The following is a 72,089-nucleotide window of genomic DNA, read 5'->3' as shown; positions in this document are numbered from 1 at the left end:
CGTAATTCTTGACGATAGCCATAAATCACCGGTATTGGATCTATAAAATAATTTCGTTCACGTAATTTTTTGATGAGCATGTGTTCACTATTTATGTCTGCAAAACTCGACTGTAAATTGTTAAATTGTTTATGAATATTATTAGCAAGGAATGGATAAACTGATTTTATAACTAACTCTTTAAGAGAGTTCATTTCGTCACTATTTAATAGACTAGAACTAATTACATTTATAATATTTGTTGCTTGATTGCGATTTAAATTTAAATCACCGTATAAGTTTACAGCAATACCTAATGCATTTTCTGCAAAAGATAATATGTTTGTTTCTATTTCCGGTTTTTCTAATGATTTATTTATGTTTATTTTAGTACAAGTAATAGGATGTATTGGAAGTTCTAATGGTTGTGTTTCTAAATGATTAATCGGTTCTAATCCAAGACCTTCGCGACTACAGCTAGGTAATCTATTTGGAAAATCTAATTTACGATGGCATCTTACGTCATGATTGCGTAAAGAACTTAAAGCATTAAATGATCTAAAACATGAATTTTCAGCACAAGCATAGACTGGAAATAATTTTTTATGAGTTGATCGCAGGTGATGTGGTATTGCTTTTGCTACAACTATTTTGTGACATTCAGTGCAAGAAGCTTTTAAAGAATCCATAATAGTGTTAAAATATAATAATTAATTCAAAATTATAATTTGGTATTTAAGTTATTTTCTTATAAGATAAAGATTCGTCACCATCAGACATTTATATATTTTGAGGAAGAACAGCGTCTTAGAAATGCCTGATTCGTGACTGAATTTTTGAATATAACATTAAAAAACACAAAGCTACTAATATAGAAGTATATATATTATAGATTAATGATCATTAAAGATTATAAAGATTCGGCAACATCAGATATTTATTTATTTTGAGGAAGAACAGCGTCTTAGAAATGCCTGATTCGTGACTGAATTTTTAAATATAATATTAAAAAACACGAAGCTACTACTATAGAAGTCTATATACTATAGATTAATTATCATTAAAAAAACCCCTTTGAAATTTTTTTTTGCAACATTTAGAATTTTAAATAAAGTTAGTAATACTTTTTACTTCGACATTTTTTTCTATTTACCATCCTAAGTCTTACAATAATTTAAACAAATAAAATGATATTAAGTAAAATATTTTTCACTTCTTTAAACTCTCTTTAAAAGAAAATATTATAAAATAAAGTACTATTTTTAATAACACATTTAAATAAACTATTAGTTTCAAACATTCAATGCTCTAAATATAATAGCAGATTCATCTGGAATTTTTTACTTTTTCATTCGATACATTTGACTGTAGTTTTATGTCAAATCTGTTATAAAAAATTATTTAATAATTTTATTTTTTTTACTCCCAATAACGATTTCAAAACAGAAATTAAGTTATCAATTAACTTACTTAAGTTAAAAAGTTAATGACACATTGCTTTGCAAAATTACAATTAATGCATAAAATATGTTTTAAATCGAAATTAAAGTTTATTAGAAGTTTCGACTTAAACTATTATATTTTCGTGTTTCGAGGAAGAACAGCGTCTTAAAAATATTTGTCATGTTGTAACAAGCTACTGAATTATATAGATTTTAATTTAGTTATCTTAATTATAACCCTATGGACTTAGAATGTTCACAGCTTTATGTAATAGATTCTTAGGAATAACAGCGTATTGAAAATAATTTGTACATACTGATGAATTACTTATTTAAAATATGAAATCATAACAACTTTTTAAGCTGAATAAATTTATAATATAAAAATAAATTAATCTTACTCAATATCTGAAGTCTCAACAACCGAAGTTTCAGTTGGAGCCGATAGTTCATTATCTATTACCTGAGATGAAGAACACTCTTGACTAAAAGCCAAGGTTTTCAAAGCTTTACGCAGTTTACTGACACTTTGGTAATTATTTTCGGAATCTTTATCTAAATTGTTTTCTTTACCCTGTTTGATATAAATTTCTTTTTCAAGGAATGTCCAAATTTGAATACTTGAAGTTGAATAGACAGTATTCAGAGCGAAGGAAGCTTTCCAACAGAAATCAACTGCATCAATAACACTGTTACATTTTATCTGTTCATTATTTATAATTACATAAGCTGCTACAATTTTAGTCAAAGGTCCTACAGCAATAACGAAAGGTTGACGAGTAATTTTATAGTTACGGCATAAAGTGTCTTGGTTTTTAATAGCCATATTTAACTGATCGTTATTCTGTAAATTGCAAATAAACTAATTAATAGATAAATATATATATTTGTTAGAAAATAAATCATGTAATCTTACGTGAATCCAAGTAATAAATCCATTAGATTGCTCTTCTTTTGATGGTCGCCATGGTTTTTTTAATCCTACTTTCACAGATACTGGTTTAAACAAATATGGTAATACTTTCCAAGCTAAAATATCTTGTGGTATATTGTCAACTGAGACAAATAACTCAGCACAGTTAGGTTGACTTTTTGCGATATGTAAAATTTGTTTGTGAAGCGTTGGCCACGTATTTAGTAAGGCGTTAGAATCAGCGATTTTCATCAATTTAAAATCTAATTCTAATAATTTCTTTACTAATGGCGTCCTGAGCTGTCGATATTGTTCAAAATAATTCGATATTGTGTCAATATTGTCTTTTCGGTATTCATGAGTCTTTTCCCATAAAAATAAGATTAATTTTTCATCATCTAAAGAGACGTTCGACAGTTCAGAATTATACTTTTTGGCATTGTCTTTCACGTTGTTAATTTGTGCATCTCTTTCGTCTAATTTTAACTTTTTGAAAGTAACATTATATTTTTTTGCAACATTATTAACTCTATTATATAACTTTCCGGAAGAAGCCTTACGTTTCAAACTAGGTTGATACCAATCCGCTAGGATTTCATCAGGCCATACAGCTTTAATTTTATTCCTCCAAAAAAGATAATGATCTTTTTTTCCACTGTGGGGAAAATAGAAAAACGTTACTCCATAATATAAAACGAGCAACCACAGTCACTACGTGACTGTCCAAATATCGCTACTGAATTTATAAAATACGCAAAAAAAAGAATTTCTTGCTGCAAAAAATTTTAATTTAAACCACAAAATTTTATGCATCGTGAATTAAATACAAAACTTGTCTAGGGACGAGAAAAGACTTTTTGGTCAAGAAATAATTCCTTGCACCACGTAATTTTTTCAAGTTCTAAATAAATTTTTATTTTCAATTCACAATGGAAAAAATTTCTTGGTGTAAGTAAAAATTTTCTGCAGGCGAGTAAAGATTTTTTTTGTAACTCCTGCTTCCAAAGTTCAATATTCGAGCCTTGTCTAGCAAGCGGAAAGTCGCGTACTCCCGTTATGGTTATATACACTATAGTAGCGTGCGGGAAAGTAAGCGGAGTCAAACTTCCCAACTGATTGACCGTGCGGGAATGAAAATTAACTACAAGAAATGTATACGATTCATAGAATGTACGTGTTCGCCTCTACCACTACATTCAAACCATCAAGCGTACTGAGACTAATTCTAGCGCCTGCGCATACTAAATAACCACTCATGAAAAGCAACCTGTCGATCACATGTTTAACTCTGTGCAATTCCTAACTATAGCTGCGTGTATTATTTATAGTAATCTATCACTTGAATTAAAATTAAACAAAAAAGTTGTTAAAAATTTACGTGAACAATGAATGAATTAATGAGATATTGTACGCCTCCAGACCTAGTATCTGCTGTTCAAAATATTACTCGTAATTTATTACTGGCAAAATCTGGACCAAAATACAAAAAAGTGTATAATAAAGTTTTTAATAACTAATAGAGTTAAAATAATTACAATATTTATTTGTAAATGAATAACTTCTCTCTATTGAACTTTGAAAGCTGTCGTTACAAAAAATATTGTTCGATACATGTCCCAAATGAGACATTCACAGGACGTAATTGAGACACTTGCCAGAAGAAACGGCGCGCTTACAACGCGACCGAGTACGCAGATTACCCCACGAGCCGTTAGGCGAGTCCTTAAGCTCGTGTCTCAATTTTTAAGCCCTGGGAATGTCTCACTTGGCACATATGTTTCGGAAATATCTATTGTGTCAATGAATCCTTTCTTTTCTATGGACACTTTTTTGGCTTCGAGAAGCTTATTAAAACCAAAAGGAAGTATAAAAATCTGTTGTTTTGGAAGTAACGCGATATAAATAATATAGCTATATATTCAGTGATATTCAGTCATATTTAGTAACAGAATAATTAAAGTATTAATTAATTTAAAGAAAATAAATACGATCGTCTTTATTCTCGCGTAATTTAAGGAGGTTCGACCGAATCTAATGTGAAAAGGATTTTCCAACTTTAAAATTTGAAAGTTAGTAAACATGTAAAGAAGTACTTTATCTATGTATTCTCAAAATTTGAATATGATCCACCGTCTAGTTTTTTAGAAAAAAAAGATTTAAAAATGACGTTTTTAAAGTTCTTATACACAGACTCTTATGGCGAACAAGCTTCCGTCATGACCTATTAGATTTTTATTATTAACCTCCCAAGTTTAAGAAATAAAAAACCATATGCCATAAATTTGAATATTTTTAGAATATGATAAGATATTAATAATACAGTGTTACCGTTGTAATTATTTAAATAATTCAAGTTAAACTTTATTATTGAATCTCGTTCATCGACAGAGATACATATTATTGAGGGTTGGGCAACGTTGCGGAAGCAACTGAGGGAAAAAACAAAGAAAGAAATACATTAATAAGAGAGACGAGAGTAGAAATAAATTTTTCCCGCTTTAATTTGAATATCGGTGTTTAAGAAGTTAGAACGCGCTGTTGCCAAATATTTTTATTAAATCATATGAGTCAAAAATAACCAAGTAATTTCGTTACTTTCTTTAATTAAATAAGTAATAAATATTAATTTATGAATTTGTTATGTTACTATAAATTAAAATAATGAATTTTTATAACTATTAGGAGAATTTAGCAAACGAAAAAATTCAAACACTACTTTGACTCACTAGTTTCGGTCGAACCTCCTTAAATGTAATTAGAATGATATAGATAAATCTACTCATCTTAATACTTGACAATTAAAAAGAGTTTAAACTATGAAAAGGCACAAATTCAAGTCAAAATCTATCTAATGATACCAATTTCAATAATATTAACTAATTCTATCATAAAGATATGGCGGGAGCAAAATTTTCCTCATTCTCTTAATAATATAGATAATTCAATAAATAAATTGAACATTACTCAAATGCAAAAATTGTTAATTTTACAGAAAAAAAAAAAATTAAACACGCATATTTTCTAAACTATTCGATCAATTTTACTCATCTTTGAACTTGATTAAAATTTTTTTAATTGCTTACCGTAGTTCTCCACTTAGACTTATGATATGATCTGCAACAATTGTTGTTAATTCGTCAGCCTTATTCAACAGATTCGATTCAGCTAAAATACACTTTCCTCGGACTGTTGATTTTAAAAGTGCTCTTAGTTGGTCTCCAGCCTCATAGGTTTTTTTTTTCTGATTTACTTGATCTCTACAAAAATTAATTTAATTTTGTAATATTTTACGGTAAATTATTCAAAGAATTTTGTCATAGTCCATCACAATTAGTACACGGAGAAAAAAGTATAGTAAATTTTACCAAAAAATATGAGAAAAATTACTAAACTTAGATAGTAATCTTGAAACGCTTACGATTTATAGGAAAAATTCATAAACAGATTAGCATATTTTCCAAGTCATTTAGTAATTTCTCATATACTGGTTATGGAAAATTTACTATATTGTATATTAATTTTTAGTTATATTTAGTAAATTTTACTATCCCTGTTTAGTAAATTTTACAATCCCGTTTAGTAAATTTTACTATCCCGTTTAGTGAATTTTACTACATTAGAATGGAAAAAAATAAAATTAAATTTTTATTAGCTTTTAACTTTTTATTATTATTGCTATTATTTGGATTATTATTGTGATTTATGTCATCTACTGTATTGGTGTTGGTGTCGATTTTTATTTTTTAAAAAATCATTTGTTTCAACCGAGATTCGAACCCTGATCTCCCGCGAGAGAGTCCTTTCCTATGTCTGATGGTCTGATGTTTCCTTTGAATAAAAGTTTTAGAACTTGTAATACATATTTGTATATGCTATCCCCACCAACTTTTAATTTTATCTATACATAGTAGAAATTACTATACAGATAGTAAAAAAATAAAATCGTGTCAGCAAAAAATACATTGTGTATAGTAATTTTTAATATTTTGTGAAGTAACAAATCCTATATTATATTAGAAAATTTACTTTCTTAAATTTGTATTTGTTAATAATACTTAGAGTAAAATTTACTATAAAAATAGTAAAAAATATAATCGTCTTCACAAAACATACATTACGTATAGTAATTTTTAATATCTTACTATGTAATTATTACTAACTAGTAAATTTTACTATACTTTTTTCTCCGTGTAGAGTACGTTTTAAAAAAACCATTAGTTATAAAATTCATACACGCAGAGAAATTTTTAGTAAAAATTAGCCAAAAATAGGGTTGCGCTCATTTTTTACTCGAAAATTCTCTGCGTGTACGTAAATATGTATGAAATAAAAAAAAAAAAAACTTACTAGCTCGTCTAACAATTGTTGTCTATTAATAATAAACCTGTGGCGATCTCCGTAGGGTTCAATAAATATTTTGATATCATCGTCTGGCATTTGCAGGAAAACATCTTTATTTATTTTCTCACCTGTTGAAAGATCATTAAACAAAAATAAAGAAAAGAACTGTTTTTCCTATGTAGAATATCAAAACCAATTCTTGTTTCATCTAGGCGCATATTATTTAATTTATTGAATAAAAATTATTGAAGAATATCCTAACAATAAATTTAGATTTTATTCCCTGTTTAGAAAATCTCATAGAATTCAATAGATTCTTATTAATTCCCAGAGAGATTTTATAAGAATGAATAAGTTCTATGAGTAGTACTAAAGTATAAGGCCTTATATATACAGCTATAAGAATCTATCAGATTTATTCACCAGGGTTAATTCGAAATTCATCATTAAGAAGATGTATTTATTTCAACATCAAAATCTGAGAAACTCACGTCTAAAATGATCAAGATATTCTTGAAGATCCCATTTTATTAAAGTGTCTTGAACAAAGTTTGCTTCATCAGTTTCGTCACCAAGATTACATGCAGCCGATGGCAGATTACAAATTAAGTCACTACCAGAAGATGTAGTGGCTTGGATATCAGTTATTCCATGAGAGATTTCCTTACAACTGAGAGAGTTTGAACGTCCAGAAAACTCTTCCATTGTGTAATAAATGATAATTACACTTAAATAAATAAAAATACTTGAATAAAAGAAAAGTAACTGGGATCAAATAATAAAAATCTTATGTGAATAAAATGAAGTTTACAGAAATGCTTTTCCCGAAAAAATCTAATTTACCGTAATTTACGGTAGATCTATCGAAAATTTCGGACATACAGCAAACCATCGCGAATCATGATGGATTTACCGTATATTAAAAAACGATTTACAGTGAATCGGTCAAAAATATGATATCGCGTATTACCGTAATAGACCGTAAATAACAGTAAATAAGATTCGAGGGGACTCTTATTTTAAGAATTGGAGAAAGTAAATGAAATGTTACATTAATTTCAAGTGACTCAGAAGCATAAATTGTTTTGAATGAAAGCTTTTCGATGAAATTAAGCTTATAATATGAATATGTAATTTGATTAAATGGACAGACGACATATTGAAGCTATAAGTTAAGAAAAATGGAAACACGCACCACTGGTGTTTAATATAGAAAATGGCATTCCGAAGTTAAATTTTTATTTATATTTTTTGATAATTACTGTAATAGATTTATTTGGTAAAAATATACAATCTGTTTATAAACCAAATAAAAATACAAAATGCCAATAGTATCTAGAGCTGTACTGTACTGTATCTAAACAAGCTTCACGTGTTAAAACAGTTCACCAGGTTAATTAGCTGGCTAGCTTATCAGCTTAGCTGATTTAACCAGTTAACTCAATTAGTTTTGCTAATTACATAAAGGTTAAACAGATAACTTAATTTTTATCAGTTCGTCATTCAAAGTTAGGAGAAAAGTAGAATAATCAAATTAAATAAAATTTGTAGCTAGAGAAACGATTGTAATATAGATACATAATATACCTAATATAGATACATATTGTACCTAATATAGATACATATTGTACCGAACATAAATATTATGAAATAAAATAATAATCTCACGCGTATTAAAAATTTTTATTTCGTATGATTTTCGTAACTCAAATTTCTCAGGGTTGTAAAGAGACGGCTAGAAAATTATCATCCGATCGATGATATGTTTTCAATGTTATTATTAATTAAATACTATCGCACAATATTCACAATTTACTAGTAACGTATTTGTTATTTATAATAATTATTTGTTAATTAAAAATAAATATTTTTTTGTTTTTCAATTAAGTCAAGTCACGCGACCCGACGAATGACCACCGAGAACGCGTCAAACGTTAATGCGCACCACTGGTAGTTGATGTAGAAAATGGCGGCTCGGAGTTTTATTTTGATTTAAAATTTTTTTTTTATTTTATGATAGATTGAATTGGTAACATCATAAATTCTCAATAAAATAAATAGAGATATTAAATGTTTATATCATTTAAATCCATCAACAACAAAAAAAAAAAAAGAAAAAAAAATGATCGTCATTTAATAAAAAAAAAAATAATTTAAATAGTTTCGATTGATTTTATTGTAGATGTGATGATAAAATATCATTGCCTTTTTGATGCGTATCCAATAATTCTTTTATTGTAGTTTTAATAAACAAATTACAAATTTTTAATCAATTAACTTTATCTTTTGTAATGTAACTTTCCAGACGTAATTACACGTTCTATAACGTGACAACATCAACTAACGCTTTCCAGCCGGCGTTAACTGTATAGTAAAGTAAAACAATTCACCAGACGGGACTTATAGAGTTTAATGGCGTCGTGACGAAAAGCCGCGAAAAATTTGAAATATTGTACCGAACATAAATATTATGAAATAAAATAATAATCTCACGCGTATAAATTAAATTAAAAATTATTGCTGTGTTTATAATTTTTTGAGTTTTAAAGTACCCTTCAAAAATTTTTTTGAGTATTTATTCACTTCAAAATGAAATAATCGATTTATAAAATAAAAATTCGTCTCATTTTTTGAGAAAATGTTAATAATTTTTTTATTATATGAGTAGATTACGTTTCAATTAACAATTCCAAATGAACTTCGATTAAGAAAACTGTTATATTTCGTTGATGCAAAAGAATTCTACATTCAATTATGGTTAGATTTAAAGTTAGGGTATATAAAAAAGTTTAATTAGCATATATTTATACAACAAACAATTTTTATCGTTTTAATATTTAAGTTTTTAAAAATAAAATATAAAGGCTCATTCAGCATATTTAAAAAAAATTAGGTTCGAACTTTCGTTAAAAAACAAAAAATAAATAAGTCAATCATTAAACTTGCAGCAATTTATTTTAATAATAATTGTAAAATTAAAAGACTTACCTTTTATAGTTATTGAGTTTTATTTTTGACACCATCACATAGTTCACTATAACGATTTAAATGTAGCCGCCAATTTAGTACAATTTCACCGTGGATGGAGACGAGAATGTATTTTGGAAACCAGACATTATGTTTGCGCATGTGTATTGTATTTTATTCTATATTAACGGAAAAGAACGGGGTTAACGTTGTTTAATTTATTCTAATCTCATGAACTCTTTCACTTTGTTAAATCTAAAAATTATACTATTTTTTTTTTTAAATTTATCGTCTATTAACATAGTCATGGCTGATAGTGAAATATATATGCGCCTGAATGAAATTCTTGAAAAATACATAAGACTTGATCGACAAGAGCAAGATATTAAAGATTCTGTGTCTATGTCGAGGTTAAATATATCGAATATTTTACCTGGTGGTTCTCACCCAGAACTTCGGCGAGGCAAAAAGCGATACTTGCTACCTGTTGAAAAACCACATGCAAGAAGTTATCCAAAACTTATAAACGATAAGGGTGAATTTATTTTAAATCTAATTTTCGAGCCATTGCCATTCAATATTACTAAATTTGAAGTTGAACACTTGCTCAATTGGAGTAACGTATGCTATAATTCGGTGAATGTTATAAAACGCCAAAATAAATCTATGGCATTTGTGATAGTAAAATCACTGTTTGATTCACTGTCATTTCAAATCCAAGGAAGAGAATCAAAGTATTTACTTAGAAATTCGTTTCGTCCTCGAGTAAGATCAGCCCATCGTCAAGAAAAGTCGAAAAATACTCAATTAACAATTAATCTACCAAGTAACAGAGATAATTTAAGTAGGATACCTGAACCAGCGTTTACTAAAATTATCATGGACTTAGAATTTAAAGATCAAGTTTCTTTAATGCTAACTTCGACTTTTATGATTAAAAAAGTTTTTCAATCAAGAAAAAACATGATAGTCACCTCTAACAATGACAATACACAGCCAATAATTATTCCATCATACGTGTTTCTTTTCTATTTATCACCATTTGGAGCAGATCCAATATTTCGTTTTAATAAAATATTACTATCTGACCCAAGTCAATGCCAAAAATTTAATGCTGCTATGACGTCATTATTAGTTCCAAAGTCTCAACAATGTTATTTGCTAACAGAATTAGATTTATCAGGTATAACAATCTCACCAATGGCAATAGTTGACTTAAAAAACTATGTAAATTTGACGTCATTAAAAATTGGAGCAACTACTGGGTCTTGCGATCATCAAATTGATAACTTCTTCAAGACTTCTTTCATAAAAAATTCACTTCATACTTTTGGCATCTACAATAATATATATTTTGGCGGATCATCATTAGCTAATAATGTTGATTTAAATATAAAAAATTTAATTTTAGTGTATTGTTTAAAACTACATCTTCATGACGTACAACGGGTATATTAATTTTAAATCACTATACACTGAGAAAAAAAAATTATTTTTTCAAGTATCCGTGTGTTTGTATTCCCCCAAGAAAATTATTTGTTTAATTTTAGCAAAATATACTCCAACCAAGAATATTTTATTAATATAAGTGTAAAAATTCTAAAATCAAGAAAATATTACTCGATTAAAGTATAATTTACAACGATTAAACAAATATTTACTCGGGCTATACTAACACACAGATACTCGAAAAAAGTTTTTTTTTCTCAGTGTAGTTAATCAAAAGCAATAACATAGATCTTTATCAACTTTTTTATAGTTTATATCTCAAAATAATTCATTGGATGTTTTACGCATTGAGAGGTGTTCACATGTTGACTACTTTCATTGTTTTCCTAAATTATTTGAATACCTTCAGAAATCAAAATTAAAAACCATTGAATTAATAAATAGTTCAGTTCATGCTCATGATCATTTTGTTTTTCAATTTGATAATTGGGAAAAACCTGACATGAATTTAAAAAAATTATCAATAGTTGGTTTCGACAGAATCTATCCAAATGTCATTGAAATTATAATAAAAAATTCTCCGTGCCTGGAGACATTAAACATAATTGGTTCGTTTAAATAAGTATCATAATTTTTGTTTCTCATGAATTTATAATAAGTTTAATTAATGTAGAATTAGGAATTAAATTGTTTTTTTTAATTTTAGATTTCGATTTTCAAAAATACCATACGAGTTCTCTGCGGGAAAAAATTTAAGAAATATTTCCTTGACAAATATAACTAACATCAATGATAACTTTTGGAAAAATGAGATTCCTTCTTTAGAAACAGTCTGTTTTAGATTAAAGAAAATGTCGTGCAGAAACATCACTTTGTTTATTGAAGCGAATGCAAAAAGCTTAGTTGATGTTGATTTACTGAACAATTCCTTATATGGTCTCGCAATATTAAGTAATATGGAAACGAAAGAGAATGAATATATTTGGAAGAATCCTATTAATGTTATTGTGGTTGAAAAATTTATTTATAAATTGAAGAAGTCAAGGTCGGAATCGTGTAAAAATATCACTCCATTATATCCATTGATAAAATTTATTAACAAAAATTCATTATATGAGGTACAACGATTTTAACCTAAAGTACTAATTTTTATTTATTGAAGCCTAATGAGATCATTTTCATTTTTGTAGGAGTTAAAATTGTCACCAAAACCGGCAGAAAAATATAAACGACATTTTTAAATTTTCAAGGCGCTGACCTTCCTTAATAAAGTTTTATGGCGAAATAATATATCGGGATCATGATTAATAATTAATGTCATATTATTATCATGTACTATCTTAAAAAACTTATTAAATCATTACATTATTCATTCAACAGTAAATCAAATCAGTAGTAGATACTAATTTTCTGTAAAATATTATTAGGATGGTCATTCTTTCCTTATCCATGAATATTAAATGAGCAGAAAAAAGTTATTTACTTTGAAATGGTATTCACGCTCTCTATTTTGTCATATCCCTTAGTTCGTCAACTTATTAATTTAATTATATTTATTATAATTTCAAGTTTATTGTATGATAAACCACAACTAAATTGATTAATTAATACTTTTATCAGTAAAGAAAGAAATCATAAAAGTATATTTTTATGTGATATGGTAGCAAGCATCTACACCAGGTTAATTTAATCAATTGTTGAAGAGCTTAGGTAACGAATGTAATATTAACAAAATTTAACAAGCTACTGTCACTTCGTTTTTTGTCTATCAAAACTACGAGAACTTTATATAAATAGAAATATATAGTCAGTTAAATTATTAAAAAATTATTTTCCTAGATGTATCTGTAATTTAAATGTTCGAATAAAATTACTAAAACTATATTGATAATATGAAACAAATCATGAGAATATTATTATCATTACTGAAAAATTTAAGTTACGGTCAATGTTTTTTTTTCTTATAATTATATCAACTACTTGACCCTGACTAAGTTAGAATAGTTACCGATATTTTTTTGATTTATTTAAGCGAATTATAAAAATATTTTGTCAGTACTGCCAAAATTTAAGTTCCCTAGTGAAAATGAAACGAGACAGTGGCTAGCGTCTCGCTAGCGCCGTTATTAGAATCAATGCTAACGGTAGATGACAAACGAGGCGGTCCTCGTTTATCTTTACTAGGGCTGTGATACTCGATAAAAAATCATTTTATACAATTACATATAATTATACAGGGTGTCCCAAAAGTACCGCCCCAAATTGTAAGGCCGGATAGAGGACGAAATTCTGGGACGAAAAGTCCTCTGCCGTTTTTTCACCTGACGAACAGGTAAATTGATATTAATTAAAAAAGGTAGCCAATCAGAAAAGAGCATTAGCGCGAACCAGTAAAGTGAAGTGAACAGTCTGGGGAAAGCTTCAACGCGTGAGCGCTCGGCTGTCGTTCAGCGGCTTTCACAACGCGAGATGCACGCGAATGGAATTTTTAATTATTTAAATTTTGATCTGTTAGCAAAAATCGAGACCTGCAAAGAAAACTAATTTTTATTTTGTTATTAACTGATCAACGGTCAGCTGACTGCTACCGGTTCAAAAAATAACAACGGAATTTTTAAAAAAAATCTAGTTTCGCAATTATTGAAAAAAAATTATTTCGCACTTATCAACTGACTGGCAGTCAGCTGACTGCCGACAGTTGAACCAACGGCGGAGGATTTTATTCTAAAATTCAGTCCCGCGAAAGAAAAAAATTATTTTTCTCTTATCAACTGACTAGCAGTCAGCTGACTGCCAAAAGTTTCGAGAAAAACTGAGAATTTAAAAAAAATAAAAGTTCAGTCCCGCAAAAAAAAAAAATTATTTTTCTCTTATCAACTGACTGACAGTCAGCTGACTGCCGACAGTTTCGGAAGAAACTGAGAATTTAAAAAAAGTAAAAGTTCAGTCCCGCAAAAAAAAAAATTATTTTGTTCTTATCAACTGACTGGCAGTCAGCTGACTGCCGACAGTTGAACCAACGGCGGAGGATTTTATTCTAAAATTCAGTCCCGCAAAAAAAAAAAATTATTTTTCTCTTATCAACTGACTGACAGTCAGCTGACTGCCGACAGTTAAACCAAAGCCGGAGAATTTTATTCTAAAAATCAGTCCCGCAAAAAAAAAAAAATTATTTTTCTCTTATCAACTGACTAGCAGTCAGCTGACTGCCAAAAGTTTCGAGAAAAACTGAGAATTTAAAAAAAATAAAAGTTCAGTCCCGCAAAAAAAAAAAATTATTTTTCTCTTATCTACTGACTGACAGTCAGCTGACTGCCGACAGTTTCGGAAGAAACTGAGAATTTAAAAAAAATAAAAGTTCAGTCCCGCAAAAAAAAAAAATTATAATTCTCTTATCAACTGACTGACAGTCAGCTGACTGCCGACAGTTTCGAAAGAAACTGAGAATTTAAAAAAAGTAAAAGTTCAGTCCCGCAAAAAAAAATTATTTTGTTCTTATCAACTGACTGACAGTCAGCTGACTGCCGACAGTTTCGGAAGAAACTGAGAATTTAAAAAAAGTAAAAGTTCAGTCCCGCAAAAAAAAAAATTATTTTGTTCTTATCAACTGATTGGCAGTCAGCTGACTGCCGACAGTTGAACCATCGGCGGAGGATTTTATTCTAAAATTCAGTCCCGCAAAAAAAAAAAATTATTTTTCTCTTATCAACTGACTGACAGTCAGCTGACTGCCGACAGTTAAACCAAAGCCGGAGAATTTTATTCTAAAAATCAGTCCCGCAAAAGAAAAAAATTATTTTTCTCTTATCAACTGACTGACAGTCAGCTGACTGCCGACAGTTTCGAAGGAAACTGAGAATTTAAAAAAAGGAAAAGTTCAGTCCCGCAAAAAAAAAAAATATTTTGTTCTCATCAACTGACTGACAGTCAGCTGACTGCCGACAGTTTCGGAAGAAACGGAGAATTTAAAAAAAGTAAAAGTTCAGTCCCGCAAAAAAAAAAATTATTTTGTTCTTATCAACTGACTGACAGTCAGCTGACTGCCGACAGTTAAACCAAAGCCGGAGAATTTTATTCTAAAATTCAGTCCCGCAAAAGAAAAAAATTATTTTTCTCTTATCGACTGACTGACAGTCAGCTGACTGCTGACAGTTCAACCAAAGCCGGAGAATTTTATTCTTAAATTCAGTCCCGCGAAAGAAAAAAATTATTTTTCTCTTATCAACTGACTAGCAGTCAGCTGACTGCCGACAGTTTCGAAAGAAACTGAGAATATAAAAAAAGTAAAAGTTCAGTCCCGCAAAAAAAAAATTTTGTTCTTATCAACTGACTGACAGTCAGCTGACTGCCGACAGTTAAACCAAAGCCGGAGAATTTTATTCTAAAATTCAGTCCCGCAAAAGAAAAAAATTATTTTTCTCTTATCGACTGACTAGCAGTCAGCTGACTGCCGACAGTTTCGAAAGAAACTGAGAATTTAAAAAAAGTAAAAGTTCAGTCCCGCAAAAAAAAAATTTTGTTCTTATCAACTGACTGGCAGTCAGCTGACTGCCGACAGTTGAACCAACGGCGGAGGATTTTATTCTAAAATTCAGTCCCGCGAAAGAAAAAAATTATTTTTCTCTTATCAACTGACTAGCAGTCAGCTGACTGCCGACAGTTTCGAAAGAAACTGAGAATTTAAAAAAAGTAAAAGTTCAGTCCCGCAAAAAAAAAATTTTGTTCTTATCAACTGACTGGCAGTCAGCTGACTGCCGACAGTTGGACCAACGGCGGAGGATTTTATTCTAAAATTCAGTCCCGCGAAAGAAAAAAATTATTTTTCTCTTATCAACTGACTAGCAGTCAGCTGACTGCCAAAAGTTTCGAGGAAAACTGAGAATTTAAAATAAATAAAAGTTCAGTCCCGCAAAAAAATAAAATTATTATTCCCTTATCAACTGACTGACAGTCAGCTGACTGCCGACAGTTTCGAAAGAAACTGAGAATTTAAAAAAAGTAAAAGTTCAGTCCCGCAAAAAATAAAATTATTTTGTTCTTATCAACTGACTGACAGTCAGCTGACTGCCGACAGTTTCGAAAGAAACTGAAAATTTAAAAAAAGTAAAAGTTCAGTCCCGCAAAAAAAAAAATTATTTTGTTCTTATCAACTGACTGACAGTCAGCTGACTGCCGACAGTTTCGGAAGAAACTGAGAATTTAGAAAAAGTAAAAGTTCAGTCCCGCAAAAAAAAAAATTATTTTGTTCTTATCAACTGACTGGCAGTCAGCTGACTGCCGACAGTTGAACCAACGGCGGAGGATTTTATTCTAAAATTCAGTCCCGCGAAAGAAAAAAATTATTTTTCTCTTATCAACTGACTAGCAGTCAGCTGACTGCCAAAAGTTTCGAAAGAAACTGAGAATTTAAAAAAAGTAAAAGGTCAGTCCCGCAAAAAAAAAAATAAATTGCTCTTATCAACTGACTGGCAGTCAGATGACTGCCGACAGTTTAACGATCATCTGAGGATTTTTCGCAAGTAAAAGTCCAGTCATGAAAAAAAATAAATTATTTTGCTTTTATTAACTGACCGCCGGCAGTTCAATGAAATGCTGAGAATTTTTTATAAAAATTTAGTTTCGCATAAATTGAAAACAAAAAATTTTTTGTTCTTATCGATTGATTGGCATAAGATGATAAGACGTTTGAAATTTTTTATTTATTTTCATCTCAGTTCAATTTCGCGACAGATTGTTTTTTTTCCATCCTATTATTAACTCACTTCTAGTATTATGCCGTCAGCTAAGCCTTCAGAGGACGATCGCCGATGTTGTTATTTAGTATAATTTTTACGAATATTTCTTCAAATGCTACTGAGTATTCATTTGTATCTCTTTTACTCCTTACTGTTTGTTGCTTTCTCCAATATACTTTATTTAACTTTTTTCTTGGAAATTTGACGCTGTGTCCAAGGCACTCGCTGTCTTTTTCTCGTTTCACTAATTTTTGTTTCTCTCTGTTCATCGTTTTTCACTTGTTTTTAAAATTTATCGATGCAAACTATTAACAAACGTTAGTCTTTATTGAATCTTCAATAACTGCACTACTTTTCGCTATGCCTCGTGAAAATCAGTATTCTGCTTCGGATTATGCGGACATGATCATGTTGTACGGCGAGTGTCACTATAACGCTAGGGACGCTTGTCGTGTGTACGCTGAACGTTACCCAAACCGTGCTCGTCATCCAGACCATCACGTGATTCTCGGTGCTGCTCAACGTCTTCGGGATACTGGGAATATTTTGCCAGCCCGCGCCGAGCGCGTAGGTCGTCCTCGAGACGTACGTAATCTGCGTAACGAAGATCGTGTAGTTGACGCAGTGCTGAACGATCCTAACACTAGTGTCCGCAAACTTGAACGTCAGTTGCAGATTTCTCGTACTTCAATTAATCGTATAACAAAAGCAAGAGAATTGCATCCATTCCACGCAACTAAAGTGCAAAAGTTAGAACCTGGTGATTTTGAACAGCGAATAGCTTTTTGCAACCGTATTTTGGAGATGGTTGCCAATGATCCTGACTTTTTGCAGCGTGTATTGTGGACAGACGAATCACTTTTCACTCGTGAAGGGTGTTTTAATCAACACAATTCGCATCAGTACGCCGTAGAAAATCCTCATTTCACTCGAGACCGCAATTTCCAAAATAAGTGGAAAATTAATATGTGGGGTGGCATTGTTGGCAACGTCGTAATTCTCCATCCTTTGCCGGACGCTATGAACGTAAGTAGGGAAATTTACATAAATCATAATTCTTGCGATAGATCGTTTATTCAGTAAAATGTGAATTAGGGCGCCAATTATCTGACGTTCCTCCAAGAAGTGCTGCCGGAAGCTCTAGCGCAGCTACCACCTGATGAACGACCTCAGTGGTTCCAGCATGATGGTGCACCGACGCATACAGCAGCGCAGGTGACAGAGTACCTGAATGCGACGTATCCCAATTCTTGGATCGGGAGAAACGGTCCCTTTCCATGGCCTCCAAGGTCACCAGACTTGACACCTCTGGATTTTTTCTTGTGGGGTTACATGAAAGGAGTCGTTTACGAGACCGAACCTGAGGATCAGTTTGAGACAATGGCGAGAATTCAGGTGGCATACCTGAACATTACTCCTGACATGATGGAGAAAGTCAGGACAGATTTGATAAGACGCTGCCGTCTTTGCATCCAAGTTGGAGGAGGAACGTTCGAGCAGCTGCTCTAATGATAGTCATCGTTCCATAATAACAAAACGGCCCTTTTCAGGGCCACAAAATTTTTTAAACGTAAAAAAACTTCGAGTTATGAAATTATTCGTTTGACGATTTCGCGCAATGCAACGAGTAATTTTAGATCAATTTTGTAAAATTTTTGTAGGACTAGATTTTCACCGAAAAATCCTCAGCATTGCATTAAACTGTCGGTAGTCAGTTAATAAGAGAAAAATAATTTTTTTTGTTCGCGGGACTGAATTTTAGAATAAAATTCTCCGGCTTTGGTTTAACTGTCGGCAGTCAGCTGACTGTCAGTCAGTTGATAAGAACAAAATAATTTTTTTCTTCTGCGGGACTGAATTTTAGAATAAAATTCTCCGGCTTTGGTTTAACTGTCGGCAGTCAGCTGACTGTCAGTCAGTTGATAAGAGAAAAATAATTTTTTTTTTTTGCGGGACTAAATTTTAGAATAAAATCCTCCGCCGTTGGTTCAACTGTCGGCAGTCAGCTGACTGCCAGTCAGTTGATAAGAACAAATTAATTTTTTTTTTTGCGGGACTGAACTTTTACTTTTTTTAAATTCTCAGTTTCTTTCGAAACTGTTGGCAGTCAGCTGACTGCCAGTCAGTTGATAAGAACAAAATAACTTTTTTCTTTTGCGGGACTGAACTTTTATTTTTTTTAAATTCTCAGTTTCTTTCGAAAATGTCGGCAGTCAGCTGAATGTCAGTCAGTTGATAAGAGAAAAATAATTTTTTTTTTTGCGGGACTGAACTTTTTTTTTTTTTAAATTCTCAGTTTTTCTCTAAACTGTCGGCAGTCAGCTGACTGTCAGTCAGTTGATAAGAACAAAAAAAATTTTTTTTTTGCGGGACTGAACTTTTATTTTTTTTAAATTCTCAGTTTCTTTCGAAAATGTCGGCAGTCAGCTGAATGTCAGTCAGTTGATAAGAGAAAAATAATTTTTTTTTTTTGCGGGACTGAACTTTTATTTTTTTTAAATTCTCAGTTTTTCTCGAAACTGTCGGCAGTCAGCTGACTGTCAGTCAGTTGATAAGAACAAAAAAATTTTTTTTTTTGCGGGACTGAACTTTTATTTTTTTTAAATTCTCAGTTTCTTTCGAAAATGTCGGCAGTCAGCTGAATGTCAGTCAGTTGATAAGAGAAAAATAATTTTTTTTTTTTGCGGGACTGAACTTTTATTTTTTTTAAATTCTCAGTTTCTTTCGAAAATGTCGGCAGTCAGCTGAATGTCAGTCAGTTGATAAGAGAAAAATAATTTTTTTTTTTGCCGGACTGAACTTTTATTTTTTTTAAATTCTCAGTTTCTTTCGAAAATGTCGGCAGTCAGCTGAATGTCAGTCAGTTGATAAGAGAAAAATAATTTTTTTTTTTTGCGGGACTGAACTTTTATTTTTTTTAAATTCTCAGTTTTTCTCGAAACTGTCGGCAGTCAGCTGACTGTCAGTCAGTTGATAAGAACAAAATAATTTTTTTTTTTGCGGGACTGAACTATTATTTTTTTTAAATTCTCAGTTTCTTTCGAAAATGTCGGCAGTCAGCTGAATGTCAGTCAGTTGATAAGAGAAAAATAATTTTTTTTTTTTGCGGGACTGAACTTTTATTTTTTTTAAATTCTCAGTTTTTCTTGAAACTGTTGGCAGTCAGCTGACTGCCAGTCAGTTGATAAGTGCGAAATAATTTTTTTTCAATAATTGCGAAACTAGATTTTTTTTAAAAATTCCGTTGTTATTTTTTGAACCGGTAGCAGTCAGCTGATCGTTGATCAGTTAATAACAAAATAAAAATTAGTTTTCTTTGCAGGTCTCGATTTTTGCGAACAGATCAAAAATTAAATAATTAAAAATTCCATTCGCGTGCATCTCGCGTTGTGAAAGCCGCTGAACGACAGCCGAGCGCTCACGCGTTGAAGCTTTCCCCAGACTGTTCACCCCACTTTACTGGTTCGCGCTAATGCTCTTTTCTGATTGGCTACCTTTTTTAATTAATATCAATTTACCTGTTTGTCAGGTGAAAAAACGGCAGAGGACTTTTCGTCCCAGAATTTCGTCCTCTATCCGGCCTTACAATTTTGGGCGGTACTTTTGGGACACCCTGTATATGACTCCATATATAATCAGATCCGAAAGTTGGCCAGTTCTGATCACATATAATTATATATAATCATGCATGAACGAATATAGACATTTATCAAATCTCATTTAAAATATTTGTTAATTATTAATTAAATAATTTAATTAGGATTTATTCACATCATTAATATAAAAATTGGATGAATTTAAATTGAAAAAAAAAACATTAACAATCGAAAACAATGAAGAATTTGAAAAAACTTTACTGATAATAATTTGTAGGGAATAAAATTGTCTATAAAAAAGATTTTGTGACATTGCGTGTAATAAGTCTGATAGTTTCACCGGAAAAGTAAAAAGATCTCGTAATTTACTATAACTTTTCAAGCTCCAATAACTTTTCAACAAATGGATTTATTACAAAATGATACGAGACTTTTTTTGTAGAGCGTCTAATCCCCTACAAAAATATATTATGAACTTCTCTGTACAATAAGCCAGTGCCGAGGTATAAAATTCCAAACTTAAAAATGTTTTTTTCCTATGTTATTTAAATAAGAAATCAAGAATCACGAATAGGCACTTCTTAATATATTAATATTAAGAGCTCAAACTTCACCAGAATTTTTTTTTTCAGCATAGTTGACAATATTTTCACGGTAACTAAAGAAAAGAAAATTAGTTCTTTTTTTTTCACACATTAATGTTTATATATAATATATATACAGTTTATATATAATATAATTATATATGATATCATATATAAGCATATACACTCATATATAATCAGATAAAATCATTTTTCATCGAGTAGCTTCTTTATCATAGTTACATTAACTAATTAATATCAACAAAATGAAAATAGTAACTGACACTATTAACATGTATTGAAGCAAACAATGAACATATTATTGCAGGTACTGCTTAAGGGGTAACGGTAATCATTTTTAATTCAATATAACTTACGGACAAACACTAGAAACCTAAAATCGAGAGTCTTTAGCGTTTATTAAAACCTTAACAGAGGGCTAGAAATTTCGTATTTTCAAAAATTCGTATTCGTCTCCGAGAAAAATTGTTTTAAAATTCTCATTTACTCAACGAGTGCAACAAAGATAATCCCGTTTATTTGTCTGAGTGTGAGAAAGAGGTCCGGTAGCGTATCCCCTTAAGTTCAAATTACGATAAATTTTTTTTTTTCATAGTTATGTTAACTACTTGAAATCAACTGAGCAGAAATAGTCACTGATACTATTTTAATTTGTTAAAATAACACGGAAAAAAGAGCAGTTGAAAAATTGCTCATATCTGAGTATTTATTACAGTTGCGTATAGTAGTAAAACGCTGCGAGTCTGAAACTGTAAAAATTACATTTGTTATCCAGGCATAACAAACATTACAGCTTTAAACTCGATATTGTCCAGTTCTTTATAGTAAACAGATTTTATAATTTATAATTTTATTCTAAAATTAGTTAAAATTACGTTTTCGATCGTTAATATTACTATTCTACATAGAAATGTTCTTCTTAAGATACACAATATAAAAATAACAGTGTGAGCTGTGATTTTTCTCAGATTATTTATCATTCTCGACAATTGATAACTCACAGTGTAATTTTCATGTTAAGAATAAATAAGAGGTATTATTTCAGAAAGCAAAAAAAAAAAACATCACCAATAAATCTTATATTTTACAGTTTGATACCTATCGACTATTAATTTTTAAATAAAGCAAGAATTCAAAATAAAAAGTAAATAATACGTTAAAGAATTTTTAACTAAAATTACATTTTAAACTGTAAAATTTGCTGCTTAAAATTGTATGAATTTTATTACAATAACAAATTTGTAAAATTACAATTTAAGCTATAACGTTTAAACATTTTTGCCCCGAAAGCCTTTTTCACTGTAGAAACTGTAATTTTTCAACTGCTCTTTTTTTTCCGTGAAACTATATAAATATAATTGTCGTTACTGTTTAGGCTTAAGTTACGAGGACTAATTCTTCATCGTTATGTTAACTGCTTAACATTAACTATGCCAGAATAGTTATTGTCACTATTTTAATTTCTTACCGTAAACTACACAAATCTTATTTATCATAACTGCTAAGATTTATGTTATGACAACTTCATTTTTATGATCATATCTACTAATTAATATCAACTAAGTTAAAATAGTAACTAACGCTACTTAAATTTATTAAAGTAAACTATAAAAATGTTATTGCCAGTACTGCTTAAGTTCAAGTTACAATAACTATTTGTTTTTCATAGTTATATCAACTACTTGAAATCAACTGAGCAGAAATAGTCACTGATACTATTTTAATTTGTTAAAATAAACTATATAAATATAATTGTCATTACTGTTTAGGCTTAAGTTACGAGGACTAATTCTTCATCTTTCTGTTAACTGCTTAACATTAACTATGCCAGAATAGTTATTGTCACTATTTTAATTTCTTACCGTAAACTACACAAATCTTATTTATCATAACTGCTAAGATTTATGTTATGACAACTTCATTTTTATGATCATATCTACTAATTAATATCAACTAAGTTAAAATAGTAACTAACGCTACTTAAATTTATTAAAGTAAACTATAAAAATGTTATTGCCAGTACTGCTTAAGTTCAAGTTACAATAACTATTTGTTTTTCATAGTTATATCAACTACTTGAAATCAACTGAGCAGAAATAGTCACTGATACTATTTTAATTTGTTAAAATAAACTATATAAATATAATTGTCATTACTGTTTAGGCTTAAGTTACGAGGACTAATTCGTCATCGTTATGTAAACTGCTTAACATTAACTATGCCAGAATAGTTATTGTCACTCTTTTGATCTATGTTCACAAACTATGAATAAATAATTGTAATTACTGCAAAGGATTACGTTACAGAAACTAAGTTTTAATAGTTAAATCAACTACTGATCATCAACTAGATTAGAAAGGTTACTGATACTATGTTCATTCATTACAGCAAACTACACAAGCAATATTCTTCACTACTGCTAAAATCTAAGTTCTGGCAACTTAATTATTGTAGTTATATCTACTAAATAATTTCTACTAAGCCGAAATAGTTACTAAGACTACTTTTATATATTGTTGTTAACTATAAAAATATAATTGTCAGTGCTGCTGAAGCTTCAGTTACGATAACTTTTTTTTCCACATTACATCAACTACTCTCCGTAAACTAAGCCGAAGTAGTTACTGATACAATTTCGATTGGTTGACGCGAACTATAAAACGTAGTTTTTATTACTATTAAATCTTAAGATGCGAAGACTTTTTTTTTATAATCGTTATAACCAGGTAAAAATTGTTTGTAAAGAATAGTTGGTGTTACTATTTTGTATTAGTTATGAGCACTACGGTGTAGTAACAGTGACTAGGAAAACTAGTTCACAGAACTAATATTAAATAGTTGTGACGTCGTAGTTCAGGTTACTATGCACTTTTCTCTCAGTGTGGGTAATTTTATTGAGTAAAGAATTTTTGAGTAATTATTGAGTTTAATTGAGTATCAGAAAATATTACGTTACAAACTACACTGGTCACAGAAATTAAGGGATAGAAAAAAAATCCGAAATTTTTAGGTGATTTTCAACATGCTGTAACTCGGTGAAAAATGGTCGTATAAAAAAAATAAAAAAAGCAAATTGTAGCCTCAAGTTTCTAGTTTTCAGATCTGGACCTCAAAATTTATTATTACGTACGGTTCCGTAGTAATCATAAGAAAACCAACGAAAAAAAAATTTTCAAAATTTTTGCTGGTCTTTCAATACCTCTATGGGCGACAATAAATTTTTTTGAATAATCCGACTGTCTGACTTTTCTCGGAAATTTTATGCCCTTTAATTTGGTGGCCTTAAAAAGTCTCTACGAGGATTTGGCGCCGAGTTATCATTGATCAAAGCAAAAAAGTCCATTTTGGCTTTGATAATCAATAACTCCGGATGTATTGGTCGTACAGAGAATGGAAGCAGGGTTTTGAAAACTGGAAAACATTCTCTATAAGGCAAAATTAGTGGCATTTGATAGAAAAATATTTTTTAAAGCGATATTGTTTGGTAAAAAACAGGTCAAAATTCACAAATTTAAGGATATTCGGAAATCTTGCTATAACTTTGGATATAACAAATGAACAAAGGATATCTTCGACTTTTTTTCAACCTCAAAGTGTCCTGAAAAAACCCTGAAAATTTCAAATCGCTGCGATTTTTCTTTCTTAGTGCCCCGAAGCTTTAAATTTATCGATTTTGTCAAAAATCACCATAATTGGTAGTTTCTCGGTTTTTGTTCATTTTTTCGATTTGAAAATTTTTTTTTTACCGATAATCTTCATTTCTTTGATCAAAAAGATCGATTATCGAAAAAAATTGAAAAAAAAAAATTTTGAAAAAAAATTTTTTTTTTTTTTCAAAATTTTTTTTTTTTGTTGTATCTGCAATGATTTATCATTGTCAAAAAAAATTCCTAAAATTTTTGTTACCGTTGTAACTGCATCTGCTTTAAATGTCAACTTAACAAACATACGCTTTGGGTAACTCTAATGCCGGCGGTAAAAAAAATTTTAGGAATTTTTTTTGACAATGATAAATCATTGCAGATACAACAAAAAAAAAAAATTTTGAAAAAAAAAAATTTTTGAAAAAAAAAATTTTGAAAAAAAAAAAAAAATTTTTTTCAAATTTTTTTTTTTTCAATTTTTTTCGATAATCGATCTTTTTGATCAAAGAAATGAAGATTATCGGTAAAAAAAAAATTTTCAAATCGAAAAAATGAACAAAAACCGAGAAACTACCAATTATGGTGATTTTTGACAAAATCGATAAATTTAAAGCTTCGGGGCACTAAGAAAGAAAAATCGCAGCGATTTGAAATTTTCAGGGTTTTTTCAGGACACTTTGAGGTTGAAAAAAAGTCGAAGATATCCTTTGTTCATTCGTTATATCCAAAGTTATAGCAAGATTTCCGAATATCCTTAAATTTGTGAATTTTGACCCGTTTTTTACCAAACAATATCGCTTTAAAAAAAATTTTTCTATCAAATGCCACTAATTTTGCCTTATAGAGAATGTTTTCCAGTTTTCAAAACCCTGCTTCCATTCTCTGTACGACCAATACATCCGGAGTTATTGATTATCAAAGCCAAAATGGACTTTTTTGCTTTGATCAATGATAACTCGGCGCCAAATCGTCGTAGAGACTTTTTAAGGCCACCAAATTAAAGGGCATAAAATTTCCGAGAAAAGTCAGACAGTCGGATTATTCAAAAAAATTTATTGTCGCCCATAGAGGTATTGAAAGACCAGCAAAAATTTTGAAAATTTTTTTTTCGTTGGTTTTCTTATGATTACTACGGAACCGTACGTAATAAAAAATTTTGAGGTCCAGATCTGAAAACTAGAAACTTGAGGCTACAATTTGCTTTTTTTATTTTTTTTATACGACCATTTTTCACCGAGTTACAGCATGTTGAAAATCACCTAAAAATTTCGGATTTTTTTTCTATCCCTTAATTTCTGTGACCAGTGTCTATCTATATATATCTATATAAAGATAACATAGATGATAAAATATCTATACATATACGTTATACGTATATTTATTCCACCAGGGGCACTTGCGCATTACCGTCCTAGTATGTACAGCTGTTTTTTTTGCAAATTGGTAAGCCTGAATTTTTTCAATTCAATTTTTTTATTTATTTTTTTTAATTTTTTTATTTATATTCATATTTTTTTTGTTATTCCAGTTACATCCTGGTTGATGTTTTGGCGCTGGCGTAGTTGAGCGGTCGATTTAAATTGGACGTAATGAGAACTTACATATAATTATAAATAATTATTAAGTATGGGTTGAACAGTCACCATTCGGTGATTGTAATAAACTGGTTGTTTGAATAGATATATTTCTTAATATATATTAATTCGATTTATTCAATAATAAAAGAACAGTTTTAAGTGATTTGAAAATATACAGTTGCATTAATTTATCAAATTGTTAATGTACTCTTAACAATAATTTCAAAAGGGCGAGAACGAAGTTGAGTTTTTAATATTGAGCCTGACTGCTCTCGATGATTCTATATTTCAGACTGACTTCTCTTGATCGAGAAAAACTAAAGTAAGTTTCTTATCAATACGAGGCGCTTGGGCATCAGGCCCGCGCATCGTTCGATATAGAGGGGTGGCTCGAGGTAAAGAATATTCTCGAATGATTCATGCTCCGTTCTCACGCTTTCTCCGTTTTTGTTACTAACAAATGAGTCACTTATCTATGAACAAAAGTTATCGTAGAACAAAATAGGTATTTGTGCAGCTGCACGTCTCGAGAATTTACTCGAGGCGTCAGCGTTTATTTGTACATGACAAATATTAAGAGAAAAATAACTTTATCAATATGTTTTAAATATTCTGAAAAATATTATATTCTATTATTTTATATTATTATAATATGTATATTATTATACTATATTATTACATTATATTGTTATTCTATATTATAGAGTAACTTATTAATTATGCAACTTGCTAAATTATCAATATACATCTTAACTAATTAGTTAGGTCTCAGATCGGTCTTTTAATAATTAGTAATTGAAAATAGTCAGAGACATCTGACGAGCAGGCTGGGACGTAACATTTGTAAAAAAAATATTAATATAATAAAAAAAAAAAAAAATAACAAATTTTAATAAAAGAAAATTGTATACTTATTTTTTTTAATTCATTTCCGTGTTTTTGACTTAAATTTCACTTTAATTAGCATACTTGACAATTCATACATTTTATTTTATTTTATTATTACTATTTTATATTAAATGAGCCGTGCACTTTTGGATTTTCCAAACTTTTTTGGTTTTCAATCTGTGTTTTGAAATGATATCATTGACAATAATTCATCACCACTTTTAAAAAGTTTGTTTGCTGATCGCAGTGATAAGCTTTTCTCGATTTGTGATGGAACGTATGCTCGACATCAAAAGAGCTCGAACAACGCGTATCAAAGAAAGTCTTACTCTGGCCAGAAAAAAGTACCGTTATGTAAGCCATTTACCATTTGTACGACAAACGGATTTATTGTAGATATGTTAGGGCCCTACCTTGCTGAAGTGAATGACACTACTATTATGAAAGACATCATTGATACTCCTAACGGTATTTGCAATATACTGAAACCTTGTGATGTTTTTGTTGTTGATCGAGGATTTCGTGACGTTCAGGCGCACTTGGAACAAAAAGGTTATCAAGTGCTGATGCCGGCATTTAAAGGCAAACAAAATCGTTTCACAACTGCTGAATTTAATGAGTCAAGATATGTCACAAAAATTCGTTGAGTAGTCGAAGCAGTTCACGGAATGATGAAACAAAATATCATCTACTTGACCAAAAGTTCGACAGTAATATGTTACCAAGAATGAGTAGTTTTTATAAAATTGCATCATTTCTTCACAATCAGTACAACAAACGTCTAATTTCTGATGTAGAGTATTCAGATAAAATTGTTGAAATGATGAAATCTCGAGATTCTAATGATAATACACTAGCTGAAGAAGTAGACAAAAATAGATGGCAGAGGAAAAAACTTCCATTTGAGACAATTCTGTCTAGTGATTTGGTAGATTTTTCAGAAATGACTGAAAAGGATTTGAAACTTTTGTTTACTGGTTCCTATCAATATGAACAAGCAATATCATATTTAGCTGAGATCATGGATGAATCAGATAATTTAACTATTCAGTTTGTCAGAGATAAAACCAATATATTGAAAGCTCAAGTACAATCTCGCAGTATTGGTAGAAAGGTTTACAGATGTTTCATTGATTATAAACCAAATACAATTGGATGGAGTGGACTATCAAGATATAGCTGCAAATATGATAATGGACTGAGGACAATTGGTTGTTGTTCACACGTAGCTGCAATAATTTTTTATCTGGCGCACGGCCGATATTTGGCTAAAATCCCGAGACCAGCAGCAATACTCAATACTTTATTCGACAAAGACAATGTCACTACTGTGATTGATGAAGATAGCGACAAGGACTAGTCATGAGTTCATAAGATTTTTATTGTTAACAGATTAATATAATTAATATAATTTTCCATAGTTTATAATTAGATATCAATATTGACGTTATTGAATAGAGAACAATTATTTTTATGTGAGCATTCTGAATTTATTTCGTTGTTGTTGCCAGTACAATATTCACAAAAGCCTTGCATTTTATCATTTTAGAAGTTAATCATGAAAAACAATCGATTTTTGCGCAAAAAATCGTTTTTTATTTTTTTTCGATATGTGGTACCCTTAAAATAAATTTCCTAAGCTCGTAATTTCGTCGGAAATTGAATGGAGAATTCAATAAAAATAGTCTCATATTTTTACGATTATCGTAACACGCTTAAAAATCCAAACTAAGAATAAAACCTCGTTTTTTTTAGGTTCTTACGAACAAACATGGCTCTTTTTTTTCTAAAACGCTACCATCATGCCCCAAAACATATCCGGTTATTAGATCATTCGATTAAAAAGACGCAGAGAATAACATTTTTTACTATTTTTCAATATTTTTCGATTTATTCAGACGTGGTTATTTTGTCCGCGGATATTTTGTCGCGGTTATTTTGTCTTCGGATATTTTGTGACGGAACCATTTTCATTTTGTTGTTCGTGTGGAAAATACTCGAATGAAATAAGGTTGGGTGTGGATGAAGAAATGGTATATTTTTTTTTGAAATCAAATCAGCGGGATTGCTTTGATTAAGTCGGAAGAAGTCAGTGAGGCGAACTCAGGAATTTTTTTTTTCTCTCTTCGCTCTCTTTCTCCTTTCCTTTTGTCCTTTCCGATGTAGTTTAAGCGCATTAAAATGGTAGAAACGGGCTAAAGTAATTTTTTTTTGAGATAGATAATAAAGTAATAAATGAAACTTTGAATAAGAAGGTGAATCAATGGAATTATGCACAGTCACGGTTAATGATGATAATTGATTTCGCTAGATAACAGAGAGTGAAAGTGATAAGTTAATAACCCTAGCGGATCCATATACACCGTGTAAACTTAGTGTAAACTCGATATATACTTAGTGTCAGTGTAAATTAGGGGTTTATTTGGTGTATACTCGGTGCATATTGAGTATACACCAAATACACTCAAAGTTTACACTGAATTTACACATTTCTCTTGAACGAATGGACCGATTTTGATGGTTGGGATGGCATTCAACGCGGCTTATAAAGCTCTAGAGCCCAGTCCATTTTGGAATCAATCCACCAAGCACATTGAAAGTTATCCAAAAAAAACATTTTTGAAAAAATTTTATTTTTGGAATATCTCTAAACCAGCCCTACCGATCACGCTCAATTTTTCACAGCTTCAAGATATTGACAAGCCGCGTCGAATGACACCTTTAAGTTCAAAATCGGTTCATCCGTTCGAAAGATACAGGTATTTACATTCGTACGTACGTACATACATACATACACTCGGACATCATTTTGACATTAGTCAGAATAGCTTCCTAGGACCTCAAAACGTCGACATCTGATGAAAATTCGATTTTCGTAAATCGGACCGAAACCAATAACTAGAATTTTTGAAAATTTACAATTTTCTGAGCGGGAAGTTAAAAATTAAAGATAGCAATCTGCTAGGGAATAAAAGAAATTATGACAACTATATACACTAATGCAAAAAATTAAAGGAGCAGTAAAATTTTATAAATTTTTTAGTGATTTTTGGAAGGCTGTAACTTAGTGAAAAATGATCGTATCGAGATTAAAAAAAAAATTATTACAGCTTGAAATCTCTAGTTTTGGTGTATTTTTTTCAAAATTTTTTAAAAGCTCCGGTTATTGCGCAAACATGAGAAATACCGCGAGACAAAAAATTGAAAAAAATTTTTTTTTTTTTTCCGAAGAGCCCACGGACCGCGAAAAAATTCGTTCAACTAAACAAATGCATAAATCGTTTAGCAAATTTATTCAGCTTCAATTTGGTTTTTTTTTTTAACCTCGTAGGAAGATTTGTCGCAGAGATATCAGCTTTCAAACAGAAAATGATCCTTTTAGCTTTGATCATCGATATTTCAGGTACCAATGATCGCACAGAAAATTTTTTTCATTTTGTTTATGATTACACAATTAAAGGAACAAAACTTGCTCCTTCAATTGTTTAGCAAAAATTTGATCGATGATTCCCAATAATTGGTTCGATGGATCAATTTAAAAATTTACAGGGGTCTTAGGGGTACATTAAGCTAAAAAAGTCCCTGGCAACATTATTTTTTTTATCGATGTCTGCAGAGTAGCGGTTGATTTACTAAAAAACCAAAAAAAGTCATTTTTTTGTACTTACTTCTGATGGATGTTAAAAATAATAAAAATATTTTTTTTCAAAAAATGATGACAGGGTCTTATAGGGAATTCATTTAAGTTTTCGCCGCCGCCCTTCAACTTTCTGTGCGATCATTGGTACCTGAAATATCGATGATCAAAGCTAAAAGGATCATTTTCTGTTTGAAAGCTGATATCTCTGCGACAAATCGTCCTACGAGGTTAAAAAAAAAAACAAATTGAAGCCGAATAAATTTGCTAAACGATCTATGCATTTGTTTAGTTGAAAGAATTTTTTCGCGGTCCGTGGGCTCTTCGGAAAAAAAAAAAAAATTTTTTAATTTTTTGTCTTGCGGTATTTCTCATGTTTGCGCAATAACCGGAGCTTTTAAAAAATTTTGAAAATGATGCACCAAAACTAGAGATTTCAAGCTGTAAAATGTTTTTTTTTTTAATCTCGATACGATCATTTTTCACCAAGTTACAGCCTTCCAAAAATCACTAAAAAATTTATAAAATTTTTCTGCTCCTTTAATTTTTTGCATTAGTGTATGTGAATTGCGAAGTATTGTAGAATTTTGCTAATTAACAAAAGGTTCGTTTGAATATAGGATAGAGCGCAAGAGTAAGATGGTACTGCTTGCAATTATCCTGTTGGCCCAACCCCTACAAGCATTATTGGGGTACGATTGTGGAGGAATATCTATGAACGTCACCACCGGTACCGCTTCAATTACTTCAGTTAGCAGGATTCAGTAATTCGGAAGTGTTTGAGTGTGGGATGGAGATAAATCGGGTGATAACATATTTTAGTGATTGGTATCATGCATTCGTAGTAACAAACGGAAGACGAAAATATATTAACGAATTAGAATACAGACAGTTCAAAAGGTTACAGTAGACTGGCAGCTTGAAATTGGGTTATAACGCAGGATTGGAGGGATTAACAAAAAATGCAACACATTATCGGACAATTATGTTGGCAGGAACTACTACGGTGAGTGGGAAATGTACAGGAACACAATATAGTGACCCGTTTAACACTTGGGATCACGTGATTGTGGAGGCGACTGTTAGAATAACGATTAGAAACTATTTTGCTACGGTGGAAAGTGCGAGCAATAAGGTAGTTCTTAGCAGTGGAGCAAGATGTGACTGGGCCGAAGGAGGGTGCATAGATCAAACGGGAGGTAACACATTTTGGGAGGTCATAAGAGAAAAATCGTGTCAAACAGCGAGTCACATAATTTTTCATGAGGGACCTGACACGCTATTATTTGGAGAAAAAGGAGAAACAGAAATCTATACGATCAATACAGAAGATATAACATTTGACCTAGCGAAGAAGATGGAGAAGAAAATATGTGGTTATATTTTGATACACTCGGAACATCCTAAATTATTAATAAAGGTTCTAAAACCAGGTGAAGAAACAGCGAAAGTAAAGCCAATCTCAACGCAGGACCTCAACATATTTGCATTCATAAATTCGAAATTTGTGTATGTAGAGAAACATATTAAACGACAAATGAGATCTCTTTACAGGAATATACTAACACACAAGCGCGAAGTTGAACTTATGCGATAATGAACGGACCAGGATACTACGCGACAGTTTGCAGGGGAAATCATTTATATAATTAAGTGCATACCAGTAGATGTCCAGTTAAGGAAAGTAGAGGAATGTTATCAGGAGTTGCCGGTGATTTATCAAAATCAGAGTTGGTTTGCCATGGCTAGATCAAGAATGTTGATTAAATAAGGTACTATTATGGACGGCAACCAGTTACTATCGGTTGGATATGAAGTAGATGGGGCATAGATCATTATGAGATCGGGATTCAAAGATATCCAAGAACCACAATTGTTAAAGCCGACGACCATACCAACTTGGGATTACGAGGATACAAGGTATTTGGCAACAACTGGGATAAATACGGAAAACGATTTGGAAAAATTGAGAAATAGAATAATGCTGCCAGTAGAAACTCCGGTTTTGGTTAATACCATAATAAGAGGGGCAATAGGCCGCACAATTGTCGGGAATATCAATGACACAGTTTATGGACGAATCAGTTATTGAAAGTTATGCAAAAAAGCAATGGGATAAATTTTGGGGAGGATTTTTAATATTCGGAACGGCAAGTGCGGGTTTAATAGGCATAATGATAAGTATGAAAATGTTGAAAATAATAATCGACACAGTAGTGCACGGATATATTTTGCATCGAGCATACGGCTGGAGTTTGTATTTAGTGGGCGCAATTTTATCGTCAGTAACACATGTATTGTTACAATTGGCGGAAGAACCGTTGAAAAGCAGGAAGAAGAAGAAATTAAAGGAACGTAAAAGTAAGAGGAAGCCGGTTTCAAAAATCACAAATTAAAATAAGCGAGTGAAAAACGAGAGAGGAAGAATTGGTTAAAGGACCAGTAATTTTATTTCGAATTTTTTTTTCTCTCTCTCTATCTTGAAAATGAAAAAAAAAAAAATAACAAAAAAGAGGGAAGGGCGATTATAACTTGAAATTTGATTAATTACATGGTTGCAGTGCCACAGTGAGGACGGGAGAAGGGACTACAGGGAGGATGATAAGGTTGGACAATAGACGGGGATTGTATTCGGAGGATATCGGGGAATATAGAGTCTTTTCGCATGAGTGGAAGATAATAACATTCATAGATATCTATGAGGAAGAAGCTGAGACGGAACGGTTAATAAGGAGATTGGACAAATTACGAGAGCGTGTCAAGAGCGAGGGAACCTCATGGAGTTGGAAAAACGAGTTAAACTAATAAAAACAAAGGTAGAAGAGAGTAACGATTGGTATAGGCGAAAGGCAGCGGAATCAGCGTCCAAATTGATGGGTTATTATGAGAAAATATCTAATTTTGTGGAAAATAATAATAGTTTAGTAAGAACAGAGGATAACGAGGTCATACTCAGACTTCAAGAGGAATTCAGCAGTGAAAAAGGAAATAAAAAAACAAGGTGGATTTGAATCAGTTTGAAAGTGAGTTAAAAGTGCGCGAGTCCGTTAGTAGAAGAGTGTTTTTCGCTTCTTTCATGGTAACAGAAGGCCAGATTTACAATGGGATATTGTTGGTGTCAGATTTTCAGCGGGCCATTGTATGATTTTGGAAGACAGCAAAGGGATCGAACTTCCTACAGAAACGGATTCAGATGGAATATATACATTGCTAGCGATCATAGATGCAGATGTATGGGTTTATAATCAAAGAATCATATACATTTGAAAGGTGCCGTTGATGTTAAGAAAAAAGTATAGATTGATCAAACACTATCCATTTCCCACCATGTTGTCAACAGCTTCGATGTATGGGATGATCATAATGCTGATAACACCATATACCGCTATAAAGGAGGGCGAATAGATATCACTTACGAAGGATGACATCGGGAGGAGTAAGGTAAACGGTAATCGATCTTTTGGGGTTGGTAGAGTTGTCGCACACGAGATGGAAGACGGAAAAGGGTGTGAAGCAAGGTTGTATGCAGGGAAGAACGTCAATATCAACGAGTGCGAATTGAGAGTAGTCAAGTTGGAAAAGACATTTTGGATAAAGTTATACAATACGAATGCGTGGCTGTTTGTTGCCATGGGCGATGAACTTGTAAAAATTGGTTGCGCTAGAAATAAGACTGAGGAAATGTCAGTGAACGGAACCGGAGTTATGTGGAGGCGGGAAGAGTGTGAGAGAGTAACTGGTGAAACATTTTTAACTCCGACTCGAGGAGTACATGTCGTGACAAAGATTATGGATAGAGAGTTGGGTTGACTAGAGATTGGAAAAGAATTGGAAAGGATTCCGGAACGAACTCATATTGCTCTGGATAAACTAATGGCCGAGATAGGGCAAATACAAGGCGATGGAGCCACTGTGAAAAAAGGAGGTGTCAGGTTGGCAGAGGTGCGACAGGAGCTGCACCACATGGTAGTGATGGAAGAAATACGAGATGAAATTGTAGGAATCAAGACTTTGGCCGTGTATTTCTGTATAGGACTAAGCGTCGTAATATTTTTAGCTTTGTGTGGATTATGCTCAATATTATACATAAAACGAAAATTCCAAGCAGGGAATGAGAGACAGGCAGAAGAAGGAAAATTTACAACGATAGAAGAGCCAGAGAAATGTACAAAACGAAGATTTCGGCCGGAAAATGAAAAACAAACAGAAGAATAAGGAGTAACACCGGTAGAAGAACCTAAGATGGAACCAGTTCAGCAAAAGGATAAGGAGTTAGACATTCTGAAGCCACCACCAAAATCAAAGCGAACAAAAAGGGAAAAAAGAGTGGATATTACCGGATTGAAGGATAGGCACAGTGCTATTGGAAATAAAGCACATGAACAATCAGGGGTATCGTATGCGGATTTAGAGATGATGCAGTTAATGCAACTTCCTCACTTGATGAAGTTCCGGTACAACGTGCAAGGGAGTCGGATGCGATTTATTATTTTATCATTAATTACCTATTGTTACTACTTTCATCTGTATTGTACTTACAACAAAATATTTGATTTTCCTGAGTGTGTAGACAGTCTCTTCAGGGAATCATAATCTTTATTTTAATATATATATACACTAATGGAAAAAATTAAAGGATCAAAAAAAAATTCCAAATTTTTAGGCGATTTTCAACAAGCCCTAACTTTGAGAAAAATGATCGTACAAGAAATAAAAACAAAGGAAATTGTAGCTCCAAGTGTCTTCTTTTTGGATTAGAACTTTAAAATTTTTTAGCGTTAGCAGTTTTTGAGTAATCTTAGAAAAACCAGCGACAAAAAAATTTGCAAATTTTTTTAATTTCTTTTTTTTGGTCTCCGGGCGTGGAAACAATTATTATTACTTAACCACTATGAGGATCGGATACCTTCATTATTCAGCTTTAATTTCTTTTTTTATAGACCTTGATACGACCACTTCTCGCCGAGATATCGGTCTTCAAATGGAAAAGGATCCTTTTGTCTTTGATTATCGATATCTCAGAAACCAATGATCGCACAAAAAGTCAATGGTGGGTTTTAAAAACTTGAATAAATTCCCTTCAACGATTAGCCATTGCTTTTTCGAAAAAAAAAAATTTTCCTATCGTCACATGAATTTAAAAATGCCACAAAAAAGGGCTTTTTGTGGTTTTTTGGAAAATTAAGCGCTGAAACGAAAATATTGTAGAAATCGATAATGTTAACTGTGCATTTTACAGTTCAATATGTCCACAAAAACTCTACAGAGAGCCAGATTAATCCAACCAGCCGTTTTTTTGTTTCACGCGATCAAATTTTTGAAAAAATTAAAGGATCACGTTTCTTGCTCTAATAAGCTCATAATCTTTAACAAGATGAAAACAAACATTTTTTCTGAGCTTTGTCCACAATTTTATTGCAGACAGTGCTTAAATTTCCAAAAAAGAAAAAACGTTTTTTTCGAAACAAAAACTTAAAAAAAAAAATTTTTTCAAAAAAATTTTTTTTTTGGAATAACTTCAGGAAATTTACAAAACCAACACCCAATAATTTTTAACACGTTTACGTCGCTGCATTCCGTGATTTTACTGATCTCTCAGTAATTGAATTCGAGAAAAAATTTTTTTTTTGAAGTTTTTGTTTCTTTTTTCTTTTTTGGAAATTTAAGCACTGTCTGCAATAAAATTGTGGACAAAGCTCAAAAAAAATGTTTGTTTTCGTCTTGTTAAAGATTATGAGCTTATTAGAGCAAAAAACGTGATCCTTTAATTTTTTCAAAAATTTGATCGCGTGAAACAAAAAAATGGCTGGTTGGATAAATCTGGCTCCCTGCAGGGTTTTTGTGGACATATTAAACTGTAAAATGCACAGTCATTATTATCGATTTTCACAATATTTTCGTTTCAGCGCTTAATTTTCCAAAAAACCACAAAAAGCCCTTTTTTGTGGCATTTTTAAATTCATGTGACGATAGGAAAAATTTTTTTTTTCGAAAAAGCAATGGCTAATCGTTGAAGGGAATTTATTCAAGTTTTTAAAACCCACCATTGACTTTCTGTGCGATCATTGGTTTCTGAGATATCAATAATCAAAGACTGTTGCGTAAATTTCAAATGTTCGCGCCAGAACACTTGACAACTCTACGCTCTACTATACCAGAGGTGCTGCTATCGACGCGCCCTCTGATACTCGGAATTTCAACTCGATAGCCAGCTACGCGGCAACTGGCATTATTCTACAACACATGTTCTAGAACACCACGTGCAACAAGTCTATTATAATTTCCAATTACATCTTGCTAATTATCGTGCTTAGTTAATTAATTCATTTTGATTACCACTCGCAAACTCATCAGGTATTATTATTCATCTATATTTTTTATTTTCATTCTCAATTTAATTTATAAAATCTGTGATCATTTTTGTGTTGACCACGTGTCAAAATAACCTGCCGGCTATATATATATATATATATACAAATACTCGCCATCATGTGACTTTGCAGCCACAAATAAGTATTCAATTTACAATTTACTTTATTACTCATCGCTCAATATTTACTCGTACTCGATGTCAACTGGTGTGACTGATGTCATCATTCAGTCATCCAGTAATCTTAATCCCAAAAATCAATATCAAATTTTATTTGTGACTGCAAGGTAATTATTATACGTTCTGACTCGGCTCGGTACGCTTCTTATATTTTTGCTCTTCTTACTCGTACTCTGTGTCGCGAATTAAATTTAATTGTGACTAAAATGTATACTCGAACTATTGATGATAGTTGTAAATCATTAATTGTTAATAATTTATTCTTTATTGCGCTCTTTTATGTAAATTAATTCACGTGTATGGTGCCGTGTAAATTTATAAACTCGTATTCATTAAACTCAACAAACTCGATCTTCAACTACGCTCTATATGTATAAAATATAATGTTCATGTGTACGGTGCCATGCAATTTATATAAAACTCAATTAAACTCAAATGCAATCGAATAATGTTCAATAAGTGCTCTAATATGAACTCGTGATCGACTCTTGTACTCTACGCTATTATCTGTGATTTATTTTTATTAAATATGGACAATACACCAAATAAGTGAATTTTTATTTCTTTCACCATCCCGATCCAGCAAACTAAATATTTAATGTAGTTTTTAAGTTAATATTTTACAAAGACAAAAGGATCCTTTTCCATTTGAAGACCGATATCTCGGCGAGAAGTGGTCGTATCAAGGTCTATAAAAAAAGAAATTAAAGCTGAATAATGAAGGTATCCGATCCTCATAGTGGTTATGCAATAATAATTGTTTCCACGCCCGGAGACCAAAAAAAAGAAATTAAAAAAATTTGCAAATTTTTTTGTCGCTGGTTTTTCTAAGATTACTCAAAAACTGCTAACGCTAAAAAATTTTAAAGTTCTAATCCAAAAAGAAGACACTTGGAGCTACAATTTCCTTTGTTTTTATTTCTTGTACGATCATTTTTCTCAAAGTTAGGGCTTGTTGAAAATCGCCTAAAAATTTGGAATTTTTTTTTGATCCTTTAATTTTTTCCATTAGTGTATTAGGGTGGCGCAAAAAAACCGACTATTTTTTTTTTTCCATCTCGCATGAAAATTTGTTGGTTTACGATATTTTAAGAAGCCTCTCCACAAATCAGCTCGATAAAAAATTTTTAAGAGGTCGCTCACGAATTTTGAAAATATCAAAAATGTTCGAAATTCGGATTTTTATTTAAATTTTTTTTTTTTTTCGCGTGGCAACAATAGTTTATATTTGTAAAATAATGACTATGCTGAAAACTTCAGCCCAAAATTTAAATATTTAAACAGCGCTCAAGAATTTTAAATGTTTCCGAGCGCAGTCTCTTGGACGTATTTGAGCGACCCTTAAATGATAATAATAAAGCTTCTCGATTTTTTCACCATCAATTTGCATGACAATGAATGAAAATATAACCCAAGAACTAGAAATAATAAGTTATTTACATACTTTTTTATTTTTTAATCCAATTTGTAGGTTTTTTCGCTTATTCAAAACTTACCAAATTTTATTGTTTAAGACTGTCCTGTATATTTTTGGTTATGCAAAAGTTACATTTAAGTAAAATGACAATAATTAAGTTATAAAAACTAATTCAAACTATTAGTTACATATTATCAGTTAATATTTAAAATTCTTGAGCGCCGTTTAAATAGTTCAATTTTGGGCTGAAATTTTCAGCACAGTCATGATTTTACAAATCTAAACTATTGCTGCCACGCGAAAAAAAAAAAATTTTAAATAAAAATCCGAATTTCGATCATTTTTGATATTTTCAAAATTTGTGAGCGACCTCTTAAAAATTTTTTATCGAGCTGATTTGTGGAGAGGCTTCATAAAACATCGTAAACCAACATATTTTCATGCGAAATGAAAAAAAAAAAATTGTCGGTTTTTTTGCGCCACCTTAATATATATATGTATTAGACTATGCCAAACGAAATCGATATTTTTGTTTTCAGTCCCATACGAAAATTGGGTTGTCTCACTAAAAAAAAATCCTGAAAAAATTTCAGCTTGGTATGTCTATTTTTCAGTTAGCGCTCGCGTAAATAAGAATTTTCTAATAAAATTGTTTTTTATCCCAACTTAATATTTTACAACTCATTAAATAGAACTGATTAAAAAATGGCCAAGGTGCCATTTTCTAGGGAATTTAATTCTCTACAGAAGGAACTTTTGATCGAATGAAAAACATCAGCTAATTTTTTTCTGCAGCCATTCCAACCTAATTTTTTTTCAAAATTTACATTTATATTTACTATTAAACGCTTAGAAAACTATGCTGCTATGTATGAAACTTATTGAATTAGATTTCTCTAGGAACCTTTATGATCCCAAGGAATAGTTTCTATACTTAAAGTAATAAAACTAACATTAAACTATTGATATTATCGATATTTCTCACAAGACTTTTTCTTTGTTCTGACATTTTTCGCATTTAATCTTTCTAGTAATTTTTATCTGCATTAGAATATCGTCCATAATTGTAATTTTGAAATTCTCACACTGCTTATCAAAAATTATTCCTTTATTGATAAAAATATACATTGTTTATAATAATAGAATACCCATAAAAATTAAATTGGAAAAAAAATTGATGTTCTAATGTACAGAAAATTTTCTTTCAATTCTGTTACTAGTTTTTAAGAGTTTATGATATGTCAGGAGACTCTATTGCAAATATAAACTGTACTTGCTCCAAACTAATTAATTAATTAGTTAATTAATCAATAAATAAATAAATAAATAAAATAATTTCTACTACAAGTTGTTGCTGCCCATTGTAGACAACTTTCAGATTGTTTGCAATAGGTTCTCCTGACAAATCATAATCTCTTAAAAACTAGTAACAGAATCGATAAAAACTTTTCTGCACAATTAGAACCCCACTTCTTCCTTTATTCAAATTTTTATAAGTATTTTATTATGATAAACAATGTATATTTTTATCAATAAAGTAACAATTTTTGATCAGCAGTATGATAATCTCAAAATCACAATTATGAACGATAGTCTAATGCAGAAACAAATTACTAGAAAGATTAAATGTGAAGAATATCAAAATGAAGAAAAAGTCTTGTTAGAAATATTGTTAATATCACTAGTTTAATCTTAGTTTTATTACTTCAAGAATGAAAACTATTTCTTGGGATCATAAAGGTTCCTAGAGGAATCTAATTCAATAAGTTTCATACATAGCAACATAGTTTTCTAAGCGTTTAATAGTAAATGTAAATGTAAATTTTGAAAAAAAATTAGGTTCAAATGGCTGCAAAAAAAAATTGGCTGATGTTTTTCATTCGATCAAAAGTTCCTTTTGTAAAGAATAAAATTCCCTACAGAATGGCATCCAGGCCATTTTTTAATCAGTAATATTTTATGAGTTGTAAAATATTAAGTTGGGATAACAAACAATTTAATTAGAAAATTTTTATTTACGCGAGCGCTAACTGAAAAATAGACATATCGAGCTGAAATTTTTTCAGGATTTTTTTTTTTTTTAGTGAGACAACCTAATTTTCGTATGGGACCGAAAAAAAAATGTCGATTTCATTTGGCACAGTCTAATATATATATATATATATATATATATATATATATATATATATATATATATATATATATATATATATATATATATATATATATTGAGACAAATTGCTTTTTGTCTTCGCGATTTTTACCAGCAGCCACCAGAATTCGCTGGTTGAACCCTGGCTTAGGCTGGCCTCTAACAAATTCTATTTTATACTGGACAGAGCAGTGGGCTGGGGTTCTTGCAAAGCAAAAACCCGCACTTATTCAAACTCGGCAACGTATGAGAAAACTTATCAACTTACCTCACGGCTTATAAAATTATAGAATATTCTTATTGATGGTCAAATTACTATTTGTAACTTAATTAATATTTATTTTATCAGACTATTTATTAATCTTACCAGTAAAATAGGAAATAAGTAGGATGAACAGTGATAGATGGAATAAAAGGAATTAATCAGAATACTTTGCAAGTTTATTGCCAATTATAATAATCAAAATTACTTACAAGAAAATGCAAGCGCTGGATATAATGTAGACAGATTCGTGGCACAGTATAAATTTTATATCGCGAGTATATCGCCGGTAACGTACAGTAATATTTATTTGAACTAACTTTGTTTATAATAATCAGTAAACTTGGACAGTAATGTATATCGCAAGAGAATTGCGAGTAATACAACTATAACGCAAGTTAGTTTCCCGATTTACAAAGTAGTTATCCGTATTAACAAGGTCGCAAATAAATTGCTCGTATATGACAGTAAAACTAAATTATACGTCTTATCACTAATTGATCCAGGATCGAAGTGAAGTTCAATCACCGTAGGGTCTTAGGGCTGAGTTTTTGGGCTCGCTCCCCACTTCCCCTCACGGTCATGCGTTGAGGTGATAACTAGTCATGTGACCATGGCACTATGACTAGCTTTAGGTGGTTTCAGACGGCAACGAGACGGGGAAAAATGGGAACCGCAAGGCTGAGGGAGAAGATGACAATTCACATTGTCTCAATATATATATATATATATATATATATATATATATATATATATATATATATATATATATATATATATATATGGATATAATAATAATTGAATATATTGTTTATTCTAAATTACGATCATAGCCAAATGCGTTATTGCTAGGTAATTAAATGAGTCAGTTAGTTTATGAAGAATTTTACTGCTTGAATCTTTTTTTATATTTAAAGGAAATTATTATAATTATGTATGTAATGAATAAATGAATATCTAATGATCTTAAAAATACCTAAAAACAAATAAATAAATTTTCGTTTTTTAAAAATGTGTATGTCATAATGTAAGTCATAAATTTGAGATATTAATATAATAATTGGCTTAATTCTTTATACAAAACATGTTTTTCAAAATAATCCGATAACTATACATATAATCACTTGAATATTGATTTATTTTAATTAAACAGACTGGAATCATACTTTATATCCGTAAAATCATAAAATAACAAAAAAATTGTTTTAACTTTAACTAAGTAATCAATTAAAAAAAATAAAAACCGTCACAAAACGTCTATATAGTTGTAATTGACGGTCACAATTGTGACCGGCGTTGTGACCGTCATTTGCACAACAGACTTATCAAAAAAAATTTTGTAATGCTAGTGACCGTCATAAGACGGTATCTTTGACGGTCACGTCACATAAATTGAAAATACCGGTAATTGCCCATCTCTAGCCACGCTTAAAACTACATTTTCTCTAGACGGTCGTGGCACATTTTCGCCGAGACGCAAACCTCACATTTACCATTCCGCACGCTGTTCACATGTCACGTTTTTCGTTCCTCCACTTCTAGAAACGTCTCGTTCTCTTTTACCCGCCGATTTATCATTCTCTGTTCCTCTGTTTCTACAAATGTCTCGTTTTCCGTTCTTCCATTTCTACAAATCTTACTTTAACCAAACGTTCGGTTTATCAAAGGGAATTTTATTCAGAGATTGCGTTAATCAGAACGGATCAGAACGTTAATCAGAACGGAAGTAGATCATATAAATGTATCAGTTCAACATTAGTAGGTTCGTCCAGTAGCTATCGGTCGGACCCAGCAATTAGAAGAACGGCAGTTCACGCCCGGAGCCCAGCATAATTTTCACCGCGTTTTTTTCACATCATTTACCTCCTTTAGATAGTTCAAACGTTAATAATCATAAATTCTACGAGGTTAATAATAATAAAATTTTTTTTTATTAAATTTATTCGTTTCCTCGAGGCTAGGGTAAGGTCTGGCAAAAAATTCAGGGCCAGGACTAGCAACCAAGCATGGGCCAGATCTAGTAACCAGGTCTGGCCCAATTTTATTATTCCAGAGTCCTACCAAAGCTGGGCCATGGCTGGCTTACAAGCTTGGGCCAAGGTTTTACATACTTAGGCCAAGCCTGGGCCCGTCGTACTATCCGCTCTGGGATTTTACAACTCTGACTTGTAAATTACACAACCCATTGTAATTTTGCCAAAAATTTTTATTTTTCTTACACGTCTTCCAATTTTACCGAGCTGTTGACTAGTTTCCAATTAAAAGTTTTAAAAACTTACAAATACTGTTTGTAATTTGATTTACTACAATTTTTTGTGAAGTTACAAAAAAAAAAAAAATTGTAACTGAAATTACAATAAAGTCATAAAAAGTTCACGAATATTTTCAGTATTTTTACAACTCTGACTTGTAAATTATATAACCCATTGTAATTTCGCCAACAATTTTTATTTTTCTTACTCGTTTTGTAATTTTACCGAACCGTTGATTAGTTTCCAATAAAAAGTTTCTAAAATTGACAAACATTATTTGTAATTTGATTTACTGTATACTTAATACAGTATACTGAATTATAAATAATTTTCAATATAAATTGTTTAATGAAATTACAACACTTGTATTGTAATATTATTAAACTTAATGCATAATTTGTCACGTAGCGATTCAAATGTGAATCGCTGCGCGCGCATTCCCATTTCGCCGTGAATTTAACAACACCTCCGAGCTAATAAAGCGCATTTATTTATTATAAGATAATATTATTTAAGTATTGATATTGTTTTGATTAATTATTTAATTATGATTTATTTACGATTTATGGGAATTATTGTTTATTATGTTTATGTTTTGATAATTATTTTGAATTTTATGTATTTAATCAATATTTTCATTTCAGTCAGTAGCACATGTCCGCGTATATATTGTATAAAAATATCGACCGAAGGGAGAGTAAGTCGATATAGTGGGGATAAAAATCAATGTATCCCTCCCGCCTCGTAGTGCACTGAAATAATTATTATTTTAATGTTTAAAGGGTTAATTATGATTATGTTTATAAATATTGATGAATAATATTATTTAGTTTATTATTATGATATAACTCAGATCGTGTAATAAATCTAAATAATTCATTTTAATTGATAATTTCGGGTCCGAGGTCATTAGAGGGGATAACACGTGAGTGATACCCATCCCTCGGAAAACCGACGCGGAAAAATAATTAGAGAGGGCCGGGCTATTGTAAAGGTAGGACGTGTTGTCCGCGATTTTTAAGTAAAATTGTTCTGGCCCAGTTGCCGTAATAAAAGTAATTGAAAGATTAAAGAAAATCAATTTGGTGATAATTAATTTGTTGTTATATTGAATTGAAAGTATACAGTTTTCATATTGTTTATTGTGAAAAGATTCCAGAAGTAAATTATTATCAACGCCGGTAAGTCATCTGTATTATCATTTGTTGCATCGGCTATCGCTGGACCCTCAGTAGAGTTGATCGCGATAAATAATTTAAGCATAAAAATGGGTGAATTTAAAAAAAAAAATATTCTGACTTGAGATAAAAATATCAAGATAATTATTTATTTGGTGCAAGATAATTTTGATTTTCCGCATTTTTCTGGATTGGAGTTACCTGTTTTTTCTATGTAGTTATAATTTACAAGAACATCAGATTATTGTACAATGTATTTGTAATCAACACTAAAAGTTGGAATTATTTCATAATATGAAAATTAGGGCGTGCCGAAAAACATCATTTTTTAACTTCCCGCTAAAAAAATTGTAAATTTTCGAAAATTCGAGAAGTTATTGTTTTCACCCCAATTTTCGAAAATCGAATTTTTATCAGATGTCAACGTTTTGAGGTCCTAGGAAGCTATTCTGACTATTTTCAGGATGATGGCCGATTATCTGTATGTGTGTGTGTGTGTGTGGGTGTGTGTGCATGTATGGATGTAAACTCTGCATATCTTTTTAATGAATCGACCGATTGAGATGGTTGAGGTGGCAATCGAAAGAGATTTTTGACCGTCAACTTTTTGAAAATATTGTATCGATCGATTAGATAGACTCTTAGATATTGAACAAATTCCATTCAAAATTTTTTTTTTTTAAGTTTTTTTTTAATTTTTCAGAAACGGCTCGATCGATCGATTTCAAAATCTATTCAGCTCTGGAACACAATAACGCGCGTCGATTGCGACCTCAACCACCTCAATCGGTTAATGCGTTCAAGAGATATCGTTGGCGAAAGAAATGGAGAAAAACGGGTTTTTTTATTTATCTTTGAAGTGACTCATCCGATCAATTCCACAATCTAATCAGCTCTGGGACACAATAAAGCGCGTCGATTGCCACCTCAATCATCTCAATCAGTTAATTCGTTCGCGAGATATCGTGGGAGAAAGAAATGCCAAAAAATGGTTTTTTTTAAAACAATGGCATACAAAAGTATTTTCGACCTCGAAGAGCTCGAAAATGTATTCACAATAATGTTTTCGAGTTCAAGGAGCTCTTTGAGCTCGAAAACAGCGGGAAGTTTTTGGGCTGGCCCGCAGGGTCAACCGATAGACCGATTTTTTTTTTGGCACCACCAGAAATTGATGAAATATGTCAAAATACTCTATCAGAAGATCGGCTCTTAAATTCAAGTTTTAGAGGTAGCCCATCGCATTTTTCGATTTCCGATTTAAATAACATAGGAAAAATTTTTTTTACTGTTTAGAATTTTCTCACTCACCCGGGAATTAGTGTATCTGAGAAATCAATGAATACTTCACGGAAAAAAAGGAACTATATAAATTGAGAATGACAAGTCATAGAATATGATAAAGTGATCAGTAAATACCATCATTCTAAATAGTAATTTTTTCATTTATAATTAAAACGTGTATAATGACAGGATAACTATAAAATTTATTGTCTATGTAAGAAAAATTACTATTCGAACTTTAAAAATCGTAACTGATACTTAGAAAATAGGCGACACGTATTATAAAATTTACTATTTGAATGTTAAAATTCCCCATATTGACAACCGGGTTCCGGGTTATAATTTCAAATAGTTATTTTCAAAGTTTATGTTTTTCCATGTTGTGTTGAATATTGAACGCTCTACAAAAAAGGTCTCTTATAATTTTTCGAAAGTTATTCGAGGTCAAAGTTGGATTCATAGTAAATTTTAGTATTATTTGACTTTCCGCGAAACTATCAGACTTCCCGCATGAAAAAAGTGTACAGTTGAAAAGTAGATCTCAAATTATAATTGGATATTTAAAATTATACTGTATAATTAAATGTATAATTCTCAATATATTTTCATGCTACTATTTTTTGCAGTTTTGATATATACTTGATTATACTTTATCAGTATAAGTAAGATTTATAATTTAATATACTCTGAGTTATATAAATTTTGTACAAGCTAAACTATACCCGAATTATATAATAAAAATTATATATAATGAGTATACTCAAATTAAATCAGAATTCTCAGAAGAAAATTCTCAGGAAGACGTAAGTTGTTTTGGAGTAAGAAGAAATCATCTTGAGAAATAAATTTTCTGAAGATAATTATTTTTTCGACCGATATAATTTTTGTTTTCCTAAGCTATACTAAATTGTATACTTTTTTTATACCTCTTTTACATATTTGGGATATACTCGTTGATAGATTCGCAACGTATATTGATTATGATACTTTCTACTTCTATCATAAATATCTTCGATCAACTATAGTTTAGTTTATAAATTTCGAATATATTAAAAAGTATACATTAAGGTGTAGTTTTACATATATGTAATACTATACAATTAATTATATCTTAACTTTATAATAACTAAGTATAACAGGTTATAGCTCATTTATAAGATATTTTGCCGCATTTATAGAAAGTATACTCATGGCTATACTTTGTAGTATACTTTAAAACTATATGTTGCGTATTCGCGTACTCGCGACTACCTTTAAGACGACTGGGTTATTCCCAGCGCCCTCATACTTTAAAATAAAATTGTAAACCCGACGCGGGAAAAACTCGATAATTTAAACAACTACAATAAGATTAGGTTTAAAGTAAAAGGTATATAAAAATTTATGGTCAATGAGAGAAAATAGAAATAGAAAATATTAAAATAGAAATAGAAATATTAAAATAGAAAATACTCTTAGTAAAAGGTATTTGTTTGATAATACATTTTTTTTATGAAAGTTCGAACAATAGAATTAAGTAAAATATTTGTAAATAAGAAATAGAATTGTAAAATTAAAATAAGTATGAAAAGATCCTATAAAAACCCAAAACAGATGGAAACTGTTGGGGCTTTCCCAAGTACTTATAGTCTAGACCGTAATGTAAATCTTATCGTAAAAAAGGCCCAGACTCCGAGATGAGTGTCTAAGGTGTTGGCGTGCAGGTAACTGAAACGTCTGCAAACCAAAATTGTGGCACTCCCAGTGCAGATGCACTAAAGGGACTCAAGGCGAGCCCAACTCAAGTGGAGGAGCCACGTGATTCCCCCACTCGACCAGTCCTCCCACACGGGACACCTTCGCCACTTATCTCAAACGTGGGACACTAAAATTATGTATCAATATTCTCTTCGAGCTTCGAAGACAAGCAGCTTGTAATTTTTCTTCTGTTTAAAATAAATTTGTTATAAGTTTCGAATAGAGACCTCGTGTTTTAGTTTCACAAACCTACTAGTTAAATGAAAGAATCGATTCAATTTCGACAATTTAATTATTATTTAAAATTAAGTTCAAGTCTAACTTTAAATATTATAAAATATTATAATAAAGAATAGTGATTAAAACAACTTAACTCTCAAACTCAACTTGAAATCAATTCAAATTAACTTTCAATTTTGATTTTACGCGCGGTTTTCAATTTAGCGAGTAGAACGCCACCACGTCCTCAAACGGACGAATTTCGAACCTCCGAGATTTTAGACATATTACATATACATTTTTTTCATGCGGGTTATCTTAAAATGTGATAGAGTCTTTTATGTAGATCATTTCCCTTCCTACATTTTATTTTTCACAAAGTAATACAGTTCACTTGAACCAAGAAAATTACTCTTGTTACAAGAAATTTTTTTAACGATTCAGAAAATTAAAATTTTCTTGCACCTAGTAAATAATTATTTTGAATCAAAATTTTTCGGCCTGACTTCCGATTAGGTCACCCCTCAAAAACTCTTCAAAATTTCACAGAACTTTTACTTTTATGTATAAATAAGGTGTTAGAAATTCATTTTCACCGGAGACGCCGTATAAGCCGCCATTTTTTATGTTAAACGTAAACAAACCGCCACGTGTGCACAATTTGATATTTACACTAACGATTGATTGTTTAGTCAATCACAGATATTGTGCAATAATACCGTTAATCTACCAAATAACAATCTTTAACAAACTAAGTTCATTAGACTCCGAACGGTATTAGGTTTCATTCCGGGTGTGATGGTGGAATCGTCAGTGAGGCACCTCTATCACATCCTGCCTCATACCTTGCACTAAAGTTACCATAAAATTATCAATGGGTTAGACCTACACGCCACTGTCCTTCTTACGGTTTTAAATAAAATTAATAATTAAGTAAATTTACTTTTATTGAGATATTGATAGATGATAAATCAACGAATACACGATCGTAACGAGTGTCGTCTATGTGCACGTATCATGACTAAACTTTGTTTAAACGGCTTCGCCGGTGTATTTCATGTATTATCTCGTGTTTTTCGAGTTATGAGGCAGAATTTGTAGCTTTTATAGACCAATCGGTGGGGTGACCTGAACGGAAGTACAACCGAACCGCCCATATCAGGCCATATCAGATAATTTTTTCACGGGTAACCACACCTACACCAAAATCCGTTTTCTCGCATTCACTTACACTAATGAAAAAAATTAAAGGAGCAGAAAAATTTTATAAATTTTTTAGTGATTTTTGGAAGGCTGTAACTTGGTGAAAAATGATCGTATCGAGATTTAAAAAAAAACATTTTACAGCTTGAAATCTCTAGTTTTGGTGCATCATTTTCAAAATTTTTTAAAAGCTCCGGTTATTGCGCAAACATGAGAAATACCGCAAGACAAAAAATTAAAAAATTTTTTTTTTTTTTCCGAAGAGCCCACGGACCGCGAAAAAATTCTTTCAACTAAACAAATGCATAGATCGTTTAGCAAATTTATTCGGCTTCAATTTGGTTTTTTTTTTAACCTCGTAGGACGATTCGTCGCAGAGATATCAGCTTTCAAACAGAAAATGATCCTTTTAGCTTTGATCATCGATATTTCAGGTACCAATGATCGCACAGAAAGTTGAAGGGCGGCGGCGAAAACTTAAATGAATTCCCTATAAGACCCTGTCATCATTTTTTGAAAAAAAATATTTTTTTTATTTTTAACATCCATCAGAAGTAAGTACAAAAAAATGACTTTTTTTGGTTTTTTAGTAAATCAACAGCTACTCTGCAGACATCGATAAAAAAAATAATGTTGCCAGGGACTTTTTTAGCTTAATGTACCCCCAAGACCCCTGTAAATTTTTAAATTGATCTATCCGACCGTTTTTTGGGAATCATCGATCAAAGTTTAGCTAAACAATTAAAGGAGGAAGTTTTGTTCCTTTAATTGTGTAATCATAATCAAAATGAAACAAATTTTTTTTTCGACTGTTCTCAAATTTTTGCGTTGGTAACTTAGCAAATGCAAGGAAATGACAAAAAAAATAAAAAATTTCTAAAATTGTCAAAAAAATCGAAGAAAAAAAAAATTGAAACTTGTTTTTTGTGTTCTAAATTTTTTTTTTGACTTTTTTTGGAAATTTTTTATTTTTTTTGTATTCATGCAAACCTTCTCAATAAAACAATTTATAGATAAATTGAGAAAAATATAGATAGCCCGAACTGGGAATCGATCCCAGACCAATTCGGTATCGCGCCGAGTGCTCTACCAGTTGAGCTATCCGGCACTATGCTATATTCCGTTCAATTTGATCTATAACTTATTGAGCCACACCGTCCATCGTACGGTAATGCACCATTTAAATATAGTGGAAACCTAAACATGCAAACATGCAAATAACCTTCTCAATAAGACAATTTATAGATAAATTGAGAAAAATATATTTTTTATTACTAAAAAATGAACAACTTACCTTTATTTTATCGATTGACACTGAAATAAGTTGATAAAAATAAAATAAATATTGTGACTGAACTGCGGTTACGGCCACACTGGGGTAACTAGTTACCCCAGGCCGATAAAACGAACGCTCACAACGCCACTGTGCATTTCTTTGGCTTTCTATGTAGTGAAGTCACATCTTACACATATCTGTCACCGGCAGATGGCGTTTATTGTATTTATTTGAAAGGTTTAAGACCTCTAATCCCACTTTTTTTAAGCCTGGGGTTACTAATCACCCCGTGTGGCCGTTAAGGGTTAAACTTTCAGTTAATTGCGCATGTATAAAAAAATAGTCTTCTGATCGATTTTAAGAGCTTGACATTAAAATAAAAATAACTAGAAAACAATGCGGAATTCGAAAAAACTTTATTAAAAATAACTTTTAGGGAATAAAATTGTCTACAAAAAAGGTCTGATGATATTTTGTAATAAGTCTGATAGTTTCTCCGGAAAAGTAGAAAATCTCAAAATTTAATATGAATTCGACTTCAACCTCAAATAACTTTTGAACAAATAGATTCCTCAAAAAATGATAAGAATCTTTTTTTGTAGAGCATTTAATTCCCTACACAAATATGCCTGCCAATTATTCCTATGACGCATCGTTAGCTACTTATAAAAATCAGAAGACGTAAAAAAAATTTTTCCCATGCTTTTCTTATGGAAAATAGAAAAGTACGATGAGGAATCTCTTAATGTTGATATTAAGAGCTCTAATTTTTACAGCCGTCTTTTTTTATCTAAATGAAACTTTTGAACCTGTTTGGAAAAAAAAAAAATTTGTTATTTTTTGGATCACCCTAATATATATATATATACATATATATATATATATATATATATATATTCATAATTAAATGTGATTATACCTGGCTAATTGTCAGACCAGTGACCATACACTGTAAAATATTTCGGTGTAAAAATTGGACCTGGAGGACTTTACACGACCGTGTAGTGTAAAATATCGGTGTAAGAATTCTCTCGGTGTAAATTTTCCATCCGTATAATCATAACTCGGTGTCATCTACTTTTTTTACACCGTTCCATGTTACTCGGTGTATTTTTGTTGAATGATTATCTACATTTATTTCAATTATATATATACATATATACATAGGGGAGGGGGGGGGGGAATGGGCCCCCTAAAATTTTGTATACCTTGAAATATTTGGGGGCAAAATGGTCCTCCAAAACTTATTAATATGAAAAGTGTTTGGAGCGTGGGGAGGGGCAAAATGGGACACTGAGGTATAATGGGCTACTGAGGCAAACTGGTCCCCAAAAAATTATTAACATGGAGTGTTCGGGGCGTGGGGAAAGGCAAAATGGGTCACTGAGGCAAAATGGTCCACCAAAAATTTTTAGCATGAAATGTTTAGGGGAGGGGGGTAAAATGGGCAGGAAGACTTTGAAATATATATATCGGGGAAGAGGAGTGGCAAAATGGGCCCCTTAAAAAAAAAAAATTTTCAAATCACCGGGTAAGTCCAAGCGGTGTAGGTGTTAAAATTTTCGGTGTTAAATGAACCCCCAAAGCGGTGTGAAAATAACGCCGCCGCCGGTGTAAGTATTCTTCACCGGTGTTAAATGAAATTATTCGGTGTTAAAATATTTCACTTTGGAAATATGTACACATATGTGTGCGTTTGTGTGAGTGTGTGTGCATGTGTGTGTGCTCGCGTGTTTGAGCTCATGTGTGCATGTGTGAGCTTACGTGTGTGCGTGTGTGTATGTTTGTATGATCGTGTGAGCTCACGTGTGTGCGTGAGTGAGCTCAGCGTGTGAGCTTACGTGTGTGTGCTTGTATGTGCCCGTATGTAAATGCGTGAGCTCATGTGTGTGTGAGTTCATGTGCGTGAGCTCGTGTGTGAGTGTGAGTTCAAATGCGTGAGCTCGCGTGTGTGCGCTCGTATGTAAATGTGTGAGCTCATATTCAAAAGCTCGTCTGTGTGAGCTCATGCGTGTAAACTCGCGTGTGTAAGTTCATGTGTGTGAACTCACGTGTGTGAGGTCATGTGTGTGAGCTCACGTGTGTGAGGTCATGTGTGTGAGCTCACGTCTGTGTGCGTATGCATGTGTAAGCTCACTTGTGTTCGTGTGTGCGCTCGTGAGTTTGTGTGTGTCAAGATATTTTTTGTGTTCTATAAGCTTTCCAAAGCTAATACTCTGAGCGAACGAAGTTTACCCCGCTTTAACACCGATATTTTCAACACCGGTGAATTACTCCTCCTACACCGGTGTAATTTTATTTTAACACCGGGCAGAGTCAAAATGAGGCCATTTTTAACATCGCTCTTTTTACAGTGTATGATCATTCAACAAAAATACACTGAGTAACATGGAACGGTGTAAAAAAAGTAGATTACACCATGTTATGATTACACGGATGAAAAATTTACACCAAGAGAATTCTGTTTGGGGCCCATTTAAATATAGTGGAAACCTAAACATACAAACATGCAAATAACCTTCTTAATAAGACAATTTATAGATAAATTGAGAAAAATATAGATAGCCCGAACTGGGAAACGAACCCAGACCAATTCGGTATCGCGCCGAGTGCTATACCAGTTGAGCTATCTGGCCCTATACTATATTCCGTTAAATTTGATCTATAACAGAGTTTTGTTGGGGGCCCATTTTACCCCCCATTTAGCCCCAGTGACGCATTTTGCCCCTCCCCACGCCCCGAACACTTTTCATGTTAATAATTTTTTGGGGACCAGTTTGCCTCAATGGCCCTTTTTGCCTTAATGTCCCATTTTGCCCATCCCCCCACCCGAACACGTTTCATCTTCAACATTTTGTGGGGCCCATTTTGCCTCAGCGGCCCATTTTACCTCAGTGGCCCTTTTTGCCTCAATGTCCCATTTTGTCCCTCCCCCCACCCAAACGCATTACATTTTCAAAATTATGGGGCCCATTTTGGCTCAGTGGCCTATTTTGCCCCTCCCCCCGCCCAAATACTTTCCATCTTCAAAATTTTAGGAGGCCCATTTCTCCGCCCCCCTTTACCCCTATGTATAGATGTATGTGGGGCATTCCACGCCAAATCGACCACTTTTGACCCCGACCCCTTTCGATTTGGCTGATAATTTTTTTTCCTTTTATACCCTATTAAAATCATTTTTCAGAAAATTTTCAAATTTTTTTACCTAACCCCAAAAAAGTTATGAGTTTTTCAAAAATAAGGCTTTTATTTTATCAAATAGCTATAACTTCTTCAAGAATTGACTAATCGGGACGTTTATTTTTTCAAAATTTTTGTCATTGAATGTACTTTTCAAAAAAAAATACAAAAAAATTTTAAGATGAGAAACTCTATAAAATTTTCGGCTTTTTTGAAAAAAACCGTGATTTTCTTAAAGTTCGCAATTTTTATTTTTTTTTTTTATTCTCTTAAAAAAACATCATTTAATTCTGCAATTTTTCCCGCCAATCCTAGAGTGGGCCGACTATTCCTTCTATTTTTTTTTTATCAATTGAAAAAAAAATTTTTGCCCAATTGGGCTTATTTTGCTAAACATCAGTCTGGAAATTTTTGAGGATTTATAGATGACGTCCGACTTTGAAGAATTGAGACGAAAAAATTCATTGATAGTGGTAATTTTTAAAAAAATTTGGATTTTTTTCAAAAAAGTGGAAAAAAAATTGAAGATACTTATAAACAATTTTATTGTAACTTTTTTTTAAAACTAGACGTGAAAACAAAGAAAATGAAAAAAAAAATTGCCGTTTGGTTTATTTTGGAACAAGTCACAGGCTTTTGAAATAGCGATGGACGTTAGATATTTTTTTCGACAGCCTGTGACATGGTCAAAAATAAACCAAACGGCAATTTTTTTTTTTTTCATCTTCTTTGTTTTTACGTCTAGTTTTAAAAAAAAGTTACAATAAAATTGTTTATAAGTATTTCAATTTTTTTTCCACTTTTTTGAAAAAAATCCAAATTTTTTTAAACATTACCACTATCAATGAATTTTTTCGTCTCAATTCTTCAAAGTCGGACGTCATCTATAAATCCTCAAAAATTTCCAGACTGATGTTTAGCAAAATAAGCCCAATTGGGCAAAAATTTTTTTTTCAATTGATAAAAAAAAATAGTAGGAATAGTCGGCCCACTCTAGGATTGGCGGGAAAAATTGCAGAATTAAATGATGTTTTTTTTAAGAGAATAAAAAAAAAAAATAAAAATTGCGAACTTTAAGAAAATCACGGTTTTTTTCAAAAAAGCCGAAAATTTTATAGAGTTTCTCATCTTAAAATTTTTTTGTATTTTTTTTTGAAAAGTACATTCAATGACAAAAATTTTGAAAAAAATAAACGTCCCGATTAGTCAATTCTTGAAGAAGTTATAGCTATTTGATAAAATAAAAGCCTTATTTTTGAAAAACTCATAACTTTTTTTGGGTTGGGTAAAAAAATTTGAAAATTTTCTGAAAAATGATTTTAATGGGGTATAAAAGGAAAAAAAATTTTCAGCCAAATCGAAAGGGGTCGGGGTCAAAAGTGGTCGATTTGGCGTGGAATGCCCCATATATATAATTGAAATGAATACATATGATCATTTAACAAAAATTCACCGAGTAACATGGAACGGTATAAAAAAAGTAGACTACACCGGGTTATGATTACACGGATGGAAAATTTTCACCGAGAGAATTTTTACACCACACGGCCCTGTAAAGTCCTCCAGGTCTAATTTTTACACCGTCATATTTCACAGTGTATGGTCACTGGTCTGACAATTAGCCAGGTATAATCACATTCAATTACATATATATATTGTGACGTTATTTTTTTGGACGAGGCTTGGATTGAGTTGACGTCACAAGCACCAACTGATTTTGGGGCATAACCGAGCATGGTAACTCAAGATTCAGAATTTAGTTACAGTAAATTACAATTTTTATATAGTTTTTTTTTGGTGATCGAGTTATAGTTTAAGGATAAAATATTGAGTAACGTTTGGCTACAGAAAATTTATATGAGAAATTTATTATGGGATATGGGTTGAGATTAGAGTATGGTAAAAGATAAAGTTTGAGTTTTGGAATTTTCAGTTTTCGGTTTATTGAGTGTGTGGAAAAGTCGGAGCAACCGTGGAATGGGGCTCAAGTAATTGCCACCCGGTTGTATCTGATGTCAGGATGCTTGCCTGACCCTATGAGACTTCCATGTGGAGTGCAGAGGTCTAGCTGAAATGCTAGCGCTCCAAAATAAGGACTATGGTCTAGGTGTAAGAGATCAGTTATTGTTATTATGATTGGCAGGACTCAGCGATGGTATAGTGACCACTATCGCTGTAGAAGCCGCTATTTCTGGTCATTTTTGGAGTTTTGGGTTTTGTTGGTAGGCCTCAGTGGACAGCTTTGACCAGTGTGCTGCTGAGGGTAACCATTGGTCACTTAGATTTAAGAATTTAGTCTGCGATCTCACCGAAGCCAAGTCCAGGAGAGCGCACACATTGGGATATCCATACTTAATATCGAGTTGAAGTTATGGAGTAAAGTATAGAGAGCCGGTATAGATGGCGATGATGTTTTTAGTTTGGGCAGTACAGTAAGAGATTCGACTCTGGTCGCTCGAAGCGAGCAGACGTGTTCAGGAGTGATGCTTCAGAAGGCTACAGGTTGGAGTTATCGTTACAGAAGTATTGCTTTAAACAGTGTGAGACGTTACTTGATATTTTATTCATCAGTAATCAGGTATGAGATAATTATTATAAATAATTAATCGAGTTTGAGTTAGAATCTTGAGGTATTATGCTACGGTTTTAGTTAAAGAAAAGATGTAAGGTCCGTGAAAATTATGAGAAAGTAGTTACAGTTTAGAGTCATGTTCGCGATCTATTGTTAATATTATTTTTATAAAATAATTATAGAGAATATGTTAGTCAGTAAGGTAATTATTGCCTAATTAACGTCAAAATGAGATCCAGGTACGTTAGTCGTACGATTTTGCTAAAGGAAATATCTAGAGTAATGAATTTGGATTATGGTTCCCGTTCACCGAATACTATTTGAGTTTCGGCTGGCTCCAGTTATTTAATTTATTTTAATTAATTATTTTTAATTAATTTAGTTATAAGGTTTTGACGCACATCATTTAGATGCCAAGTTGCCGTCCGGATTTACCGGATCGTTGTATTTTTCGGATTCAGTATTTTGTTATAGAGAGTAAGATTATTTGTATTATGTTCTAGTATTTGATTTATTGTTAAATAAAAATTGCAAATCCGCTAATAATTTACACGAGTTTGGGATGATTTAACCCGGACCACTCCCTCTCTCCATAAACCTACACACTGAGCGACACCACGGCATACCGTAACTCTGTTTTTAGTGCTCCAGTCTCTGTCTTGTTTTGCTATTAAGTTTTGAACATTTTAGTTTTAGTTTTGAATTTTATTTTATGCGTGGTTTTGGTGATAATTCCACAGATCAAAAATTATCCACCTTATTTATGCGTGGTTTATGAAATAATTCCACAGATCAAAAATTATTAAAATTTTCGTAATTTACTGGTTTGGTGATTCCAGTGATAAAAATTACCTGGCGCCCTATTAGCATTGAGACCGAAGGCTAAGGACAGAGAACGAAGTTGTAGCGCAGAGATTAGCGTATAATTTTTGCGTTATAATATATATATATATATATACCTTTTTTTTTATTTAATACTTTGAATCAAAAAAATTTTTATTTATACCCTGGCGGTTTTGAATCACCCTGGAAACACGGCGGAATCACGGTGGTTACACGGTGTATACACAGTGATAAAATGGCACAAACCCACCGTGTTTCAACTCCCAGGGTGTTTCCAGGCTGTTTCCAGGGTGATTCAAAACCGCCTAATAAACTTAAATAAAGTAATGATACATAGAACTCTATTATTGATATGATTGAAAGGAATAAATTTATTAAATTTAATTTTTCCCGCTACTATATTCAAGCACCTTCGCGTGCACCCAAAAAATTATACAGACCTGATGTTTACATCTGTCAAAATAAAAAGTTACTAAATGGCGAATATTGTTTTGAAATTTATTAAAGAAACTACGCTCAACTAGGTATTTATAATGACTGTAAGTAATTTTTTTAATTTTCTACGAGTTTATAAAATTGCTTGTACGAAGCCCTTTTTTCAAAAAATATTATAATTTTTTTTTTATTACTTATAGAAAATAAATGTGACATTGACAGGTCAAGGTCAATGAAAATATGATTTTTCATTCTCGGGTTTTAGATTTTTGTAGCATTAGCTAATGATTTTAAAAAAATATGCAAATTTTTTCATGCATTAAAAAATTAACATATATTGCATTTTATTACTTTAAATAATTTTAATTTGATTTTAAAGTTTTGCAGCTCTAGTACTTTTTTGGAAAAAAGTGGGGGCACCCTCGAAGAATGGCCTTAATAAATGTTGATAATATCGATTTTTATGCTAAGTAATACTTTTAAAGTGTTGAAGAGTAAATCGATTAAAAATTTTAAAGTAACACGAAGAATTGTGTTGATTTGACACAAAATAATCAACACACAAATTTTAATACGGACCGTTTTTAACACAGATACACAATCGTTTTTACTGTGTAATCTGTTAAATTTTTTAAAAAATTATTTCAATAAATTTTTTACATTTTAGACTTTTCTATTTCAAGACAAACATTTATATTTTGAAACTATTAACAAACTAAAAATATATGTTCTTGCATTAAGCAAATTTTCTTAATAAAAGTATTTTTTTCTCAGTGTGGGGACATGCACTCACAAACTTTGAACTTCCATAAAATAACAAAACCGTTTGTTATCTGTTTATTACGATGATGTGGCTTATATACTCGAGTTTTCGACGCTTGAGACGATGAATTCATTGTAAGGCATATTGCATTCGATAGCGAAATCTTATACAAATGACTCATTGGCAAGTAATATAAAGTTTTTGTTTCGTATTTATTAGTATAGAATTTGATTTTAAGTTGAATACTACGAACTGATTGACTTGGGTTTTGGAATTTCGGCATATAGCCAGTAACCACTCTTATCATGACTACAATCAACAAGCTGGCTAGGCAATCTAATCCTAATTTATTTGATGATCTGGCATCTACTCAACATATTGATTCTAACATTGTGGTTTACCAGAATATAATGAAATATCGTATTTCGACGATTAATACTCGCCGAGCGCATTTGAAAAAATTACAAATGCTAAATATCGATATTCATGATTTGAATAACGAAAATATTATCGAGACATTGAAAAAGCTACAGGAAGCATCAAATAAAAATGGCAAAAAATTAACGGTGAGTTACATCAATATCATATACTCAACGATACGTAAATTAAACCCTTTCTTAACTGTATCAGCTTCTAAATTTGGATTTCCCCGACACAATCGTACTACTTTGAACGAGTTGGCTGACAATATTGATATAGTTGGCTTAAAAAAGTTATTCGGAATAATCTTTCAATACACTTATAATTTTAAATCAATCAACTTCTATAAAATAACATCACGTGCTACCGTTGATACTGCAATTACGATAATGTTAGTTGTAATAACAAATTTACGTTTTGAACAGTTATCAAATTTGCGCGTACATGATTTAAAAAGGATTGCTGCCAGTAAACCAACTTCTATACAGATTAACTCGCGGATTACGACAGTAAAAGTTATAAAAACTGCTGAACTATTTGATACACTGTACACGTGTATCATCAATATGATTCTGAGTCGTGAAGAATTCGTAAATCGACAATTAAATAATATTTATACAGTTGATCATAGCAAAAATAATAACAATCGATGCCAGCAAATATTAATTAATAAAACGAATACAGATGATATGCTCATAATATCCTGCAAAAAAGATTCGATTAATAAAACAATTCATGAGTTGTTTGTAAAAATCCACGAAAGAAAACCTACGATCTCTTTAGGTATTACATTAATAAAAAAAATAAAAAATTATTTAATCGACACAATAGAGTTACAACTTCGTAGTTAGTTGGAGATGATCATCTTATCGGAGAATAAAACTTTATTTTGGTAAATTTGAAATTGATGAAAATCAATAGTATCCAGAAAATGATATCAAAATTCGTAGAAGCTAAAACATCAAAGACTCAAAAAATTTTTAGCTAAATAATAAACCAAATATTCAAATTAATACGGATTTTTTTTGCCGCAAATTGTAAATTGCAAAAGAATTTTGACCCTTATATTCGAGATAATTCAAATCTTTTCATGTCCCTTGCGGGATTGCGATAACGTCATTTCTACGGTGTTTTGCAGTATTTATTAAGCATAAGTATTTTTACGGTATAACTACGGTATATCTACGGTAGAAATACAGTGTGTTTGTGTACCTTGATTGAAGAAACGAATTTGATAGTATTAAAAAGGATTAAAATGTTAATACTTTCATATTCTGTTGAATACTGTAAATCCTGTTTCAAAATCCACGATTTATCATATGAACGCGTATGAAAAAGTCATATATGATAAAAATATATGTAAAAATATCCCTTATAAATGCTTCTGATGCAGTATTTATTTGCTTCACAGCATTGTTTGTAATATTTAAGCAAAAAAAAAAATTGTTCTCAATAAAAAAATGAAAAAAAAATAAAATTTTTTAGCTCGATAAATTTATTTGCTTAATTAAAAAAATTAATTTCTTGGCTGAAAAATTTTTTTTTGTTTGCGACAAAAAAACACATTTCTTGGCCAAGAAAGTTTGTTCTTGGTTTAAAACATTATTTTTCATGGTTCAAAAACTTTTTCGTTTCAGCGCAAGACATTTTTTCTTGACTTAAAAACGTAACAATTTTCAGCCAAAAAAAAAATTTGTTGAATTGGAAAAAAAATCTTCTCGAACCAAAAAAAAAATTTTTGGGACCAAGAAAGTTTTTTCTTGGTTTAAAGAATTTATGTGTCAGACTAAGAAAGTTTGTCTTCCGCGAAGGAAATAATTTCTTGATCCAAATAATTTTTTTACTTCAATAAAGTAAAAAATTTCGCTTGGTTCAAGAAAAAAATTTCGAAGACATTTTATTTCTTGGTTCAAGATATGCTTTTTTTCTGTGTATAGAAAAAGTTTTCTGCTGCCGTTAAAGAAAAATATTTTTATTTTTTGCGGCCAAAATGGGATACCCCTTAAAAAAGGTGAAAAAAATTATTTGATTCTAACGTCGGGATTTCCCACTCAGGCCCCACACAGAGCCCAAGGGAGAAAAATGACGATATTTTTTTTAATTCTACGTTGGGATATCCCACTTAGGCCCCACACAGAATCCCATTGGGAAAAATAACAATGTTTTTTTAAATTTTACGTTGGGATTTCCCACTTGGTTCCCCCCCAGAACCCAATAGGGAAAAATGACGATATTTTTTTAAATTTTACGTTGGGATATCCCACTTAGGCCCCACACAGAAACCAATAGGGCAAATTACATTAATTTTTTCTATTTCCACGCCGGGATTTTCCATTCAGGCCCCACACAGAGCCCAATGGAGAAAAATGACAATATTTTTTTTAATTCTACGTTGGGATATCCCACTTAGGCCCCACACAAAATCTAATTGAGAAAAATAACAATGATTTTTAAAATTTTACGTTGGGATTTCCCACTTGGGTCCCACACAGAACCCAATAGGAAAAAATTACAATAGGTTTTTATTTTCACGTTGGGTTTTCCCACTTAGGTCTCGCTCAGGCCCCAATTGGGAAATATTGACCATAAATTATTTTATTTTTGTTTGGGATTTCCCGAATGGGTTCTGATTGGGCCCTCATGGGGATTTCCCTCTTCCCTGGTTAAAAAAGTGAATTAAGAAGGATTAAAAAAGCAGACATATTTAATACTACTTAATACTCTTTAATACTCTTCATTCTCCGGAGAATTCAGATCGAACATAAAATGAATCCTTTTTAATTCTCCTTCATCTAGCAAAAAAATTATTATCGTGTTAGGATTAAAAAGAACAAAAAAGGATTCAATATTTTTAATCCTAACTTATCCTTTTTAATTCTAAAATAATATTCAATTTCTGTTCCCGTGGAGGATTCAAGAGAATAAAAGAGGATTGGAATAAGTTTAGATCTAACTAATTCTTTTTAATTTGAAAGTAAGATTTAATTTCGGTTTCCGTGGAGGATTCAAGAGAATAAAAGAGGATTCAAAAAAGTTTAATTCTAACTAATTCTTTTTAATTTACGATATTATTAAATTTCTGTTCTTACGGAGGATTCAATAGGATAAAAGAGGATTGGAAAAAGTTTAATTCGAACTGATTCTTTTTAATTTTAAAATAATATTCAATTCCTGTTCCCGTGGAGGATTCAACAGAATAAAAGACGATTCAAAAATGTTTAATTCTAACCAATTCTTCTTAATTCTAAAATAATATCCAATTCCTGTTCTCGCGGAGGATTCAGAAGAATAAAAGAGGATTCAGAAAAATTTAATTCTAACTTATTCTTTTTAATTCTAAAACAATACTCAATTTCTGTTATCCTACGTGTCTCGCACTTCGAGATTACGTAGGTAGTCCCACTACTTTCATGTTACTTACCACACATTTAGAGCTTTTTTTTTTTTTTTATATCACCTGATCTAACTATCGCAACGCTGTTCCGTTGTTATTTCCTCATTCATTTCTTTTGTGTCAAACAAACCACACGTTTGAGCATAATTGTGTAATTTTACTTAATTTATTGAGTTTATTTTAATTTTGGGTTATTATGGGGCATAAGAAACGTTCGAGGAGTCGTGAAAGATCTAGTGAAGAAAGATATTCGAAAAGATTGAAGAAGGTCGAAGAAAGAGTGGATGATATCTTTGCGAGTATTTCATCGCTTCGAGATTTATTTTTATTAAAGGGAACAAATGAAGAGTTTATAGATCCTATCCAAAGTCCTGGAGGTAATTTTTATTTTGTCAATATTGATTAAGTCCGGGAGGCTTTAATCATTAATTAAGCACGAGATGCATAATTATATGACAAGCCCGAGAGGCATAAATTAAATAATTATTTTTTTCTTTCTCTCTCTTTCTAAGTTTTTTGTCTATGTGACAGTCATTCAAATTTTATTGTTTTACCCGAGAGGTATAAAAAATTTTTTGTGCAAAATATTTTGATTTTACCTGAAAGTTTTAATATAAACATGAGATAAAGTATTATAAAAAAAAAAAAAAAAAAATTCAGTATCACTGAGTTTTTTAAGGCTAAGACCATGTATTTATTTGTAATTCCATAGATGATTCTGGACTTGTTCCTCCGGGTGATCCAGATGCGGAGGTTGCAGACTCATCTGAGGAGATAGACTCTGGTAGAGTGGATAATGATTCTTCTAATAATACTGATTCAACATCTCAGGAAAATCCTTCGAAGAAAGAATCGGAGAAAAATACGGGTTCCTGTTATTGAACTTGATCCACCTCCAAATATTACTGCTAATTCTGCTCCTACAGCCAAAACTACGGAACCTACAGCCAAAACTACGGATTCTACTCAGGTAGAAGTTAAGGAGAAGAGTTCTGAGGATATTCCGTGGGCCCTCGATGATACTGTTCTTGAGATTATGGGTGCTGAGCCGGCTGCTGATGAACCTCAGTTAGTTTTACAATCGAGTGTAACAAACCGTTGGAAAAAATATATTACAGACGGTCTTAAAAAGGAGGATAAAGAATTGTTGTTAAAAAAGTACCCGAGAACTGGGAAGTTTTCACTAGAGCCTCCTATTCTCAACGACAAAGTATCGGGAAGTCTGAAGGAGTCCGCGGTAAAGAGAGATACCTATTTTTGCTGGACGCAGAAGCTTGCGGGTTCGGCATTGTCAGCTCTTTCTCCAGTCATTGAGTCTCTTGCGACGTCTAAGGCTCCTGAAGATGTAAAAAGATTGGATCATGTCTGGGCTGCATCTAAAATGCTCATTGAAATACATCGTTCGCAGACTGTTGCGCGTAAGGCTTGTATTCTTCCTAATCTTTCAAAGCAGTGGGCCTCAACTCTAGAAAAGCGCATTACTGATAACTATCTTTGTGGAGATAAGTTGGCTGATAAAGTCAAGGAAGTTAAGGCAATGGGAAAAGTAGGCGAAGAAATGAAATCTTCTCTACCCAAGAAAAATTTTTCGGCACTGTCGTCTTTAAACTTCCGGAGCTCGTCGAGTCAACAGAAGGCGGTTACTCAGACGAGCTACAAAAATCATCTTTCAAAGAAACCGCCAACTTTCAAGAACCAACCAAAACAACCAGCTTACCCGAAGTCGAGTCAATATCGCCAGATTCGTCATCGGAATCAAACACGTTAAATTCCAAAGATGAAGTAAGTAAATTTGCCGGTCGTTTAAGCCAATTTTGGAAGGTCTGGAAGACAATTACGAACGACAAGTTTGTTATTCAATGCGTTAGGGGGTATAAAATACCTTTTATTTCTACTCCATCTCAGGATTCTCCACCACCAGCTAGATCCTGGTCGGAGCAGGAATCTCTGTATATTAAAATGGAAATTGATAGACTTCTGGAAATTGGGGCGATTATTCGAGAAGAGCCTATTGAGGATCAATTTTTATCTCCTTTCTTTCTGGTTCCCAAATCAGATGGTAAACAGAGATTTATTTTAAATTTGAAAGGATTGAATCTTTTAATTCAAACTGAGCATTTTAAGCTCGAGGATTTGAGGTCTGCGTGTAACCTTTTGGAGCTGGACTGGTTCATGGGTACGATTGATCTCAAAGATGCATATTTTTTAGTTCCTGTATGGCAGAGCCATAGAAAATTCTTAAGGTTTATTTTTAAGGAACAGATTTTTGAATTTGTTTGTTTGCCTTTTGGTTTGAGTTCAAGTTCGCATGTTTTCACTAAACTTATGAAACCAGTGATTAGTTTTCTTCGTTTAAGAGGTTTTTATTCAGTTTTATATCTTGATGATTTTCTTTGTCTCGGAAGTACCTTTGAAGAATGCGCTGAGAATCTCAGAGTGACCATTGATCTTCTAGAGCGTCTGGGCTTTATTGTTAACAGGAAAAAATCAATGTTAACACCTGATTGGCGGTGCAGATATTTAGGTTTTATTTTGGATTCCCATTCAATGATGGTGGAGCTGCCAGAGGATAAAAGGAAAGCTTTGTTAGATCAAATTAATATTTTTCAGCATAAAAAAGAGGTTAAAATTCGTGATTTTGCAAAATTATTGGGGTCTTTAGTGGCCTGTTGCCAAGCAGTGGAATATAGTTTATTGCACTGTCGATTATTTGAGCGAGCAAAAATAACAGCTTTAAATAACAGTGGCGGATATTTTGATGCAGTTATGAAGTTACCTGGCATGATCCAAGAAGATTGGATTTGGTGGAAAAAAGCTTTGTTAAATCCTTGTAGAAAAATTAGAAAAAATATTTATGATCGAATAATTTTTTCGGATGCTTCCTTATCAGGTTGGGGTGCCTTTTGTGATAAGAAAGGAGCACATGGTTTGTGGAATCAGGAAGAAAGAGCTCTACATATTAACCATTTGGAATTAAAGGCAGCTTTATTAGCTTTAAAGTGTTTTGCGTCAGATTTGCGTGATTTGGAGATTTTACTAAGAGTTGACAATACCACTACTATGGCTTATATTAATCGTATGGGCGGTGTTAGATACGCTGGCTTACATAAACTGGCTCAAGAATTTTGGAATTGGTGTGAAGAACGTCGACTATGGGTACACGCATCCTATATCCCTTCGGAGGATAATATTGAAGCAGATCGGTGTTCTAGGATTGATAATTTTGATACGGAGTGGGAGCTTGCGAATTATGCGTTTGACATGGTAGTAAGGAATTTTGGGAATTTAGAAATTGATTTATTTGCATCTAGAATTAATTCGAAATATCCTGTCTATTGTTCCTGGAAAAGAGATCCTAATGCGTGGGCTTTTGATGCTTTTACTATTTCTTGGAGTAAATGGTTCTTTTATGCCTTTCCTCCTTTTTCAATGGTGGCAAAGGTTATCAGAAAAATTAAAAAAGATAAAGCTAAGGGTGTTTTGATATTACCTTATTGGCCAACGCAGAATTGGTTTCCAGCCTTTCAAAGATTGGCGGATAGTGATTGGGTTTGGCTAGAAGCAAGTACTAATTTGCTTGTGTCTCCTTGTAGATCGCGTCAACATCCTCTAGCATCAAAGCTTACCCTGGTTGCCGCCAGGCTATCAGCGAAGCGCTCATAAATAGAGGGACACCGAAAGAAGCAGTTGACATCATGATAGCTTCATTGGAGGAATCTACTATCAAACAATACAATGGGACGTTGAAATTATGGTGGCATTGGAATATTCATATGATAAGAACCCTTTGATAGTTTCATCTGAGAAAACGCTAAAATTTCTGACCGAGAGATTTGACAACGGTATCGGTCATAGCTCTCTCAATTCTGCCAGAGCAGCATTATCGCTGATTTATAACGAAAATATTGGCGGTAATCAATTAATTAGCAGATTTATTAAGGGTTCATCAAAAATAAGGCCAAGTTTACCGAAATATGACGAGACCTGGGATGTTGATCCGGTTCTTGATAATTTGTCGTCGTGGTTTCCGTTGGATTCTTTATCTTTAAAAAAGCTAACTGAAAAATTAATCGTACTTTTGGCTTTGGGAACTGCCCACCGGGCACAAACTCTATCTTTAATTAAGGTTTCAAACATTAATACGTTGGAAACTCGAATAGAAATTCGTATATCGGACAGGATAAAAACATCAAAGAAGGGAAAAGTTCAACCGGTACTTAAAATCCTCTTTTTTCGTGAAAAGCCGGAATTATGTATTGCTAACACTTTGAATAGATACTTAGAAGTTACTAAGGATAAGAGAAATGGTAATGATTCCTTATTTATTTCATACCAAAGTCCTTTTAAAGAAGTCAAGAGTGAGACAATTAGTCGATGGATCCGGTCAGCCTTGGTGGATTTGGAAGTAGATAAAAAATTTACGGCTCATTCAACCCGGCATGCATCTACTTCAAAAGCTTTTGAGAAAGGTGTATCAATTGAAGAAATCAAGAAGGTTGCGGGATGGTCAGAGCACTCTCAAACTTTTGCAAAATTTTATCAACAGCCAATTAAATTAAGAATTGAAAGTTTCGCATCAACAGTTTTAAATGCGTCTTGATCTGTTGCATAATTTCTTCATTCTTTGTTTTTTAAGTGTTTGAAGCTAATATTTTGAATTTTAAAATTTCTTCTTTCATTGAGTTATAATTAGATTTTCCATAATTTATTATTATTAATAAATGATGTTGCATTTATTTAAAATTTTTTAATTTCAAGATACGGCGTGAGCTCTGAACAGCTACCTACGTAATCTCGAAGTGCGAGACACGTAGGATCATTGAAAAATCAAACGAGCCGGCCGAAGGCCGGCGAAGTTCGATAACAATTATTCTAGTGTTTCGCACGAGAGATTCCCTCCCTATAAAATAAATTTTATCCCTAACCCAAAGGATAAAATTAAAAATTGCTGTGAACGAATAAGGTAATAACAACGGAACAGCGTCCCGATAGTCGGATCAGGTGATATAAAAAAAAAAAGCTCAAAATGTGTGGTAAGTAACATGAAAGGAGTGGGACTACCTACGTAATCTCTCGTGCGAGACACTAGAATAATTGTAATCGAACTTCGCCGGCCTTCGGCCGGCTCGTTTGATTTTTCAATTCTCGCGGAGGATTCAGGGGAATAAAAAAGAATTGGAAAAAGTTTAATTCTAACCAATTCTTTTTAATTATAAAATAATATTAAATTTCGGTTCTCTTGGAGGATTCAAGAGAATAATAGAGGATTCGAAAATGTTTAATTCTAACTAATTCTTCTTAATTCTAAAATAATATTCAATTTCTGTTCTCGTGGAGGATTCAGGAAAATAAAAGAGGTTTCGGAAAAATTTCATTCTAACTTATTCTTTTTAATTCTTAAACAATACTCAATTTCTGTTCTCGCGGAGGATTTAATAGGATAAAAGAGAATTGGAAAAAGTTTAATTCTAACTAATTCTTTTAAATTCTAAAATGAAATTCAATTTCTGTTCTCGCGGAGGATTCAGGAGAATAAAAGAAGATTCGGATAAATTTAATTCAAACCAATTCTTTTCAATTCTAAAACAATACTCAATTTTTGTTCTCGCGGAGGATTCAATAGGATAAAAGAGGATTCGAAAAAGTTGAATTCCAACTAATTCTTTTTAATTCTAATATAATACTCAATTTTTTTTCTCGCGGAGGATTTGATAGGATAAAAGAGAATTGGAAAAAGTTTAATTCTTACTAATTCTTTTAAATTCTAAAATAACATCCAATTCCTGTTCTCGCAGAGGATCCAGGAGTATAAAATAGGATTGGAAAAAGTTTAATTCTCACCACTTCTTCTTAATTCTAAAGAATATTCAATTTCTGTTCTCGCGGAGGATTCAGGAGAATAAAAGAGGATTCGGAAAAATTTAATTCTAACCAATTCTAAAACTATACTCAATTTCTGTTCTCGCGAAGGATTCAATAGGATAAAAGTGGATTAGAAAAAGTTTGATTCTAACTAATTCTTTTTAATTCTAATATAATACTTAATTTCTGTTCTCGCGGAGGATTTAAAAAGATAAAAGAGAATTGGAAAAAGTTTAATTCTAACTAATTCTTTTAAATTCGAAAATAACATCCAATTCCTGTTCTCGCAGAGGATTCAGGAGGATAAAATAGGATTGGAAAAAGTTTAATTCTTACCACTTCTTCTTAATTCTAAAATTATATTCAATTTCTGTTCTCGCGGAGGATTCAGGAGAATAAAAGAGGATTCGGAAAAATTTAATTCTAACCAATTCTTCTTAATTCTAAAATAATATCCAATTCCTGTTCTCGCGGAGGATTCAGGAAAATAAAAGAGGTTTCAGAAAAATTTAATTTTTTTCAATTCTAAAACTATACTCAATTTCTGTTCTCGCGAAGGATTCAATAGGATAAAAGTGGATTAGAAAAAATTTAATTCTAACTAATTCTCTTTAATTCTAATATAATACTCAATTTCTGTTCTCGCGGAGGATTTAATAGGATAAAAGAGAATTGGAAAAAGTTTAATTCTTACTAATTCTTTTAAATTCTAAAATAACATCCAATTCCTGTTCTCGCAGAGGATTCAGGAGGATAAAATAGGATTGGAAAAAGTTTAATTCTCACCACTTCTTCTTAATTCTAAAATAATATTCAATTTCTGTTCTCGCGGAGGATTCAGGAGAATAAAAGAGGATTCGGAAAAAGTTTAATTCTCACCACTTCTTCTTAATTCTAAAGAATATTCAATTTCTGTTCTCGCGGAGGATTCAGGAGAATAAAAGAGGATTCGGAAAAATTTAATTCTAACCAATTCTAAAACTATACTCAATTTCTGTTCTCGCGAAGGATTCAATAGGACAAAAGAGGATTAGAAAAAGTTTAATTCTAACTAATTCTCTTTAATTCTAATATAATACTCAATTTCTGTTCTCGCGGAGGATTTAATAGGATAAAAGAGAATTGGAAAAAGTTTAATTCTAACTAATTCTTTTAAATTCGGAAATAACATCCAATTCCTGTTCTCGCAGAGGATTGAGTAGGATAAAATAGGATTGGAAAAAGTTAAATTCTCACCACTTCTTCTTAATTCTAAAACAATATTCAATTTCTGTTCTCGCGGAGGATTCAGGAGAATAAAAGAGGATTCGGAAAAATTTAATTCTAACCAATTCTTCTTAATTCTAAAATAATATCCAATTCCTGTTCTCGCGGAGGATTCAGGAAAATAAAAGAGGTTTCAGAAAAATTGAATTTTTTTCAATTCTAAAACTATACTCAATTTCTGTTCTCGCGAAGGATTCAATAGGATAAAAGAGGATTAGAAAAAGTTTAATTCTAACTAATTCTCTTTAATTCTAATATAATACTCAATTTCTGTTCTCGCGGAGGATTTAATAGGATAAAAGAGAATTGGGAAAAGTTTAATTCTAACTAATTCTTTTAAATTCTAAAATAACATCCAATTCCTGTTCTCGCAGAGGATTGAGTAGGATAAAATAGGATTGGAAAAAGTTTAATTCTCACCACTTCTTCTTAATTCTAAAATAATATTCAATTTCTGTTCTCGCGGAGGATTCAGGAGAATAAAAGAGGATTCGGAAAAATTTAATTCTAACCAATTCTTCTTAATTCTAAAATAATATCCAATTCCTGTTCTCGCGAAGGATTCAGGAAAATAAAAGAGGTTTCAGAAAAATTTAATTTTTTTCGATTCTAAAACTATACTTAATTTCTGTTCTCGCGAAGGATTCAATAGGACAAAAGAGGATTAGAAAAAGTTTAATTCTAACTAATTCTCTTTAATTCTAATATAATACTCAATTTCTGTTCTCGCGGAGGATTTAATAGGATAAAAGAGAATTGGAAAAAGTTTAATTCTAACTAATTCTTTTAAATTCGGAAATAACATCCAATTCCTGTTCTCGCAGAGGATTCAGGAGGATAAAATAGGATTGGAAAAAGTTTAATTCTCACCACTTCTTCTTAATTCTAAAATAATATTCAATTTCTGTTCTCGCGGAGGATTCAGGAGAATAAAAGAGGATTCGGAAAAATTCAATTCTAACCAATTCTTCTTAATTCTAAAATAATATCCAATTCCTGTTCTCGCGAAGGATTCAGGAAAATAAAAGAGGTTTCAGAAAAATTTAATTTTTTTCAATTCTAAAACTATACTCAATTTCTGTTCTCGCGAAGGATTCAATAGGATAAAATAGGATTAGAAAAAGTTTAATTCTAACTAATTCTTTTTAATTCTAATATAATACTCAATTTCTGTTCTCGCGGAGGATTTAATAGGATAAAAGAGAATTGGGAAAAGTTTAATTCTAACTAATTCTTTTAAATTCTAAAATAACATCCAATTCCTGTTCTCGCAGAGGATTGAGTAGGATAAAATAGGATTGGAAAAAGTTAAATTCTCACCACTTCTTCTTAATTCTAAAACAATATTCAATTTCTGTTCTCGCGGAGGATTCAGGAGAATAAAAGAGGATTCGGAAAAATTTAATTCTAACCAATTCTTCTTAATTCTAAAATAATATCCAATTCCTGTTCTCGCGGAGGATTCAGGGAAATAAAAGAGGTTTCAGAAAAATTTAATTTTTTTCAATTCTAGAACTATACTCAATTTCTGTTCTCGCGAAGGATTCAATAGGATAAAAGAGGATTAGAAAAAGTTCAATTCTAACTAATTCTTTTCAATTCTAATATAATACTCAATTTCTGTTTTCGCGGAGGATTTAATAGGATAAAAGAGAATTGGAAAAAGTTTAATTCTAACTAATTCTTTCAAATTCGAAAATAACATCCAATTCCTGTTCTCGCAGAGGAGTCAGGAGGATAAAATAGGATTGGAAAAAGTTTAATTCTCACCATTTCTTCTTAATTCTAAAACAATACTCAATTCTTGTTCTCGCGGTGGATTCAATAGGATGTTATGTCCGATTATTATTTAATTAATATTTGGTTGCGTGGATTGGGGCGTTCGGACTAACACATGCAATTTTCGGCTTAAATGAGTAATTCAAGCCTTATTTTATTTTATTTTAGGGATACGTTTCGATGTAAGTTTTTCCTTTAATTCTTAGTTAAGTAAAGATGAATTAATTTCATAAGTCGATAAATATAGAATATGCAAATTGATACATACGATTTAGAATTTATAGCATCCTTATTTTCAATTAAACTTTGAGGCCGATCGAAAAATTTGTTAGAGAATTTAAAAGATAAAATAGTCACTTAAAAACTTCCTACCTTTGCTGTGATAGTTCTCGTTGATTATTTTTTTCACCTTTTGAAAACTCCTTTGTAGTAGGCCCTTGGACTCCTGAGATGTATTCCTTGGACTGATTGACAATTTCTTTTTCTCTCGTGCAAGCAATGAACAAGCGAGGAAGGATGATCAATATTGACTAACTTATTTTTAATTAATGAAGCACAAAAACGGTCTTTCACTTTTATTTTCCTTTTATTTAACTATTAAACTTTAATCCTTTACAAACCAAAAATACCTTTATTTTTCTTTGTAGAAATTAGAGATGATACTCTTTAAAGGCTTTTATTTTTATGCATAAACATTTGTTACACTTGTTATGTCCGCCGCTTAATTTTTAATTATTTATCCGGGATTTCTCCCTTTGGTAGCGATAGTAATTTTTGGACAAGCGGGTTGGAGGGTGCGGACAACAATAAAGAATACGAGGAAGAAATTATCTTCCTATAATTTATTATTTATAGTGGATCTTTTCGAAAATTAAGAACCCAAACGTCTTCGAAGAGACTGGTGCTCTTGTTTAAGCCAAAAGTATTTTATGATAGATAGAAAAATTGGTTCTTCACCTACCTTTCGATGTAACTTCTTCTAGCACGGCAGATTTTACCCCTCCAGAACGTTGCAGCTCGCTTGACCTTCCTCCTAGGATTTGGGTTGAGTGGGCGCGGCTGGGTTATAGGATAAGACCTTATGTACTACTCTCGAATGAAAACCGCAAGGTTGGAGTGATGAACTTTGTCTTTATTTTGATGGTTCAAATTACAACGTTTTTAACTAAACGTCACTTATTCACTCTAGTTTTCACAATTTTAAGTTTACTTTATATTATAGGATTATTTATCCTTGACAATTATTTTATTAAGATTTTAATTTATATTTAATGC

At 31.6% G+C, this 72,089-nt stretch overlaps 2 protein-coding genes across 2 annotated transcripts; both read left to right on the top strand.

Moving 5' to 3' along the window:
• The first annotated feature begins 58,324 nt into the window (after nucleotides 1–58,324).
• LOC130677229 (uncharacterized) lies at nucleotides 58,325–59,809 on the top strand. Its single transcript, XM_057483908.1, has one exon. The coding sequence runs from the start codon at nucleotides 58,399–58,401 to the stop codon at nucleotides 59,362–59,364; it is 966 nt and encodes a 321-aa protein (XP_057339891.1). The 5' UTR covers nucleotides 58,325–58,398; the 3' UTR covers nucleotides 59,365–59,809.
• Nucleotides 59,810–63,866: 4,057 nt separating this feature from the next.
• Nucleotides 63,867–65,570, top strand: LOC130676967 (uncharacterized). The gene has a single exon (XM_057483479.1). The coding sequence runs from the start codon at nucleotides 63,867–63,869 to the stop codon at nucleotides 65,568–65,570; it is 1,704 nt and encodes a 567-aa protein (XP_057339462.1).
• The last annotated feature ends 6,519 nt before the right edge of the window (nucleotides 65,571–72,089 follow it).

Source organism: Microplitis mediator, chromosome 11 (assembly GCF_029852145.1).
Source record: "Microplitis mediator isolate UGA2020A chromosome 11, iyMicMedi2.1, whole genome shotgun sequence".
NCBI lineage: Eukaryota > Metazoa > Arthropoda > Insecta > Hymenoptera > Braconidae > Microplitis > Microplitis mediator.
Note: the sequence above shows the minus strand (reverse complement) of the source record. Positions and strands in the feature narration are given on the sequence as shown.

Excerpts from the sequence above, each read along its gene's own strand:
- LOC130677229 (XM_057483908.1), top strand. The coding sequence starts at position 58,399 with ATGACTACAATCAACAAGCTGGCTAGGCAATCTAATCCTAATTTATTT.
- LOC130676967 (XM_057483479.1), top strand. The coding sequence starts at position 63,867 with ATGGAAATTGATAGACTTCTGGAAATTGGGGCGATTATTCGAGAAGAG.